Source organism: Sphaerodactylus townsendi, linkage group LG06 (genome assembly GCF_021028975.2).
Source record: "Sphaerodactylus townsendi isolate TG3544 linkage group LG06, MPM_Stown_v2.3, whole genome shotgun sequence".
Taxonomy (NCBI): Eukaryota; Metazoa; Chordata; class Lepidosauria; order Squamata; family Sphaerodactylidae; genus Sphaerodactylus; species Sphaerodactylus townsendi.
Genome location: NC_059430.1, coordinates 133,353,141 through 133,414,618, shown reverse-complemented (window position 1 = coordinate 133,414,618; position 61,478 = coordinate 133,353,141). Strand labels below are relative to the sequence as shown.

At 52.4% G+C, this 61,478-nt stretch overlaps 2 protein-coding genes across 7 annotated transcripts; one reads left to right on the top strand and one right to left on the bottom strand.

Annotated features, from left to right (window-relative positions):
* Nucleotides 1–766: 766 nt before the first annotated feature.
* MARK4 (microtubule affinity regulating kinase 4) lies at nt 767–40,649 on the top strand. Of its 5 annotated transcripts, none has more exons than XM_048499291.1 (19): nt 8,051–8,268; nt 8,601–8,724; nt 16,101–16,367; nt 18,029–18,082; nt 19,540–19,588; nt 20,770–20,835; nt 23,525–23,595; nt 23,895–23,951; nt 25,104–25,340; nt 25,929–26,048; nt 27,941–28,040; nt 28,643–28,752; nt 29,954–30,110; nt 31,637–31,851; nt 32,676–32,779; nt 33,938–34,207; nt 36,017–36,096; nt 37,119–37,163; nt 38,495–38,697. In XM_048499291.1, exons 1-19 carry the CDS (start codon nt 8,063–8,065, stop codon nt 38,557–38,559), a joined length of 2,397 nt encoding a protein of 798 aa, XP_048355248.1. In that variant the 5' UTR covers nt 8,051–8,062; the 3' UTR covers nt 38,560–38,697. The 5 variants fall into 5 exon arrangements, with proteins under 5 accessions (XP_048355249.1, XP_048355248.1, XP_048355247.1 ...); XM_048499290.1 differs by having other exon boundaries at nt 8,052–8,268; nt 29,951–30,110; XM_048499288.1 differs by lacking the exon at nt 36,017–36,096 and having other exon boundaries at nt 8,052–8,268; nt 38,495–40,649.
* Nucleotides 40,650–41,465: 816 nt separating this feature from the next.
* On the bottom strand, nt 41,466–49,694 carry CKM (creatine kinase, M-type). 2 transcript variants are annotated; one of them, XR_007244755.1, is made up of 9 exons: nt 49,619–49,694; nt 47,503–47,718; nt 45,512–45,666; nt 45,267–45,399; nt 44,082–44,253; nt 42,992–43,115; nt 42,351–42,540; nt 41,616–41,862; nt 41,466–41,542 (listed from the first exon to the last, which is right to left on the bottom strand). XR_007244755.1 is itself a non-coding variant. In XM_048499339.1 (8 exons), the coding sequence occupies exons 2-8, from the start codon at nt 47,693–47,695 to the stop codon at nt 41,684–41,686; spliced, it is 1,146 nt and encodes a 381-aa protein (XP_048355296.1). In that variant the 5' UTR covers nt 47,696–47,718; nt 49,619–49,694; the 3' UTR covers nt 41,466–41,683. The 2 variants fall into 2 exon arrangements, 1 of the variants encoding a protein (XP_048355296.1); XM_048499339.1 differs by having other exon boundaries at nt 41,466–41,862.
* Nucleotides 49,695–61,478: the final 11,784 nt, after the last annotated feature.

Genomic DNA, 61,478 nt, shown 5'->3' with positions numbered 1-61,478 from the left:
TCCTTCGAATGCCAGGTGTGTAGGGATTGGGGTGTATGAGTGTGTGTGTGTGAAGGGGAACTCTACAAACGCTCAGAGGCAGAAACATGCTCCTCTGGTTTTTTTCCCTGCCACTAGTAGGTGAGATGAGCAGCCGGGCTTCCTTCCCAGTGTAAACACCCATCTCCACATGATCACAGCGCAAAGGGGCCTCTGCACTTGGTCAGAGGTTTGGCGCTGGACAGGGCTTCGGGGTGGGGCCGTGCCCTCTGCACGCGCGCAGAGGCTCTCCTTGCGGGGGGGCTGGCGTGGAGGGAGCCGGCCTGTGGGACTGCTGGCGCAGTGCGAGACGAGCGGCGCCTTTAAGCGGAGGGGGGGGGTGTGGGTGGGCCGGGCGGCGGTGTCCTCCGGGCCGGCCCTCCGCCGCGTCCTCGCCCTGCCCTTCCCGTTCCTGCCCGCGACCAGGCGGCAGCTGGGCGTTCGCTCGCTCGCCCGGCCCGATGCGTCCCCGCCGTCCAGGCTGCGCTCCCCGCCGCGCCCGCAGCAGCCTCACCTGAGCCGCCCGCCCGGAGCAGCACCAGCCGCCGCCGCCGCCGCCGCGCCTTGGAGGGGTCCCGGGGGCTCAGCGCGCGCCCCCTCGCCCGCCCGCGCGCCCGCTCGTTGGGGCCCCGGTCCAGCCTCCCGCTTGGCCTGCCCGGCCCGGCGCCGCCCGATGGGGGCAGGCGGCAGGAAGCGGCCGTGGTCGCGCTCCCGGGAGCCGCGGGCGGCCAGGCAGTGAGCCAGCCGGCAGAGCTGGGGCCGCCCGGCACCATGCGCCCTCCCGGTGCCCGTTGAGCCGCCACCGCAGTCGCCGGGCCGCCCTCCCGCGCCAGCCGGCCCTCCCCACCCCCGAGCGCCAGGAGGGAGGGCGAGAGCCGGAGAGGCGGCAGCAGCAGCAGCAGCAGCAGCGGGAGGAGGAGGAGGAGGAAGGCGGCGGCGGCGGCAGGAGGAAGGAGGACAATCGCCTCCGCCGCCACTGCCAGGTTCAGGGAGAAGATGTCGGTGCGGACGGCGCTGGCCTCCGGCAACGAGCGCACCGGGGAGGCGGTGAGTGTCGGGCGGGCGGGCGGAGGTTGAGGACTGCGGCATGCATGCCCACTAGCCGGCGCGCTCCAGGCGTCTGCCGCGGCTGCGGCCATCCTGTCCGGGCGGGGGGCGGCGTCTGCCTGGCTGCCCCCGCCCCGGGGAGAAGAGGGCATCGCACCGACCAAGCCAGAAGGGTGCGCCGGCGGCCCCGCGATGCAGCAGATGCCGCCGCCCGTCCGGGGAATGACTGGGCAGCCCGGCGGGCTGTTGACCTGGCCCGAGCACCGGGCGGCCGGGAGGGGCCGGGGGTCTCCCCAGGGAAGCGACGGGCCCCGGCCGGACTCGGGAGTGACTTTGTTGCTGTAGGGCCGGCGGGGGGGGGGGGTGGTAGGCCGGCCCGGAAGGCAGGAGGGGCGGCAGGACACTCTTTGGGCCCAGGGAGGCCTGCCCGGCTGGTTTTTCCAGCAGTGGATTGGGGGGGGGTGCCCGGGGGTGCCACCCACCTCCCGGAACCCCAAAGGTTGCCTGTTGGAAATGCTTCCAGCAGGCTAGCACAGAGAACCGGTTGGTGTGCCAAGAAATTGGTATGTTCGGAAATGCCATCCCTCAAGGCTACAAGATGGATGACAGCTGGGTGGAGATTGTAGGTTGCAAATGCCAAGAACTGTGGGGTTGCATGCGCTGAAACACCACCCCCAGCCCCACCACACGCAGATGATATACCACAAGTGCCTGCCACTGCACCTTGCTTTCCCCAAAGCGTGATCCAGAAAACAACCATTTGCAATCCTTGCGTACCAGTGAAGTATCTGAACCATAAAATGAATGACAGCCACTCTTCTGTGCATCATGCACATGTGAGAGGCTCTCTAGCTTTATGGGTTTTTCGCAAAAATCAAGTTTCTAGTCCGTAGGACTGTGAAGGGAAATGTGAAGACTGCCGGACCATGTCAGGCCTCAGATGTTTGAGGGGACATAGGTGTGGGGGTATCTTTGTATGGGAGGCGGGGGGGGGGAGTGGTGGAGCTTGCAGAAGGGGTCCTGATCCTGGGTTGCTTTGGTGTGTAGCAGCCTGGGAGGGGTAAGGGGTGGCAGCAGACCCCTCACCCCCTCATGGGATTTCAGCTGGGTTGACTTATTAGGGAGCCCAGCAGGTTTCTGGCAACCCAGATACTTTTTTATCCCTTTCATTCTCATGGAACAATAAGCAACATCTACAAGCTGCAGGAGATGTACAGGGCAGTCTTAAGCATGTTATCTTGCTCAGTCCATTGGGCCTTACTCCCAGGTAAATCTGCGTAAACCTGCATGTTTACTTTTAAAAAACAACCCCCAGCTTGGCCACAGGGTTGATGGGTGGCCATGAGAAAGTTGTCCACCTGAAACTCCCCTGCAGGGTCATGGATGGATGGATGGATGGATGGATGGATGGATGGATGGATGGATGGATGGATGGATGGATGGATGGATGGATGGATGGAAGGATGGAAGGATGGAAGGAAGGAAGGAAGGAAGGAAGGAAGGAGCAAGAGGTATCTCCATGCTGATGAGGGCCATAATAATGAGCTGTTGTGTTCAATCCAGGGGTGTGTGTGAGAGGAAGATTGTGCAATTTGTGCCTCTGGCTGCATCACTCCCCACATGTTGTGAGGGGGATGGGTCCAGCAGGTGAGCCGGGTTTCCAGTCTCCTCCACGCAGCCGCAAACTTTGGCTTCTGCCTCTGAGGCGTCTCTCCATCTCAGGCCCCACCCTGCTGTTATTATTGCTCATTGTTGTCATTGATTTGACAAGGCTTCCTGACAGTCTCAGTGTGTTGCAACCATGGCCGTGTTTCCATGGAAGCGAGGTCATCGCCATGTAGCCAACCTAGGCCAAAGCCCCAGAACCTGTTCTTGGAGCTGGTTTGGTCCTGCCTTGCTAAATGAAGCGAAGAGGAAGAGAGAACCTCTGCACATGTGCAGAGAGCTCCCCTCTCCCTGGCACTGAGTAAAAATAACCCGTGGCCATTCGTGGGCTTTCACAGTGAGCACACACACACATACTCACCAAGGCACCGGGGTGTGTATGTGTGTGTGGGGCCTGGTATGTATGTGTGTGTGGGGCTGCCCGGAAGCAGGGCAGCTTTGCAGGAGGGCGTTTTCCAGTATCCATGTCCAGCCTTCAGGTGCTCGCCTGGGATATTGCACAATCCACTCGGTGTTGTCTGGGTAGCAAAACACAAGTAATCTGGATTCTCAGACTAATTCTGCACTTGAAATCCATGTAAGTCAAAACGAAGCTGGCGGTTCCTGCTTGGTCCCCATGTGCCTTCAGTGGCTGACTCCCGTCTGTTTCATCTTGCCTCCAAAGGACAGGCTGGGTTGGAATGGTTTCTCTCGATTGCCTGAGGATGGATCAGTGCAGGTCATTGCCAACTGAAGTTTGGTAGAATGCTCCGTTAAGCAGGATTCAAGCCTGTTTATCTGTCCATGGTGCATCTCCAAAGTATCTTGACATTTATCAAGTCTCATGGCTGTGAGTGAAGTGCCATCCACCCAGGGAGTGCTGAGTTCAAACCTCTCCTGAACCAGGAACTTGCTTGGTGACTGCTGGCAAAATGTTGAGGGGTTACTATACAGATTTCTGAGAACACATCTCAGAAGCCCGGTGTAAATGCTTGGCATCCCCTGCCTTATTCTGTTTCACGTGCTCTTGGGGTCACCCGTCATTCTGGATCTTCCTTCTGAGTTTCTCTATTGAAGAAGGACCTCTTGACTGAGTCCCCAAGAAAGGACTGAGGGTGGAGATTGTGCCAGTCTGTATATGGAAGACTGGCATGGGCTAGCCTGTCCCTGGGTTGTGACCTGTGGCTTTTGTGTCATTTTCATTCCATTCACTAAGGGCAGGAGAGCAATTGCTTGAAATTGGGCCCTGGAGACAGGGACAAATGCTCCTTCAACTGCTCCTTCAGCAGTGCATGGGGGTCCCTTGTAGGGAGGGCATGATTGGTGTGGCTGCTCACTCATGGATAAGATCAGCATTTGTGGGGGAGGGTCCCTTAAACTGGCCGAGGGCCAAGCTGTTGTAGTGGCTGGTCCCTCTGGTGGGCTCCATTCTCCGTTCCCTGTATCATTCCACCTTTTATGTTCTTATGTGATTTATTGTGTACTATTTTCAGCTAGTGCAAAAGCACTAGAAAAGCTACAAAAATCAGCATTACACATTTCTAAAGCAATTTTTAATGGCGAGAAGGAGGCACTGTACACTTTCCGTTATTGTCAGTTAAGATATTTCCAGAGAGTAGCTGTGGTGGTCTGCAGCAGAATAGCTTGACTGGTCCTGTTTCTTGCCTCCTTGAATCCACTACTCTGTGTCCTGGTCTCTGGAGCAGCAGAACACAAGCTTGCTCCCTCTTATGACATCCCTTCTAATATTTAAACATGCCTACCATGCCATGCGTTAACCTTCTCTTTTCCAGACTAAACATCCCCAGCTCCCTAAATCTCTCCTCATAGGGCATGGATTCCAGACCTTTTATCATTTTGGTTGCCCTCCTCTGGACCTGTTCCAGCTTGTCAATATCCTTGAATGGTGGTGTCCAGAACTGTACACAATATTCCAGATGAGGTCTGACCAATGCAGAATAGAGAAGTACAATTACATCCCTCGATCTAGACACTATATTCCTATTGATTCAGCCCAGAATCACATTGGCGTTCTTAGCAGCCACATCACACTGCTGACTCATGTTCAGTTTGTGGTCTACTAAGACTCCCAGATGCCTTTCATATGTACTGTTGTCAAGCCAGGTGTCACCCTTCCTATATCTGTGCATTTCATTTTTTTCAGCCTAAGTGTAGAATCTTACATTTATCTCCCAAAGTTCATTTTGTTTGTTTTAGCCTAGTTCTCTAATCTGTCCTAGTCATTCTGAATCCTGACCCTGTCGTCTGGGGTATTAGCTACCCCTCTTAATTTGGTGTCATCTGCAATTTTGATTAGCATGCCCTTTCCCCCCATCATTCAAGTCATTGATAAAAATATTGAATAGCACTGGGCCCAGGATAGAACCCTGTGGCACCCCACTAGTCACTTCTCTCCAGGATGAAGATGAGCCATTGGTGAGCACCCTTTGAGTTTGGCCAGTCAACCAGTTACAAATCCATCTAAAGTAGAATTGTCTAGCCCACATTTTACTAGCTTGCTTGCAAGAATATCATGGTGCAGCTTGTTAAATATCCTGCTAAAGTCAAGGTATGAGACATCCACAGCCTTCCCTTTGTCTACCAGGCTTGTCACTCTTAGGCCCTTTCCGCACGGCCCGGGTGCGGGGGTGCAGCGGCATCATTTATGCCGCTGCACCCCCATGGGACCGTTCGCATGGACTGTCCCACTGGGCGCGCCTCCTGCAGTGCAGCCTTAGCACAGGCTGCTCTGCTCCCAAACGCTGCTTACCTCCCGTCTCCTTCCATTGTGTTGTGGAGGCCAGGTGACACACCGTCCTGGCCAGAGCGACGACCCTGGAGTCGGAGGCCAGGAGGCATGTCTCCTGGCCTCCACAATGCAACAGAAGGAGACTGGAGGTAAGCAACATTTGGGAGGGCCGGGGGAGAAATGCTGACTTCCACCCAGTGCCGTTCACATGGCACTGAATGGAAGCCGGCAGTGGCAAAAAATCTCGCTCTTTGAGCGAGGTTTAAAAACACCGTTTTTGTGGGAACCGAGCACCGCTGCAGCGATTTGGCAGTGGTGCCTGTGTGAACGGTCCCTGGCAAAATGGTGTTTTACCACCTGACGGCGTTGCTTTTGGCCTATGCAGAAAGGGCCTAAGATTAGTCTGGCATGACTGGTTTTTGAGATCACAGCATTCCCTTCTAAGCACTTACAGACTGTCTGTTTAATTAACTGCTCCAGAATCTTTCTTGGCAGTGACGTCAGACTGACTGAGTGTAACCAGGTCCTCTTTTCCACCCATTTTTGAAGATGGGGACAACATCAGCCCTCCTCCAGTCTGCTGGGACTTCTCCTGTTCTCCAGGAGTTCTCAAAGATTAGTACAAGTAGTTCAGAGAGTACTTCTGCCAGTTCCTCTAATACCCTGCGATGTAGCTCATCAGGCCGAGGAGTTTTGAATTCATTTAAAGTAGCCAGGTATTCCTGTACTACTTCTTACTGAATTCTGTACTGAATTTCCCCTACTGTATTTTCTGTTCCATTTCCCCTTTTCCAAGGCCAAGAAGGCTTGAGTAGTTCAGCCTTTTCTCCCACCCGTTAGTAATTTGACATCTTCTCCACGCAGTGACCCTGGTGATCCCTTTCTTTCTTTTGCTACGGGCATAACCAAAAAAGGGTTTTAAGGTTGTTTTTAACTTCTCTGCCAAGCCTCAGATCATTCTCAGCTTTAGCTTATCTGACTTTCTCCCTACACATCTTGGTTATTTGTTTGAGTTCCTTCTTGGTGATTTCCCCCTTTTTTCCATTTCTTGTATGTCCCCCTTTTAAATCTTAGCTCAAAGTTCTTTAGACATCCATCCTGGTTTCCTGAGACACCTCCCATTTTTCTTCCTCATTGGACCTGTCTGAAATTGTGCCTTCAAGACCTTACTTTTAAGAAACTCGCATTCATCATGCACCCCCTTCTCTTTTAGTATTCTTAACCACAGGATCACATCTAGTGTTTCCTAAGTTTACTGAAATCAGCTTTCTTAAAGTCTAGAATGTGTATCTGACTACGCTTGGCATCCCCATTCCACTGGTAACAAACTTCAGGAAAACATGGTCACTCCTAGCTAAAGATCCTACGACTCCCACGCATTAGCCAGAACTTGGCTGAACTGGTTCCTCTGGAGGTCCAACCACATGGCCTAGATCAGTGATGGCGAACCTTTTCGAGACCGAGTGCCCAAATTGTAACCCAAAACCCACTTATTTATCACAAAGTGCCAACACGGCAATTTAACCTGAATACTGAGGTTTTAGTTTAGAAAAAACGGTGGGCTACGAGCTGTGTGTTACTCAGGAGTAAGCTTGGTGGTAGTCGGTGGCTTGGCTTTGAAGCAACCGTGCAACTCTTCCAATGGGTGAATCATGACCCTAGGGGGGTTTACTCAGAAGCAAGCCCCATTACCAGCAACCGAGCTTACTCCCAGGTAAAGGATCGTGCTTTAGTTCTTCACATGAAAACCAGTGGGGTTTAACAGTGCTTAACAGGGTTACCTACATTGCTTCCCCAAAACTGGGTCTTAGGTTTAATGCTAATAATCAAGCCCAGCAGCCCAGGCCAGCCTAGATGTGGGAGGGGACTCTGTTTGCCCGTGCCCACAGAGAGGGCTCTGAGTGCCACCTCTGGCACCCGTGCCATAGGTTCGCCACCACTGGCCTAGATGCTGCCTCCTGCCTCTGAACACACAGGCTCCCCCTTGGGTCACCGTGCCTGACAGCAGCCACTGATGGGCCTCTCTCTTCTCCAGGAATCTCTTCTCCCCTTTCACAGCCATCTATGCCTGTGGCCACCATTGCACCCTCTGGCAAATACCTGAGCCCATGTCCTGCCCTGTCCCCTGCCCTGCCCCTCCGGTTTCTTTTCTGCAATAGCATATTTTAATAATATTGTTGTACTCCACTTTCAGCTCTGTGAAAGGGGTTTATAAATAGCCTAACAGGAAGGGCTCAATCCCACCCCTTGCTTGCAAAGCACTCACAAACGCGGGCATTGGCCGAGCGCATTCCTGCCCCGCCTGCCATGGCTCTTTCCTTTGAGCAGGAGCCTGCTGTTCCAGTGCATTATTGATGGGCTGGTGGTGGAGGGAGGGTCTGCCATTGGGGCTGTGCCCTCCCCCCTTCGCCCTGTGCTTGCCTGACAGGCTGCACTCCTTGGTATCCCACAATGCACTGAGGCATTCCTGAATAGCCTCCCGTGGGAACAGAAAGCAAGCTTTTCAGAAAGGGCAGCCTATGACAGCAAGCCTATTACCAACCAACCAGCCAGCCAGCCCCCCCCCCCCCGTCCCCCCTCCAGGAGGCAGAAGAAAATCCATAAATGCCAGGATGCTTTTTCCGGAGTATGCAGGATAAGCTGTTTGCAGGGCTTTTTCTCCCTCGTCACCTGCTGCCACCAGGGCTGGTTGCCCGTTGCTTGCCAGGGCCAAGCCAGAATTTCTCCTCTGACACCCCTGGAGGCTGGCGCTTCTTGCTACGGCGCTGCTTGCCGGGGCTGACACTGTTTGCAGCTCCCCTTCCAACTGAGTGAGTCTGCTGGAATATTGGGATCAGGAGGGGATGGATAGTTGGGTACTGTTGGGAGGGGGTCCCCTATCGCTTTCCTTAGAATAAGTTGTTCTGTGCAGGAGGGTAAAGCTGGATCCTCTGGGGAGGGGGCATGGGGCGTCCCCTTTGCAGAGCTCTTTCTAGAGATCTGTGTGTTCAGGAAGAGTGCCAGAAACATGCTGTGTTCATTTCTAGGTGTGTTATGTGGTGTTTTTTTTTTTTTTTTTTTGGGGGGGGGGGGGGCTGTAAAGCAAAACACTGCTAGGCTAACAAGTGCTAAATGCTGAGCAGACATAAAAACTCCATTCCAGGGTGGCCGAACCTGACGACGCCCCTGCTGAGAGCCATGCTTGTTCAAGCCAACCTGGGGATGTTGTCTGCTTCCGACTGCTTGTCCAAAGAAACCTTGTGGCACACGGAAGAGCTCTGATCGGGGTGTGTGTGTGTGTCTGAAAATGCCGCTGTCTCCTTGTGATCTCTCTCCCCCGGGAAAAGGGAGGGAGAGCGGAGGAGCGATCTGGTCCGACTGGCCTGTTCTGTCCCCTCCCTTTCTTCCCTCCCTTGTTGGGCCTGGATGTCTGCCCCAGAGCTGGTTGGGGAAGAAGGGAGGGAGGGAGGGAGGGAGGGAGGGAGGGAGGGAGGAGGTGGTAGTGGAAAGGGTAGTTGGGACCCCCACAACACCACCACATGTGGCATGGAGGAAGAACTTGCATCCCCCCCCTCCAGAAACCCCTTGTTAGGTGCCGGGAGTCTGGTTCATTTGGGGAAGGTCCAGAGGTGGGGAATGGTGCCCGGGGCAACCCCTGCCCCAGCGCCCCCCCCCCATGCCCCCCACTTACTTTAGTTGGCGAGAGCCTGCCACGGGCTACCCCTCAGCCCGGCCTCGCCAGGTTGCTTCTTTGAGCAGCCTGGTGGGGCAGGGCCAAGGGGAGGGGTGTGGGGGGATTCTCCACCCCCACATGGCCAGCTGGCGTGCGCCCAGGGACATGAGGGGTCACGTGTCCCCATGAGCATTCTGTCTTTGGGGAGGTCCAGTGGCGAGGGCGCGTCTGCGGCATCTCCCTGCCACGCCTCAGGCATCTCCTGGGTTCAGTTGTGCTGAAGGGAGCTGAAGGTCAGTTGGGCTGAGAGGGAATCTTGCAGAGGGGTCAGTGCAAAGGGATTTGGGGAGCTTGAGGACCTCTGACCACCCTCTGCCCTGGCCAGTAGCGTAGGGCCAAGGGGGTGGGGGGCATGGCGAGAGCATTCAGGGTGCGTGGTGGGGGCATTCCGGGGGCATGGGGGGCAGGACATGGGCATAGCAGGGACTCGAGCGCACTCATGCGCCGGGCACAGTTCCCCCTGGCTCCGCCCCTGGCTCACTGTCGCAGCTGCCTGCTGCTTGGGGAGAGGCCATGGCTCAGAAGGCAAGCCTCTGCTCAGCATGCAGGAGGCCCCAGGTTCGATCCCCAGTATCTCCAGTTGAAGGGACCAGGGAGGAGATGATGGGAAAGGTGGGCAGCTGAGCCCTGAGGCCCCGGACACCGGCTGCCAGCCAGAGTGCCCACTACGGACCTTGATGGACCGATGGGCTGATTCAGTGCAAGACTGCTTGATGCATGGTCATGTGTTCACTTCACTGGTTGCATGAACTGAACCATCTGTCTGCAGATGGTTTACATACATGTGTGGAAGTTCATGGGGGCTTCTGGGACCTTTCCATCAACTGCTCTCAATTCTTCCCCCACAAAAAGGTGTCTAAATCTAGTCCACAAAGAGCTCTGCTGCGATACTGTAGGTGACCCAAGACCTGTGGTGCCCGGGGGCATGACCGCCTCCCTGCGCCCCCTGCCCTGCTCCCCACGCCCCGCTTACGGGAGCAAGCAGGGTGGACGTGGAGGCAGGGCTTGGCAGTGTGTGGCTCAGGTGCACGGCACTCCCCCACATGACAAAATGGTGTGCACCCGGGAACATGTCCCCATCAGCGGGATGCCACTGTCCACGGCCTTGGTGTGCTCTCACAGGTATGCTGAATTTTGTATGGGGCCGACATGGGGGTGGGGCAGCGCATTGGGCCGGCACCGTCAAGATCAGAGCTCAAACCTTTGCCCGGCCGTCAGGCTCACCAATCAGGTGGTGCTTGTGGCCTGACTCATTCTCGGCCTAGTGTACCCTGCAGGGTTGTTGTGAAGAGACCCCCCCCCCCTCAAATGTGATTCTGAAGAAAAGCTGGATTCACTTGTGCCAAACAGACAAACAAGTCTGTGTTCTTAGAAGTGCTGTGAAGTGGCCACCACAGCTTGGGGGTGGGGCTGGTCAGTCTTTTTGTATGATTTAATGTCCGAAAAGAGTGTAATTGCCCACTCCGAGCCGGATACCTGACCTCCAAACAAGTAGCCGTCTTATCAGTTGCTTTGCCTTCAAGGCAAGAAAGAAAGGCCGTTTGTTCTCTTTAGAAACATGTAGCCTGTGGATGACGGCTCAGTGTCAGCGATGCGCCAAGGACCTCCCTGCCCCCGACCTCCTGTGGAAAAGAGACAGCCTGACCCTTCCCCAGATCCTACTGGAGACCTGCTCAGTTTGGGCCCTTCCGATGCTGTGGGAGCCTGCCCGCCAGAGAGAGGCCAGGGCTGCTCTTGGCTTCACTGGTTCAGATAGGCAGGAGAACACACACACAGCTGCCTCCTACTGGATCCAAACACTGGTCCCTCAAGGCAATATTCTGCTTTTGCCTGCTCCCCAGAGTCTCTGGTTGGGGCCTTTCACGGCAGCTGCTGCCTGGGCCTTTTAACCAGAGACGCCGAGGATCGAGCTGTGGGATAGGAAGCTGCCTTTTACTGAATCGGACCTTCAGCCGGTCAAGATGAGCGGCGTCTACTCAGACTGGCTGTTGCTTTCCAGAGCCTCGGCCAGAATCACTTCCCATCACCAGACCTGCTTCCCCAAAGCTCAGGCCTCGGACATCTTCTTGGCCTCTGAGGTGGCTCTGGGCTCAAATCTAGTTGCCCGTCCTTTCAACTGGAGACTCTGAGGATCGAACCCTCGGCCTGCTGTTCCTCCACTGCCACAATATTTCTCTTCAGGGGCCCCTGGCGGAGGCCAGGGCTGTTCTCTGTGCCTATCTGACCATGGGGGCTCCTGGAATCCCCCCCTTTATCTCTGCACACATCAGGTTGGGCTTCTTTCACAACGTTTGTCCTCACCACTGTGCTGAGAGAAAGCAACCTCTGAGGCAGGAACATTCACCTCCTGGCTGTCCGATTTGCTCCACTCAAAGAAATGGAATAGAAAAACCACCCTTTGTGTGCAGGAACCCCGGGGGGGGGGGGGCAAGATGCATGCAGAGAGAATCTCGGCGCTTGGAGGAGTGGGGGTGTCATCAGGCTGCCGGGTCCCAAGGGGGCTTTAGGGGCTCTGAAGGTGGGGAGCAGAGAGACCGCTGGCTGGGCTCTCAGGCTGCCCCCGGATCATCCTGGGGGAAAGAACCTGTCAGAGTCCTTCTTGTGCCTGTTTATACTTTGAGTCTCTTTAGTCCTGGTTTTGTGCTTTTGCCACATCCCTGATGATGCTGGTTTCTTGCATTCATGGAACTGTACTTGGGGGGGGTGGGGTGGGAGGCTTCTAGAATCTGTCCTTGAAAAGTTCAGATCTGAATTCCTGAATGCCTGTGGTTTCTGTATGTCTTATATCTAGGATATCTGGGGATATAAAGAGCATGTTCTGATTTTTTAAAACCCTTTTTAATTCTGCGAGGCCACTGGGGCCACTTTGCAGTTCACCCTTTGGGATGACCCACAGCAAGTGGGGTCCAGGGGGAAGGAGCCACTTCTGGGAGCTCAGCCATGAGAGGGTGGGTGTCCACTGGGAGGGGCTGCTGGCCTCCTCCGGATCTTTGCACCCCAATGTTGCCAAGTGCTGAGAGAAGAACAGGCCTCCAGCAGTAGAGTTTGTAAGAGATCCTCATTCTCTCATGATCCTGGAAGGGCACAGATGAGCAGCAGATTCAGAGCAGACAAAGCTCACCCTCTGATGGACCAGCTGTCTTGGTTTGGTGGCCTTATGGAGGTGGAAGAATAGTGTTCTGCAGTGGAATCCGAGTGTGGTGGAGTCTCCTTCTTTGGAGGTTTTCAAGCAGAGGTTGGATGGCCATGTTGTAGGACTGCTTTGAGACTGTGTGTTTCTGCATGGCAGGGGGTGGGACTGGATGGCCCTTGTGGTCTGTTCCAACTCTTGGATTCTATGATTCTAGGACCACTGGAGGCCCTCAGCCAAGGAAGCCTCTGAAGAGAATGTCTTTACCATGGGAGCAGCCTGAGAGCTGAGCTGGCTGGATCATATCAAGCCAACCTGCAAGCCTCTGGCTGTAGTGAAAGGAATAGGAGCAGGGTCAGACAAGCTTAGCCACACGTACGATTTCCCCTTGGTACAAACCCAAAAGCTTTGCAGTCTTCGAGGGAGGGTGGGAAGGGGGATTGGGCAAAACGAGGGTCCCGGCAGGTGCAGCACAGAGAGCAGGAAGCGCCGAGGGGAGGGGGGAGGGAGGGGGGGAGGCAGGCAAAGAGCGCCACAGCCCTCCCCTCCTGCCCAGGTGGCCAGAACGGCTGAGAGGATCCTTCCAGTGGTGTGCCACCATTTCCAGCTGGCTTTGTGGCTGGGCCCAGGAGAGCCTCTGAGGTGTGGGCGTGTGTTGGGTGACGCTTTTCTGCCCACTTCACCTGCTTCATGTTTGCATCTTGGGTGCTGTGGAAGGAACAGGAGCAGAGTTAGCACAGAAAAGGCTGGCCTCCTGGCCGCTGGGGGGAGAAGCCAAGCGAGGCCAAGGAGGCTGGCCCCTGGGCATCTCGACTGGCAAAGGGTCCCAGAGGGGGTGGAGCTGGCTCCTCCGGCAAGGGCCTGTGGCTCAGGGGAAGAGCCTCCACTTGGCATGCAGAAGAACCCAGGTTCCATCCCCGGCAGCCTCTCCAGTTAAAAAGACAGGGCAGGAGGTGGAGGAGAGGACCTTCTTCTGCCTGAGACCCTGTAGAGCCACGGCCAGTCTGAGTGGACAGTGCTGACCAGAGGGGCGGGAGAAGTGGCGCCCGGGGCAAAATCTGCTCCAGGAACCCCCCCTCCCACTGCCCTGGCTGGGCCGCCACTGTGTGCTTCTCAGCCCCGCCACGCCAGGCGGCTCCTTCTGAAGAAGCAGCCTGGTGGGGCCAGGCCGAGGGGAGGGGTGGGGTGTGGGGGGCAATTCTCTGCACTCCCCCCCCACATGACCAGCTGGCATGCGCCCAGGGACATGTGACCCCGTGAGCCTCTGGTGCTGACCTTGATGGACTGAAGGTCTGCTTCAGCGTACAGCCACTTCGTGTGCCTTCGGAAGGGAGCATAAGGCTGCTTGGCCCATGTTTAGGCTGCTGAGCTTTCCAGACTGTAGGGTGGGAGTAGCAGTGCTGCTGCCAAGAAGCCTTTCCTTCCAGCAGGGAGGGAGCGTTACTGGCCCTGGGGGTGCAACCCTCCCTCAGGGATTTCCGGCAGGGAGGCTGGGAGACCCACATTCCCTTTTGTGGCCCAGATGTAAAACTGCAGCTGCATCATTCTGGCTCCATCAGGATAGGACCGTGCCGCTGCTCGACTGGCCCAGACCGAGCACTAATTGCCACCTTTGTGTCCCTGATGAGGCTGGAGGGACCTACCCCACTTCTCTGCCATGAACCTGTGGTGTTTGGTTGTGCAGCATGGGGGAGGCTCAACCCCAACAGTGGCAGCTTTTCAGGTTCTTTCTCATACCAAGCAAACCAATTTTAGGCAGGAGTCACCTGCCCTCCAGAGAGCCAGATTTCGTAACTGGTTCAGGTAGCTTTTGTCACACTCTGCTGGCATTGGAAGGACACCAAGTTGGCAACCCCTGTGGCTGGTGGTGTGGGGGTTGGGGACAGTTGCTTGACCGCCCCCCCCCCCGAGGAACTGGGCTGTTGGAGCTGAATCACCCAAAGTACCATTTCCACGGCATTCCCTCAAATAGCTGATCTTGGCCTTGTCACACACGCTCAGTCTAGTCTCCTGGACAGGGTTGTTGTAAGGGTCAAAAGGAGGAGAGGATAACATGATCAGCTGCTTTGGATCCCCATTGGGGAGAAAGGCAGGAGAGAAACAAAGCAAGCAAACAAATAGATACATAACATATATAACCTTAACCCTAACCTTAACCTATGTGCAGAGCTTGAATGCCCCCACCCATTGCTTTTTAAAAGGATTCATGAAGTTCCCCCAGGGGCAGGTCTGTCCTGACAGCCCTCAGGTTTGGGATTGTCTACTTTTGAGTGTTAGTGGCTGGAAACAGAGAAGGCAGGCCCAGCGTCCCCACCATTTCCTGCTTGCAAGCTCTCAGATGTTCCTAAGAGCCAGTGTGGTGGTGTGGTTAAGAGCAGGTTAAGAGCACTCTAATCTGGAGAACTGGGTTTGATTCCCCACTCTGCCACTTGAGCTGTGGAGGCTTATCTGGGGAACCAGATTAGCTTGTGCACTCCAACACATGCCAACTGGGTGACCTTGGCCTAGTCACAGTTCTTCGGAGCTCTCTCAGCCCTGCCCACCACACAGGGTGTTTGTTGTGAGGGGGGAAGAGAAAGGAGATTGTAAGCACCTTTGAGTCTCCTTACAGGAGAGAAAGGGGGTATAAATCCAAACTCCTCCTCCACCACCTCCTCTTCCTCTACTACTACTACTACTACTACTACTACTACTACTACTACTACTACTACTACTACTAACTGGAGAGTGACAGTGGACTAGCTAAACTTGCAGCTGCTCCTTCCAGGCAACTCGTAAGTTCTATATGTCTTTCTGAGCTTCTCTGGAGAAAATGATTGTTTCACTAATCTGAGTTAGATTTAGGTTCCATAGGTTCACTTCTGTGCACAAGTGTATTAGATTTCCACTTCTCATATCTATTTCAAGTGAATTTTATAGGACTTGTTACAGGTGTGCTTTGTTTCAAAGCCAGATCTTAATTCTGAAAAACAACCACCTTGTATTCTGGGACCTGGGCCTGCGGGTAGGAAGGGAAAGCCCAGCTCGGCCTCCTTGAAGAAAAGGTGCCCGGCCACTGTCTTCCATCTCCCAGGGACTTGAATAGTGGCTGTTACAGTTGATCCTCATAATCTCCTTCGACAAAAGATCTTTTGCTCTCTAAGCTTGTTAAGGCTTCCCTGGAGGGGGGCTGTGGAGCTCCTTTGCCCGTCCTAGGAGGATCCTCTCTCTCCATTGAATCTTGAGGGGTTTTTGCCTTCCTCTGGGCATAGAGGAGGGGACACTTGGGGAGCAGCGGAGAGGCAGCTGGGAATTTTCTTCTTTGTGCAAGGGGTCGAACTAGATGATCCTTGGGGTTCCTTCCAGCTGTATGTTTCTGTGTTTCCAACTAACATGTTTCAAACCTTTTTGTGAGCCATAGTGGGAGGGGGAACATTTTGTTGGGTCAGTGATACTTCCCGTTCATGGAAGATGTGCCTGTGAAGAAGTGGAGGTGTCAAAAATTATTAAATGTGTGAGCAGAGCACTTTTCCTCACCCCTGTGAAGATCCTGAATCTTTGGGATTCCAGGAAAAGGTACCCAAAGTGCATTTGCCAGGGAGGTCTGAGCTGGGGCACCTCTTTTGAGAAACCTTACACAGCCCAGGATGCGGCTTATGGCAAATAAAAACAGGAAGGGTTTGTTTTTCAGAAAAACTGAGGAATTCCTTAGGTCTTGGTACAACATCTATGGGCAGGGAGATTGTAGGCATGAGACAGAGTTGTGCCAGGGCAGAAGTGGGCACCTGGTTCCAGCCTTGCCTTTGTGTTCTCCTTTCTAGCACCAGCGCTGCCCTGTGGTGACCCTCGACCCCGCGCCCAACCCGGCAACGCCACCCCTCTCCCCCCAGCCCTCCACCCTGGCCAGTAGCCGCTCTGAAAAGGGGTCGTCATGGTCCAGCCGTTCACTGGGGGCCCGGTGCCGCAACTCCATCGCCTCCTGTGCCGACGAGCAACCGCACATTGGCAACTACCGCCTTCTCAAAACCATCGGCAAGGGCAACTTTGCCAAGGTCAAGCTGGCACGCCACATCCTGACGGGCAGAGAGGTGAGATGCGGCAGAGGGGTGGCTGTGGGGCAGGGGGCGTGGTCTAAAGAGCCTTGGCAGGGTCCCCAAAGCTCAGGCTCTGGTTATTTCAGTGCATTTGTTTATTGACTGTTTCTTTACGTCATTAATTTTATAATTATATATTTATAGTCTGCCTTTTCCACTGAGCAGATTACATAGGCAAATGGGGACACATCTGATCAGCAATGTACTAGTGCTAGGACTAGAGGAATCTGAATGGTGATAGCATATGAGGTGTAATGAAGAATGCAGACACAATGCAGAGAAATAGTATTATGTCAATAGAGAACAAGGAAGTGCCAGTAGGGAAATTTATTTACTTATATTTTAGATTTATATCCCACCCCTCCCCTGACTACAGCTGGCCTCAGGATGGGTAACAACAAGTCAAATACATTTGAAGACTGAAACAATTTAAATAGATTAAAAGTAATAAAATATAAATAAGATGCCACCTTAATTTCTTGGCAGAGGAAACTTCCAAGATTAACAAACCCTCTGCAAAGTAAGCGAGGAGGGGGACTTCTGGTAGATTTAATTCCTAGAACGAAATATCGGGGGGGTGGGGGGGTGGGAGGGCTAGCAGGAGAGGCATTCCACAAGTATAAGAGTCCAGACCATTAAGGTTAAAACCATCACCTCGAACCTGATGTGGAGGCATATCAGCAACCAGTGTAGGTGGCAGAGAATAGGTTGAAGAGGAATTCTCCAAGGGATGGGGCAAACAGATTACGAATCACACAACTTGATGATTATAGTCCGGAGTCCCTTTACCTTTATAAAACGTATGGCAGTGGGGGTGGAGAGGAGACCAGGTATAGATATTTTAATGAATACAGGAATTGCGGAATTGCTGTGAATTATCTCAGGAGGTCCTTGGCATTTGCTCATTATGGCTGGACTCTCTCTGCCCATGCCCAGGGACCCTGCTTGCACACAACACAGGCAAGTTTCACCTCTGAGCAAGAAACACAAAGGACGGTGTTGGGTTGTGCCCTCATCAAAAAGTGGCCCTTCCCAAAATCCCTTTGTAGAGGTCGAGTGGTTTGGGCTGGCCTCACCTTGAGCTTCGCTTGTGTGTATGACACAGAAGTAAGCCACAGATTGTATCATAGCTGGCCTCCCCGTGAGAAGCACCTGCTGGGTTCAGAAGGAGCATGACCTGCTTGTGTGGATCAGCCTGGAAAGGACTGTATTGGTGTGTGGACAGGCCAGGTGCTCAGGAGTTTGCCCCCTCAACAGGAGAGCCAGTGTGGTGTAGAGGTTAAGAGCAGGTGCACTCTAATCTGGGGAACCGGGTTTGATTTCCCGCTTGAGCTGTGGAGGCTCATCTGGTGAACTAGATTAGCTTGTGCATTCCAACACATGGCAGCTGGGTGACCTTAGCCTAATCACAGTTCTTCGGAGCTCTGTCAGCCCCACCCACCTCACAGGGTGTTTGTTGTGGGGGTGGGGAGGTAAAGGAGATTATAAGACCCTACTCCTCCTCCTCCTCCTCCTGCTTCTGCTGTATGAGTGGGACAGAGCAAGGGGCCATTGGCCAGTCAGTGGCTGGGGGTGGGGGGGCTGGAGGCAAGTACCTGGCGAGTTCTCCCAACCCCCGTCTCCAGAGGTTAACTTTTGGCACTCATTTCTTTTAGGTGGCTATCAAAATTATCGACAAGACTCAGCTGAATCCAACAAGCCTCCAGAAGGTGTGTTTTAGGGAGGGGGGGGCACAGGGCAGAGATTGGGCGGCATTTTGTCTTCTCCCAAGGGGCGGAGCCCCCCTTGCCCCCAGCAGATTTCAGAGATTTTGTGAGGATCTGGGAGATCCCGTCTCTGCCATGGAAGATTGCTGGGTAACTTTGTGCCAGTCTTGGCTTGACCTCCCTCATAGGGTCGTTGTGAGGGAAGAATGGGTAGCTTGGAGGGAAAAGTGGAATGAAAAGGCCAGGTAGACACAGTAAGTGATGAGGTGGGGGGGGGGGGCATGCAGCCATCACTGCTGTGGAGCTCCACCTGGCAGAGATCCTGGTGGGATGGAGCATTCCCAGGATGTCCTTGTTGGACCTTCCACACAAACACACACACAACCTGGCACTATTTGCCTGTCAATCCCCCCTCCCCCGTCCCCCATGAAAGAGGTCTTGTTCTGGCCTGGGGATATTCCTTTCCAGGTTGCCTCCAGTCTGAGGCAGGAGCCTGCTCCCCTCAGCCCCTTCCCCACCCTGAGATTGACCCCTCCCCCTCCGCGCACCTCCAATTGCTGCCACTTGTCACTCTATTCATCCACCCCCCCCCCCCAATCCCTTCCTTAATTAGTGCGGGGAGTCCAAGTTGGTCACTGTGGCAACGCCATCCCTTGCTGGCACAGCATCAGTCGTGCTGAGGGGGAGTGGTGGGGGGTGAAGTTGCTAATTAGTGGCTGGATTTTCCAGGACAAGTGAGCTGGGAGGGGAGGGGAGGGGGAAGGAATGGGTTGTGATGCTCGCCCCCCTCCCCCACTGAAATTAGTCATTTCCCCAACGGGAGGGGGAGAAATTGCTGATCTGTCCATCTTCCTTCAAGGGGGAGATCTCCACCCTCTAGTTTCATATCTTTCCCCCCACCAGTGAAATTCGTGCTCCTGGCCTCTGTGGCCAGGAGCCTAGCAATGGCTATGCATATAGAAACCAATAATTAATCCTAAAAGAAACAGCTAGGGTCTCAGAGTTAGCATGAACTGGGAGGCCTGCTGCCCCCCCCCTCCGCCCCTGCCAAACCCACCCACCATCGATCACCTGCCACACAGAGGGGGCAGGGGCCTCCTCAAGTGAAAGTGTTCCAGCAAATAACTGTATGTGACTCCAGCAAGTGAGCCAAGCCTCGAACTGCAGCTTGGCTCCACCCCAGAAAGCCTCTGCCAGGAGGTTAGTCTTTAAGGGCTGCCAGACTTGTCATTTGTCACAACAGAGTAAGACAGTGCCCCCGCCCCCCCCGGATGTTTAGGGGCAGGGGCTCAGTGGGAGTCTGCTGCCTCAGGGCCTTTTCTAGAGGTGCTCCTGCAGGGCCCATCTGAATTTTGCCCAGGGAGGGGCAGCGGTCTACAGATCCCAACCCCCAGACAGCCCTCAGAGGGTGGGGAAATAGCCGACTTCCCTTTCTTTTCCTGTCCCCTTTCTCTTTGCAGCTCTTCCGGGAAGTGAGGATTATGAAGGGTCTGAATCACCCCAATATTGGTAAGAAGGCCTGGAGAGGAACCTCTTCCCCTTCAGACGGTTGGTTGCTTGTCAGCCAAGCAAGGTGGGAGCGAAAGAGGCAAGAACGTCTTTTCCCCAAGGGTGGGATTGTGCACATTCTGCACTTCCATAGTTGTGCCTCATATGTCCAGAACTTGGCCTGGAAATTCTGCCTCTGAGCACCTTGGCTTTCATTCAGTTCTCAGATTTATATCTTCTATGGCTGCAAAAATGGGTTTATAACAATCCAGTGTAGTGCCACACATGAAGCATCGATGTGGGCCACAGAGACCCGTGTTCTGATCCTCTCCTTTAACTGTGACAATTAAACTGTTGGGCTAACCTGCTTCACAGGATTGTTGTGAAGGCAAAAGTGGAAGGAAGAGAGGATACAGATATAAAAAGTGGGCGGAGAGAAGGACACGTGTAAAAATATATTGGAAACAATACTGCTGGGAATGCAAGGAGTGTGGGGGCCAGGTGAAGGGGCAGGCACAGAGCAAGCCTTCCAGCAGTGCTGTGTGATCTCTCCTCCTCCCCCCCCCCGCCCCCCCACACACATCTCCAAGAAGCAGTTGTGCAAAACAAGCAGCCCAGCTTAACTGGCATGATTTATTATGGTCACAATCTGGCTTTTTGTTTGCACAGAGCTGATGCAGAAGACCCTGTGAACGTGGCCGACTCCTGCCGGTGGGCGGGGGTGCTTATGAAAGGCAGCTGCTGTTCTCTTGAGCTTGTAGAGTGGGGGGCTCCTGCACAAAAACCTCTCAAGGGCTGAAAGACCTGAGGGGCTCTGGCTTGATGGAAGAATCTCTGCTCGGCACAGAGTAGGTCCCACATTTGATCTCCAGCATTGCCAATTAAAAATCAACAGGTTGTGGTGGGCTTTCCAGGCTGCGTGGCCGTGGTCTGGTGGGTCTTGTTCCTAACATTTCGCCTGTCTCTGTGGCTGGCATCTTCAGAGGTGTGTCACAGAGAGAAGTGTGCTACAGCCCACAACAACCAGTTGAGTCCGGCTGTGAAAGCCTTCGACAATAAATGAAAGATCAGATGGTAAGTGATGTGAAGGCCAGAGACCCTGAATAGCAGCAGCCAGTCTAGGTAGGCAGCTTTGACCTGATAGGACGAATGGTCTGATCCGGTCTAAGGCAGCTTCTTCATGTGTTGTGTCTGTGCTGCAGTGAAACTCTTTGAGGTGATAGAAACGGAGAAGACCCTCTACCTGGTCATGGAGTACGCCAGTGCTGGTAAGGAAGCCGGCCCTTCCGGCCTCTGGGCTGTGCTGGGGTTCCCCTGAGGCACACCTGATCTCCCACTATTGGGTCCCCCCCCCCTTTGCTCTGCCCTTGCTGCCCATGTACCTGCTCCACTGGCGGCAGAGTCTGGAGCCATCCCAGAGTCAAGCTAGGAGTGAGTTCTGCTGCCAACATCCCCCGTCTGTCTGTCTGTCACAAGCGGAGGCGGGGAGCTCCAGGAAGCTTGCTTGCCTGACCACCCAAACAAGCAACTGCGCGGGGTGCTTCTCTGTGCTCAGCCCCCTGAATGGCTAAAATTATCTCCCATCTGTTCAAATTCTGCCCAGCCTCCACCCCACAGGAGCTGGTTCTGGGGGGCAGCGCACTGGGCCAGGCTGGCATCAAAAATCTGGGGAACAGGGACAGAGTCCCCTTCCCCCCATTTCTGCCTCCCATCTTAGCACTCAGGTGCCTGGGATGCATCTGCCTGGAACTGGTTTCAGTACAGCTTTAAAGCACTTCCAAATCTGAGCAGGAAGCTGCAGACTACTAGCAGAGTTTAAAGCAAAGTCACTCTGGTAAGAAGAGGTGGTCTAGTAGGCTTCTTGCACTCACTGCAGCCTTCTACCACTCTTAGAAAAGAATACTCTCCACTCAAGATGTTCTTTCCATAGGAAGGTTTTTACTTTAGCAGTTGCAAGGTTACACAAGTCTATTCTATTATATTCTATACAAGACTATAAGGCTATACAGAACTCTTATTTATTTTATTATTTATTATTATATTTATATACCGCCCCATCCCCTGAGGGCTCTGGGCGGTGAACAACAGATTAATATCACATAAGCAATAAATAATTAATATAAATAACATCATTAAAACATAAAATTACAGCGTTCTACAAAAACCACTTGGCGTCCAGTATTAAAACTATCAATAAAACCCTCCCAAAGAGGGGGACGGTAGATCTAGATGTCACAGCTCCCAGGGTGTTAAAAAGGGAGAGGCAAAGAGGGCGCTCACCATCAATGGCTGGCCTCCCCAAAAGCCCGGTGGAACAACTCAGTCTTACAGGCCCTGCGGCACTCTCCAAGATCCCGCAGGGCCCGAACAGTTGGAGGAAGAGTGTTCCACCAGGCAGGGGCCAGGGCCGTAAAAGTCCTGGCCTGGGTGGAGGCTAGCCGTATCATTGAGGGGCTGGGAACCACCAGTAAATTGGCCTCTGCCGAACACAGAGGCAGTGTAGGGACATATGGGGTAAGGCGGTCCCAAAGGTCTTCAAAAATAACAAAGGTCAACACACACAGAACTAACACTCTGTCTATCTCAGATTCTGAACTTAGCATATACAATGCATACATCCAACAGGATACTTTCCCCCTGCCCAGGCAACAGCCTCTCATTGGTCTAGAGCAGGGGTAGGGAACCTGCGGCTCTCCAGATGTTCAGGAACTACAATTCCCATCAGCCCCTACCAGCATGGCCAATTGGCCATGCTGACAGAGGCTGATGGGAATTGTAGTTCCTGAACATCTGGAGAGCCGCAGGTTCCCTACCCCTGGTCTAGAGTTACAGTTGAACCCACCAATCATGTTAAAGGTTAACTGCTCCTTTGCCTCTAGACTGACTGTCTCCCACCTTTGGGGTTGGGCAAACTTCTGCTAACTTAGAAGATGACCTTTTGTGACCCTTTACTCTTTTTTAATATGTATCATGACACAGACACATTCATACAGATGTGTGTTTGTGCCACGCTTGTTTTTTTAAGTGGCCTGCAGCCATAATAAAATGATTGAGGAGCTATGCCGGACAGTCCACCCTCTAAGCACTGGCCAGCTGTAGACCCGTTCAGGGTCAGTGAGGTGACTGTGTGGGGGGCTCCCCTTCCCCCCAGGGCCCTTGGTGAGGGTCTTTCCAGTCTTTCCCCTGCCCTCCTGTTGCTCTGCCTGCAGACCCTGGCTCTGAACTCAGGTGCATGAGGGGCGTTTCCTCCTCCAGGACCCAAACAACATTTTACTCTAGCAGGCGGGGCTTCCATCAGCAGAGCAGAACATTCCTGGCTCCTCCTGTTTCAGGCCATTGTTCCCCCTGAGGGGCAACTGAGGGTCTTCAACAGGGAACAGGCAGAGATTAGGCCTGCCCTTCTGTTAGCATTTTAGTCTGGACCCCACCCAGTGGCAAAGCATCTACTTTGTAGGCAGAGGGTTTCAAGTTTGGCCTCTGGCTTCTCCAGTTGGAAGGATTGGGTCTCCCTGAGACTGTGAATGGGTGCTGCCAGTCAGAGGAAATAAAATGGAGCTTGTTTAGTCAGCCCTCTGATTCAGGCAGGCCCGGAAAGGGAGTCAGCGCTTGTCCTGGTGGAGAGCCCACCCTGCCTCCACACGCCCACGCTTGGCCTTGCTTCTGGTCCATGCGCCCACTTGCGGGGCGTCTCTGCACCTCTCTAAGGAGTGTGTGTGTAGTTTCTGGCAGAGGGGACAGCAGCCATAATGGAGTTAGAGATGCCTGGGGAGCCATTACAGAGAATCCTGAATGGCCCCCTCCTCTTCCTTAACCTGTGTGTGTGTTTGGGGGGGGGGGTGGTCAGATCCAGCTGTCACCTGAGCAGCTGGCCTTCTGATAGGACTGCCTCTGGATCAGCAAGAAGAAAATGGGTTTCCAGCCCTCTGGGGTCTCACTTCTCTTTTTCCTCCTCTGCAGGAGAAGTCTTTGACTACCTCGTTTCTCATGGACGCATGAAGGAGAAAGAAGCCAGGGCCAAGTTCAGACAGGTGTGCGAAGTGCCCCCCCCCACCCCCTGGCTGAGGATGGACCAGGGGGCCCAGGTCTTAGCCCCTGGCTTTTCAGTGTGGGGCGGGAGGTTGCCATTTTTCGTGGTAGAGAAAAGAAGCTGCTCCCTGCTCAGAGTCCTGAAGTCAGGGATTGATTTCCCTCTCTGGAGTGAGAGAATCGATCCAGTTGGCAGCACTCTTTGCCTTTGAAGAACCACTCATGAAATTCTCGGGTTGTCTCGTCTGGGAGTGACATGTTCAAACAGGCACATGATTCTGTCTCTGTCCCACTCCCCCAGATTGTCTCTGCTGTACACTATTGTCACCAGAAGAACATTGTGCACAGGGACCTGAAGGTAAGAAAACCCCCTGAGCTTCCCACCCGAACCTGATATGCAGATGCTTTTGGCCACGTTAAGCATGGTGTCGTTCAGTGGGGTCAAAGTTCCCACTTGGCCCAAGACACCAGGGGGCGGCCTTGGGCACATCTGCCACTTTAAAGCCTCTGTTCTCCCATCTGTGAAATACAAAGAATTATTACCTCTCAGAGTTGGTCGATTCCCCATGGGGAAATTCTATCTAGATCAAACCAAGTTTATAAAGAAACCTTTCATCGGGGTTTCAACCTCCCCACCACAGCATGTATTCTGCAAAGACATTTAGGTCTATCGGATTCCAGAAATGTAGCAATCCCCACTACCACGCGACCTTCTTTGCGGGTCTCTCCTGATTGGCTGGCGTGCTGTGTTGGGACAGGACCTTTGGGGGGGGGGGGGATTTTTCCCTGCTACTTGCAACCTGAGGTTTTCACTTATTTGGAAGGGTGAACGTTTAAGCGTTTAGGCACTTAAGCGGGTTTTTTCTCATTTGGAAGGGTGAACGGTTAATTGTTTAAGCGGTTTTTCGTTCTATGCTAACGTCTCCTCGCGCACACACTCGCCAAGACCAAAAGCAAAATCGAAACCCAGAAGAGGCTCCACGCGCATCACTCAGCACCTGCCAAGTGCTTGTTGGTTGCTAGACATTTGTGTCATGCTCCACGGCAGGAATTTTAAACAAAGATTGGACCCCCGTTCCTCTCCTCAAAATTGGATCGAAAATGTGCTAAGAAGAAAAGTTGTACTTTCAAGCAGGTTCTGCTGGGACACAGGATAAGGGGGAGAACGAGCGCCAGAAACAGGATGAATCCCTGTTCGTCGCTCAAGCAGTGGGGAGTTCCTGCTGAAATCTTGATATTTTGCGTGAGTATCACGCGATTAATTGACCGTGGGGAATCGACCAGTTGTTGTGAACTCCCCAACGTTGGGAGAATCAGCAGCACTTGGGAATTAAAACAGCCTCTCAGCTTTGTGCCGGGCCTGCTATCAAGGAATTATTTCCCAGGCCCATCCACTCACCTTTCAGAAATAGTGCCAATTGGTCCACTGGCCCTGAAGGTCATGGTCTTCTTTGGGGGGGGGGGAGGTCCTTGAGCATTCTTCCTCACTTTCCCCACTCCCACCCCACAGGCTGAAAACCTCTTGCTGGATGCCGATGCCAACATTAAAATAGCGGACTTTGGGTTCAGCAACGAGTTCACACTGGGCTCCAAGCTGGACACGTTCTGTGGGAGCCCCCCTTACGCTGCCCCAGAACTCTTTCAAGGGAAGAAATATGATGGGCCCGAGGTGGATATCTGGAGTCTGGGGGTGATCCTCTACACACTGGTCAGCGGCTCCTTGCCCTTCGATGGGCAGAACCTCAAGGTGAGGCTGAAAAGGGAGTGGGGGCAAGGACAGAGCAGCCAGCTAGAAGCAGAAGAGAGAGGGGAGGGGGGCACAGAATCATGCTTATTTTCTTTGCAAACAGATTTGTTGATCTAATGAAAGGGGGGGGGGCAGTTCCTGAAATGGTAATGAAAAGGGCCATCAAGATGCAGCCAACCTGTTACAGCCCCATAAGATTGCCAAGGCAAAAGACATTCAGGGGTGGTTCTTCCTTGGGGGTCTCCCTTCCAGGCACTATCAGGGACTTCTGAGAGGTGTGAGCGGATCAGGCTGGCCTGGGCCACCAAAGTCCGGGCTTCTTTTCTTGAAATATTTCTTTAAAATGACACGCTGTTTCTAAAGGCCTTTGTGCCCTGCGTTTTGCCTTCACATTGTTCAGGAAGTTTAAGAGCCACTGAATGTGCTGTTTCCCAGCCCACCTGGCACTGGCAGGGCAGTCTGACCTGCTCCTCTGGGCTCAAAGGCGCTGGTGCCCACTAGCCCTTTGGGCATCTCATGCAGGAGGGCAGGCTACTTTGGGGGAATGTGACTGTAACCTGACAGGACTGCCTGCCTCCTCTCCCACAGGAGCTGCGAGAGCGCGTCTTGCGTGGCAAGTATCGTGTCCCGTTCTACATGTCCACCGACTGTGAGAACATCCTGAGGCGCTTCCTGGTGCTGAACCCTGCCAAGCGCTGCACCCTTGAGGTGAGAACTCCCTGGATGGTCCTGGGGAGGGACCATCACATGCCCACCCCTTTCTCGCCTTCCTGGAGCAGTTGCTCATTCCCATTCGTCTGGCGCAGCCGTGGCCCTCCTCCAGAGAGAGATGCCAGGCAGGCATGGCACCACCAACTCACCTCCCTAACAGGAAGCATTTGAGGCCTTTAATTAGCTAATGTCTCCGTGGGATCTGGCCCAGCCCCACTGCCTTCCCTCCCTCCCTGCTCTTCACTGCCTCCCCCACCCCTTTGGATGACGGTAATTTGCCTAATCCACTCATGGATAATTATACCATGTGTCAGGGAGTTAGTAGCTTCCCCATGTGGCAAGCAGGCACTCCCCCCTCCAGCTGTTTCTCTGCAGGCTGGAAAGCAAGAGGGAGGGGCAACTGCACAGGGGCCTTTCCCCTTTTGCTGCCCGGGGGAAGTGTTTGGTTTCCTCCTTGCCCATATGCAGGCAGGACAAGGAGTTTGGATTTATATCCCCTCTTTCTCTCCTGCAAGGAGACTCAAAGGGGCTGACAATCTCCTTGCCCTTCCCCACCCCAAACAAACACCCTGTGAGGTAGATGGGGCTGAAAGAGCTCTGAAGAACTTCGACTAGCCCAAGGTCACCCAGCTGGCATGTGTTGGAGTGCACAAGCTAATCTGGTTCACCAGGTAAGCCTCCACAGCTCAAGTGGCAGAGCGGGGAATCAAATCCGGTTCCCAAGATTAGAGTGCACCTGCTCTTACCCACTGCCCCACGCTGGCTCTCAGGCTAGAAACAAGGGCTTTGGCCTGAAGACTCTGTGAAGTGTTCAAGAGTCACGCTGAGCACTCTCCACGGAGTTAAAGGCAGCTGGTACCTCCTCTACTGAGATCAGAGGAAGCATCTCTCAGGCAGGTTGGAGCCCTGAACCTTAGGCTAAAGTAGGGTTGCCAGCCAACAGGTGGGACCTGGCTATCTCCTGGAAGCAGGCTCCAAATGGTTCCCCTGTAGAAAATGGCTACTTTGCGGGAGGGGGCTGTCTGGCATCCCTCAGCAGACTCCATCCCCAACATTTCGAGGAATTTCTCCACTCAGAGCTGGCGACCTTGGAGGGAGGAGAGTGCGAGGCCCACCTTGAGATGGCAAGGCCTGGGGAAATATTTATGTTTGTGTGTATAGGGTGGGGGTTGGGGGGTTCCCACGGACATTTCCATTCTGTCCTCTGAAATATTTTCTGTTTTGAAAGGAATGATTTTTTTAAAAAGACATTCTAAGATGAGGTTTTGCTCACTGAGAAGATACAGCCTGAAAATGTGTGTGTTAGATTGTTAATATACCGGTACATTGCCATAGGCACTGACAACATAGCTTCAGCTACATGTTTTATCATTTAAATGTGAATAATTTTGGCAAAGAGTTAATAGACTCTGCTGTGTCTGATATGCCATCCGTCCAGATATTCTGCTAGCCCAGTAGTGGCTGCCTGGGTGATTCTGTCCAAATAAAATGCTTTCTTTTGCATCCTGCAAAATTTGTTTTCAACTTCTGTTTTTTTCCTGCCTGTCAGATGGCAAAATTTAAAATCTAGGTACCGGATTGAAGCTCGCTCTCAAATGTTGGATACCAGTATATTTGCAGATTTGCTTGTGGAAAACATTTATATTTAAATTTTTTTAAACATATGCCAAATAATACTGTTATATGTGCTAACTGAATTATAAATGATGCACTTTACATTGTTAAACCTGTAAAATAAGTTACAGTTCAATAGGAAAGGAAGTATTACATATATTTCTTCTACTCTGTCTCAAAATTTCAGTTCTTCCCAATCACAAGTCTTCCAGACATCTAAAAAAAATTAACATCTCTTGGCCTGGTCCCTTCATGACCTTTCCATCTGTTCACAGCAAATTATGAAGGATAAGTGGATCAATATTGGCTACGAGGGAGATGAGCTGAAGCCATACAAAGAGCCCGAAGAGGACTTTACGGACCCCAAGCGCATTGGTGCGTATGCCATGCCCAGGAGAAGCAAGAGGTCTGGGTATCTCTATTGGTGGGGCACGCAGGCTGGCACTGCATAACCTAAGAAGTGCAGAGATCAGGGCCCCCCAGCATTTTTCCTTTGGGCACCATGGTGCCTACCAATCCCTTCTGTGTTGCCCACTGAGTGTTTTTAGGAAGCGGCTGGGGCCAGGTGGAGCTTTTGCCCAGCAAGGCAACTCGTTGACTATTGGATGTTTGGTTGGCCGTAAAAAATGTTGCTTTGACAGCAGCTGCCTCCCAGCATGAGGATCCGCACTGTGTTTCTGAACTGTGTGGCAACCCTTTTGTGGCTGGCTCTGCCTCCTGTGGCAGCCGTTTTGTGGCAGCCGTTTTGTTGCTGCAGGCCCATGCCGTGTCATAATTCCAGATGTGCCCCTGGGCTCAGAAAGGTTGGGGAGCCCTGGCACAGGGTGCCTGCACATCTGTATTTAAATGTATATTCTGCCCTATCTCAACCCTGAGTGGGAACAGGGTTAGAGATGTGGGCCATTTAGTAGTGCCTGCAACTTCATGTCCGCCATGGTCACAGGCTTTCTTCTTTCTTTTCCCCTGGCTGTCTTCAGAAGTGATGGTGGGCATGGGGTACACTCGTGAAGAGATCAAGGAAGCTCTGACCAGCCAAAAATACAATGAGGTCACAGCTACCTACCTCCTGCTGGGCAGGAAGAATGAGGTGAGCATCCCACTACAATGCTGCCTGCGGGGTCGATCGGGGAGAGCCGGGTGCCTGGCTGTAGTGCTGAGCAGCCAGAGAATCTCCGCAAGGCAGAGGGAAAGGAGAGGGCTCTGCAGAAGCCCCTTTCCCAACTCTGCCTGATCCAGGAGCAAGATGGGGAGGGGGAGACCTCGCTTTAAAGTGGCTCTCTCCAGTCGGAGGAAAAGAGGGCATTGCAGAGCTCGGGAAAAGGGCAACCAAAATCAAGGTTGCTGGGCACTTCCCCCAGGTGGAAAAGCTTTGGGAGCCTGGAGGTTCCAAATTAGGGACAAGAAGAAGAAGATGATTTTGGATTTATATCCCCCCTTTCTCTCCTATAAGGAGACTCAAAGGGGCTGAATATCTCCTTTCCCTCCCCCCCCCAACAAACACCCTGTGTGGTGGGTGGGGCTGACAGAGCTCTGAAGAACTGTGACTTGCCCAAGGTCACCAGCTGGCATGTGTTGGAGTACACAAGCTAATCTGGTTCCTCAGATAAGCCTCCACAGCTCAAGTGGCAGAATGCCGAATCAAACCCGGTTCTCCAGTTTAGAGTGCACCTGCTTTTAACCACTGCATCACGTTGGCTCTCAAGAGTGGCTTGTAACGTTCATGCATAGAGAAAACAGGTAGCAAGAGACTCTTCTTCCCTTCCTGCACCATTAAAACTCTGGGGCACCCTGTGAAGTCGATGGGCAATAGATTCAAGACCAACAGAAGGAAGGGAATTCTACATTCAATTAATTTGTGGAATTCCCTGCCACTGGATGTAGTGGTGACCACTGGGTGAGCTGGGAGGCAGCTTCATTGGGGAGAAGTCTACCAAGGGACTATTATTCAAAGTGAGCAAGTGGAATATCTAAGTGTGGGGGCTGCGGGGGGTTGAACCAGAAAAGGCCCTGGCCTCCAGGCCCTACTGGTGGCCCTTCCAAGGCTGCCTCTTGCATGAATCTGGATGCCGGATAAGGTGGACCTGTGACCCAGCCGGGCTTTTCTGGTGTTCTCCTGGGCATCAAGTGAGACCACTGAAGAGATACCCACCAGAGCAGCTTTTGCCCACCCATTTCTGGTGCCGGCTGGCTGACCAGCTCACCTTGCTGCCCGCCCAGCATCAGCAGCGCTATCTTTCCTCCCCCACCTCCTGGGAACTGAGCATAACAACCTTCGTGTCTCCCAGCAGGTGGAAGGGGGTGAGTCCCGGACAGGCAGCAGTCTCTCGCTAGCCCGGGTGCGGGCACCCAGCGAGATCTCCAATGGCACCAGCAAGTCCTCCTCACATACCAAGAGCCAACGCAGCTCCTCCACTTATCACCGGCAGCGGCGGCACAGCGATTTCTGTGAGTGACACTTGTTGTCTGGCCCCACTCGTTACCATCGCTTAGAGGTGGCTTCTGTGTGCCACCACTTAAAAGGATCCTGGGGTCTGGGCAGAGCTCTTATTCCAGCCTTGCAAGCAAGTAGATGGCTTTGCGCCTCTATGCTGGTTATCTCTGGCACCTGGATTGCTTTCCCAGGGCAGCCGGTTGAGTAGGTATTCTCAAGCCTCATCCATCAGGGAAAAGTAGGTTTGCGGCCTCCTTGCTTGGATCTTGCCTGGCTTTGTCCACCCACTCTGCTAACCATCGTGCAGCGTAAGTGCTGCTCTTTGGCCTATTGAGACCCTGGGTTGATCTGGGATGGTGAGCTGTGATGTCCTGTCAGCCTCGGACTTCTCAGGGGTTGAACCAAAAATGGGGATGTTAAGTGCTGCCCATTGACTTCCAATGGCTCTCTTACAGTTCATTTCCTAGCTGGCAGAATCTGTACTGTGAGCAGGGCTCACCCACAGATCTCTTAGGTAACTGGGAAAATGTATAAAGGGCACCCGGATGGTCATATTGACCCTGCACAGATTCTGGTTTCTGGTTTCAGCAGCGTGAAATTCCAGTTTCACACCGATCCGGATGGTTATCCCAAAATAGCCATCCAGGGGAAATCTGCCTCAGTGTGCAGCAGGTTCTTCTGGGTATGGATGGTGCAAACAGACACCGTGTCTCAGCACAGCTGGAGGAATGAATGAATGTGGATGATCCACATTTGGGGCGATTTTTGAGCAGGGGGCGATTTTCAAATGTTGGCCATGGGGCTGCATATGAGCTGCATGGCGCATGGGCCAATGCTCACCACTTGCCTCCCCTGCAGCAAGAGGAGTTACAGTCTCTTCTTCTCCTTGATGTAGGACGGGGTTTTCCGGGCACTGTGACATTAATCAGTGCTTCCTTTGGCACCCACCAAACTTTTCAGAAAATAGGTAGAGCCTTTATAAGGCAGGGGTTTCAAAGTGGAAAGCAGTGTTCAGTTTGGCTCAGTCTCCAGTGTGATTGGCAGAGGCGTAGTGGGGGGAAGTGGTGCCCAAGGCAAAAATGGCCTCGTGGTAGCTACCCCCCCTATGCCTCGTGGTATCCCTATGCCTCGTGGTAGCTACCCCCCCCCCCACACCCCACTTACCTAAGCTGTTGGCGGTCCCGGGCAGCCTGGCAGGGCGGGGCCAAGGGGTGCCGGCTGTGGTCCTTCAGCCTCCACTGGCAGGGCGGAACAGCCTGGCGGGGCCTGGCCTGGCCAAGAGGGGGAGGAGTGTGGAGGAGATTTTCCACCCCCCATGTGACCAAATGGGGGCCCGCCCAGGGCATTTGTCCCCATCTTTCCCTGTGGTAGCTACACCACTGGTTATTACCGGCAGCCATTTTCGATTTGGCTCCTACTCTTGTCGTGACTATTTGGGGTGACGCTCTCCACTCCCTCTCAAAGTTATCCAGTTGCCACAGGGTCAAAGAGATGGGGTTCCCCAGTGTAGAACCTGAGCTCATTCTGCTTCCATTTGCAGGTGGTCCCTCACCTGTTCCCATGCATCCCAAGCGGAGCCCCACCAGCACTGGAGATGGCGAGCTGAAGGAGGAGCGGATGCCCTCGCGCAAGGCCAGCTGCAGCGTTGTCAGCAGTGGAAGAGGCCTCCCCCCCTCTAGCCCCATGGTGAGCAGTGCCAACAACCCCAACAAGTCCGAGATTCCCGATCGCCGCAAGGATAGTGTCGTAAACACGGTGAGTTAGTGTGCTTCCAGCTCTTGGTTCCCTAAGCTCAGACAGTGGAGCCTGTGTTTCCCCCACCCTAACTCTGAGCATCAGGACTAACCCCATGACCTCCAGAACCCCCTAAGCCTCAGGTGTTGGGGAAAAGCAAATGACAGCTTAGTCACACTAACAAGTTCAAGACTCATCCTCTTCCAGCCAGCCCTGTGACTGAACTGAACAGGCCGACAGAGGAGCCCATCAGGAACGGGTAGCAGCTGACTTCGGATGAGATGCCCACCTTCCAAACTATTATTGGGAGCGAGCGGGTGTCGCCTTATTGCAAAAAGGACTTTGCCCCCCTTCCTCCAGTTGGCACTAGCTTTTTGGCTGGCCTCGAAGGTTTGTTTCTGACCTCAGTTCCTTGGCTGACATTCAAACCTTCGCCATGCAAAATGGAGACCTGGCGCATACTCTTGTGTTCTCTCACGCTCACTTGCTGGCTGCCCAGAGCCCAGGTCTTTCCTAGCTGCCCGAAAAGTTCACTTGAGCATCCGGCCCCAGGACAGGGACAGACGGCTTTCAGGACCCCCTGCAGGTTGCTGTTAAGGAAACAAATTGTTGGGGACCAGTGGTGGGATTCAAATAATTTAACAACTGGTTGTTTACAAGCACAATTTTAACAACCGGTTCTGCCAAAGTGGTGCGAACCGGCTGAATCCCACCTCTGCTGGGGACCCAAAAGTCTGTTTGGTGAAAGAAGGTCTGGCTTCCGACAACTATTCTCATGAGCAGCTCCAGCACCTTCCTAGCCTGGATCTCTCTCTCTCTCCCCCCCTCCCCCCCATATATTACAGAACAACATTCCTTCAAGTATGATGACCCGGAGGAACACATACGTGTGCACAGAGAGGCCTGGCGGGGATCGGCCCTCATTGCTCCAAAACGGGAAGGAGAACAGGTGAGATTTGGCAAGAGCTGGGGGCAGACATCTGTTTCTAGAAGAAGTGTCAGGAGGCTGATCCCTGCTGCTGCTGCCTCGGAGATCTCCACCGGAATCCCCAGCAGGGACTTCCTCCGTTTGCCAAGGAGCCCTGGGCAGTCCGGACTCCTCCTGGGGGTGGAAAGCAGGAAAGATCACCTCATTCAGGAGACTGCTTGGAGCGGGGAGGGGGTGGCACAGACTCTGTGCCCACCTTGTGCCAAGGGGATTGGAAAGGGATGCAGGACCTCTGTACTGAGGCCAGTTCTGCGGCCAGCTGACTGCTTGCGGAGACGCAAGGATGAGAGGATGCCCACACCCTCCCTGGCCCACGTAGTCCAGATAGGGACTGCCCACCCCTCCTGCTCCTTTGCTACAGACCTGGTGAGAGGGGTGCCCTTGCTCAGCAACCCCCCTCCCCCAGTATGGAGCAACGGGGAGCTGACAGCTGCTAGCAGTCCAGGACACTGGGCGACAGGAGCCTGCAGTGGAGTTCCTGCACATTTCAGGGAGGGGTTTATTGGCACCAGGGGGAGTGGCCTAGCCCTTTGGGGCTTTGCCCTCTTCCTGAGTGGCAGCTGCTGCACACTGGCCTTGCTCACCCCACCCCCCAACTGCCCATTCCTGTCTCTTCCCATAGACTTTGGCTCCTTCTGGCTTCATGCCCAGTTTCCCCTTCTCTTGACACTGACTGATCCCCAGGGAGAGGCTGGGATCTGGTGGCCGACAGGAATCTGGGCACAGGGGGGCAGAGGGTGGGGCGTAGGGGGTGGGGCAGAGGAGAGACAGCCCTCTTTGGTACAGGGCGAGATTTTGCCCCTTACCAACTACAAATCCTAAGGCTCTGTGGTTGATTGGAAAGGCAGAAGGGCTGAGTGTCGGGTCGAGGGGGCTCTAGAGTTGTCGTTCCTCTTTGGGGGCGAGTTTCCAGGATTCCACAGCCCAGGAGTTTCATTCCTAGTTCCAGGCACATCATGCCTAATATTAGTGGGCAGCTGGTTTTTGAAGGGCGCTCTGCTCATGCCTAGAGCTCTTTTGACTTTGATTAGCGCTTTAGATGTTTCCATGCTCAAATGGAGCCCTGGACCCCCAACTGCTGGGCTGCACATTCAGTCACCACCCTTCTCTCCTTCCCAGCTCCATTTCCAGCCGGGTGCCGCCAGCTTCCCCCTCCAGCCACAGTATTGCCACCTCGTCCACGTCTTCAGACCGTACCCGGCTTTCACGTGGCACCAACATCCGCAGCACCTTTCATGGAGGACAGGTCCGAGACCGGCGTGGAACTGGCGTGCAGAATGGGCCCCCCACCTCCCCGACGCTCTCTCACGAAGCCACCCCTCTGCCGCAGAGCCGGAGCCGGGCCACCTCCAATCTCTTCAGCAAAATCACATCAAAGCTCACTCGGAGGTGAGTGGTGTGGCCCTGCCTGCCTGCCCGCCCACCCAGGGTTAGGAATGTTGGCTGTCCCCCTGCTCCCTGGCCAACAGGTGCTCTTCTCCCCCCCCCCACTCTCTTTTCCCTCCCCCATCCTGTACATTAGTGGCTTTACTTAGCTCCGTGTTCCTACCTGAAAATGGCTGCCTTGATGAAGCCCTTGCTTGTGGGTCAGAGAAAGGGGTGATCCTCAAGGCTGCTGCAGGAGGGGAAGGAGGTAGCTGACTCCCTCTGGTAGCTTCTGAGAGAGAGAGGAAGCCCTCTGGAGAGTGTGCCCCATCATACAACCGTGCCCCTCTGGCTGCCTCCAAAGGGATCAGGGAGCTTGTGTGGGAATACCAGGCCCCAATTCCTCCTTTCTGGGAGAACTGCGTCAGAGTGTCTTTATTCTGAAATTCTTGCTGACCATTGATGGTTGATCGCAGTTGACACAGAGCAACCACAGAGGGTTTAGGGAGCAGCAGTGGTGTAGCGGTTAAGAGCAGGTGCACTCTAGCCAGGTTTGATTCCCTGCTCTGCCACTTGAGCTGTGGAGGCTTCTCTGGGGAACTAGAGTAGCCTGTGCACTCCAGCATACGCCAGCTGCGTGACCTTGGGCTAGTCCAGCGATGTCCAACTCTGGCACCCCAGATGCTCATGGACTACAATTCCCATCAGCCCCTGCCAGCATGGCCATCGTAGTCCATGAACATCTGGGGTGCCAGAGTTGGACACCCCTGGGCTGGTCACAGCTCTTCAGAGCTCTCTCAGTCCCACTCACTTCACAGGGTGTTTGTTGTGGGGGGAAGGGGAAGGAGATTGTCAGCCCCTTTGAGTCTCCTTACAGGAGAGAAAGGGGGATGTAAATGCAAACTCTTCTTCTCTTCTTCAATGCAAGAGACAGGCAGAGGTGTTTTGCCTGCCTCTGTGTAGCAGTCCTGGACTTGCTTTGTGGTCTCCCGTCCAAGTTCTAACTAGGGCTGACCCTGCTTAGCTTCTGGGAGCGGACAAGATTGAGCTCGCATGGGCCACTCAGAGGCCAGCCCAGAGCTCCACCCACCCCCCTCCCCCAGCTCCATGCAGGTCCAGAAGTGACGCCCACCGCCACTGGACAGGAGAGAAGTGAGAAGAGAGATGTGGTGGGGAGGGGGCTAAAATGTGGGTTTGAGTTGAATGGACCTGATTTGGGGGGGGGGGGGATCCTGGGTATATTCAGTGTAGAGCAAGGTTGTCCAACTCTGGCGCTTCAGATGTTCATGGACTACAATTTCCATCAGCCCCTGCTGGCACGGCCAATTGGAAATTGCAGGGGCTGATGGGAATTGTAGTCCATGAACATCTGAAGTGCCAGAGTTGGACACCTCTGGTATAGAGGGTTGGGAATATTCAGGATTTCTGACAAATTTCAGATCCATTAAACCCAAATCTGAATTTTATCAAAAAACAGTTTTGCACCCCCCAACTCAAAATATTGTCGAATAACAGAACGAGCTTCCTGTGGCCTGTTCATGATCCTCCAACCCATGGAAGTCGTGTGGATTTCCCTAGCAAGGAAGGCGTTGCTTGGTTTGCCCACACACACCTTCACTCCTCAGAGGCACCACGAGGTCGCATGCCTGGAGAACCAGCCTCGCCCCGCCCTGATTGGAAGCCCGGAGCCCCCAACCCCCTCGTCCGTAGCCTGATGCCTGCAGCTGGTTCCGCTTCCTTGGTGGCCTGGCAGGGTTTTCTCTCCAGACTAACCTCTCTTGCTTCCCCTCCGCTCCTCCGCGCTGGTTTCACTCTGGCTTTTCTCTATTTCAGGGTCACTCTTGACCCCTCTAAGCGGCAGAATTCTAACAGGTGCGTCTCGGGTGCTTCAATGCCTCAAGGATCTAAAATCAGTAAGTTTGGCTGCTTTTTTCGCCCAGGGGCAACGCCTGCCCTCCTTTCTCCACTGTCTTTGGCCGCCCCCCTCTTTCGCCTCCCCTGTCTCTCTTGTGCCTGTATGGAAAAGCTTGCTTCTTCAGTTTTCTTTCATACTGAGAAAGTTAAAGATCCCCAATGTCGATGCTTCAGACAGCGCTGAACTTCTAATGAAAAAGGTGCCAGGACTCGCACATGACTGGAAGTCATGCCTTTAGCCAAGGAAACCCTTTCACCTAATTCCAGATGTGTGGAGGAAAAGCAGTCTGCATATGCTCAGAATCTCTTGTTCCCTTATGTTCCCAAGTCTAAGGACTAGCACTTGACAAAGCTTCTCTGGCTGAAATGAAATGCTGCAGAACTATAAAGTTTGAAAAGAGCTGAGCTATCCCAGGGTCTCAGGATGGGGGGCTGTGGGGGGGCGGGGCATGCAAGGCTCTGAGTTTCCTGAGGCCTTGTATGGTCTGAAATTCTGACCACTGGACGGCACAAAGCATTGAGAGAGCCAGCATGGTCTAGTGGTTAAGAGCAGGTGCACTGGAGAACTGGGTCTGATTCCCCACTCTACCCCTTGAGCTGTGGAGGCTTATCTGGTGAACTAGATTAGCTTGTGCACTCCAACACATGCCAGCTGGGTGCCACCCGTTGGTCTGCCTGCAGTAAATTCTGCAAAGCTGCGCAGAGCCGCCTGCCTGCCTGCTGCTTAGGAACCCCAGGCCAGCTAGCAAGGCAGGCCCTGTTCTAGTCCTGCTTCTGATCGGGCCTCATTCTGGCTTGCAGGGCTGCCGGCTCCCCAGACAAGTTCCCATCCCAGAACCCTCCCTCTGACTTGCTGGTTTTTGTGCTCCCAGGACAGTGGATCCCGAAGGCTGAGGCTTAAACAAGATGCTGTCAATTCTTCTGAGGTGGGCTGGAGGGGATGCAGCTGAGAGACCCGCCCACTGGCACCTTTGCTCCAGCCAGCTCCCACCTTCACCTCTGTCCTCCTTTCTTTTTCCAGGGTCGCAGACGAACCTGAGAGAATCAGGGGACCTGCGCTCACAAGGTACGTCGCCTCTGCTCTGTTCCACTCGCCCACCCACCCTGTAGTGCGGTGCCTGCTCTGCCTGGGTAGCTTGTAGCCCAAACAGCACGTGGGAGTTCACAGCAATGCAGAAAAGCCACAGAGTGTGGCACTGAGAGGGAAGTTTTGGCTTCCTGAGAATCAGGTCTCGTAAGTTATGCAAAGATATCCTTCAGAATAGGTGGGCTGAGCCTGAGGCACTCTTGGATCACGGGAGGCCGGCCAGCAGGTGGGGGCAAACCTTCGCCACCCTCCGTCGCTCCTGTCTATGAGCAGAAGAGGAATGGAGTATTCAGAGTGGTCTGGAATCCATGCCCTACATGGAGGAGAGACTGAGGGAGCTGGGGATGTTTAGTTTGGTGAAGAGAAGGTGAAGAGCCGTGATAGCCATGTTTAGATATTTGAAGGGATGTCATGTCCAGAGACTAGGACCCAGGAGTCATGGGTTCAGGGTGAAGGCTTAAAAGAGATTCCACCTAAACAACAGGAAAAACTTCCTGACTGTCAGGGCTGTTCGACAGTGGAATGCACTCCCTCGGAGTGTGGTGGAGTCTCCTTCTTTGGAGGTTCTTAAAGAGAGGCAGGATGGCCACCTGTCTGTCAGGAGTGCTTTGATCGTGTGTTCCTGCATGGCGGGGGGTGGGCCTGATGGCCCTTGGGGTCTCTTCCAACTCTATGAGTGGCAGCCAGTACAGAGCAAGGGAGGCGGAGCCCGATGAGGTCGATCCTGCCAGCCACAGCGCCTTCCCTTCCTTGGTGCAGCTTTGTGCGGGTTCTGCCTGGGGCTGCTTCCCACGCATGTCTTTGAGATGAGTGAACGGAGTCCTGTTGAGAACATCAGAATTGCCCAGCTGGCTCAGACCAGTGGTCCATCTAGTCCAGCATCCTCTGGAGGGCCAACAACAGGGCACAAAGGCTGAGGCCTTCCCCTGATATTGCCTCGTTATTCAGAGGTTGACTGCCTCTGAATGTGGAGGTTCCTTTGAGTCACCATAATCCTTCCCTTTTCTAACATTCCGTAGGAAGGATTTTAAAGGGTGGGCTATTTCACCAGGTGAATTTTCCCCCCTGTGTTTATGAATCCAAATCTGTGACTTATACACAGTGGCGTAGTGCCAGGGGTGTGGTGTGTGTGTGTGCGATGCAGCAGGCGCACACTGGTGTGGGGGCGTAGAGAGGGTGTGTGTGGAGGGGGCGTTACGGAGGCACAGGAAGCACTTCCCCCCGGGTGCAGTTCCTCCTCGCTCTGGCCCTGTTCACACATTATGGATCTTGACGCACGAAACCTATCTGTTGCTCTTCCCCACTTTCAGTTGCAATTTACCTTGGAATCAAAAGGAAACAGAACCCCGGCTGCTCCGATTTACCTGGAATGTGAAGCTCACCAGCACCCGCCCCGCTGAGGCCATCCTGGCTGCCCTGCACCAGGCCACAGACTCTGCCAACTGCTGCTGCCACCAGACGGAGCCCTTCGTCCTGTCCTGCACACATGAGAAGAGCCCCAGCGAGCAGTACTGCTGCCTGGAGGTGGAGGTGTGCCGGCTGCAGAGGCTGGGCGGGCTCCACGGGGTGCTTTTCCGGCGCCAGGCCGGCACCTCACTGGCCTTCCGGGGCCTGGTGGCCAAGATCACTGATCTACTGCAACTCTAGGGCATTGGATGCTTTCCGCCGCAATGCTCAACCCACAGGCTGGGGAACAGCGCTGGGGCGGGGCGGGGTGGGGGGGTGATTCTCGACTGCCCACCCTATCCTTACAGGGGCAGGACTTTGCTGGAACCTGACTCTGTTGTCCTGCAGAAACAGGAGCTGCTCTGGAGGGTCTGCGGAGTGGAGTGGGGGAGGGGAGGGGAGAGGAAACCCAGGGGGTTTGCTGTGAGGAGATTTTCTCCCTGGCTTGCCCACATTTCACGTGAGCCCACTTTGTGGCCACAGGAGAGAGGAGCCCAGGACTTCTTACCCATTTCTCAAGCTCTAGAAGGGGAGAACGGGTGTGGCCGGGGATGTTGGTGGCTGGGGGGAGGTCTTGTTGACCCTGCCCCCCCAACTCCAGCTTCTTCATCCTACCCCACCAGTGAAGCCTCCGACCTTTTGGCCTTTGGGTTGGGGTCCCTGCACCCCTTCTCAGAGAGGGAAGAAGCAACGCTGCATTGATCATTTCATGTAAATCAAATGTCAAACTCATTCAGTTTCAAACCAGAGCTGGTTTTTATTTCGGCTTCTTCTGGGATTCAGGTTTTGTGGGTGAGATGTAATTATGGCCCCAGTTCTGGTTTAGCTCAGATGGAGTTCCAACACCCCTCCCCTTCCTCTGGGTCACCCACCAGTTGTGCCAGACTCTCTTCTGAGTGGTCAAGGGCCCCTTGCCAAAGTGGGTTTGTAGTCATGGCTCCGGGGAAAATGGGTAGCAGGAGCTGAGGAGTACTGAGCCTAGTAGCTCATGGGGTGTGTGTGTCTTGTTCTTCATCCGTGAGGCTGCTAGCCTCTGGCTTGGGGGGCTCCAGTGGTGCTCTGCTTCTGTGGCAGGGGGAATTTCTCCCCTGAAGATGATCAGACAGCTCCAGTCCAGTGGAAGAGCCTTCCGCTTCTGTTCCCAATGAGTGGTTTCAACCTGGGCCAGCTCAAAGATGCATTTCAGCCCCTCTGATCTAGCAGCCCCCAAATGCTCAAAGATCTTGTGGCAGCCCCCCCCCCCCTTTCCCATCATGTACCCCCATTCCTGGACTCCAAAGCCCTGGTGCTGAGACCACACTCCAGAGGAGGCTGGACCTCCGGGGGGGCTGGTCCAAGGGCTTCATCCGGTCAACATCTTACAAGTTGGACACTCTCTTGGGACTGGCACACATTAGCAGTGACTCTGCTCAGGAATGAGGAAGGAGCAGAAGTGCCCACCTATGGACAGGTATCAGGCACGTCTCTTGAGCCCTGCTGCTGTGCCCGCCTCCTCTTCATCATCTGGAAACGTGGAGCTGGGAGTCACCAGCACAGAGGCCAAGCAGCCGGCAGCACCAAGGGGGGGGGGGGGGGCTGGTCTCGGATGGTGGAGTGGCAGGTGAGCAGGAGAGGGGGGTGGATGGACTGGAGCAATCCTCTTCTGGGTGGGGCAGGGGTTGGGGGGGTTCATGTAGAACTGGTCCCAGCTCAGCCCTTAACTGATGATGATAAATTTGGCAGCTGTGTGGGGAAAATTGAGTGGGTTTCCTTCTTTCCCATCTCCTTTTCCTTCCCCCTTTCCATACACTCGCTCCCCCTTCTGTGAGCTGCACCCTCCCTGCCCCCCTTATCCTGCCTGTTTGCCCCCCTCCCATCTGTACAGATCCCCCTGTAAATAATAGTCCGGTTAGTTCCTGTATTATTGGGTAGAGATATTCACGAGCGAGCCCATTTGCCTTGGGGGGGGGGGGGTGTTGTCAGTTATCCAGCCCCAGCGCAAAAGTCTGTACCAAACCCCTAATAAACGTAGAAAGCCTCCCTGCGTGCCTGGCTGGATCCTTCCATTGGTGGTGGGCGGGGGGGTGGGAGTGGCATCTGAAGCAGCTTCAGCACTTGGCAAGGCAGTGGAGCAGTGCAGGTCATGGCTACTCAGCGGTGAAGATGCTGCTTATGTTCAGAGTTGGCTCTTAGGGACGGGAAAACGGATGGTTGGTTCAGACAAAGCCCCAGCTCCAAATGAGTGTTCAGCTCTCCCACCTGCCTTCCCTCTGCCCTGCCACTGTGAGCCCCCCTGATGATGCTGGGTTTGGGGGAGCTGAGAGGTGACTGCCTTGGCCTGGATAGTCCAGCCTAGCATGATCTCCTCTATCTTGGAAGCCAGGCAAGGTTAGCCTAGGTTAGCACCTGGGTGGGAGACCCCCAAGGGAGTCCAGGGCTGCTATGTGGGGGCAGGCAGCGGCAAACCACCTCTGGAAGCCCCTAGCCTTGAAGCCCCTCCAAGATCTCCACAAGGCAGCTGTGACTTGACAGCGCTTAGTTGAGGCTTTGAGGGAGAACGGGGGGGTGTCCACCCTCCCAAATGTTAGTGTTCAAGAGCTTGAGGCTGCTGGAGGTTCCTTGCTAAGGATGGACATGCCTTCCCTTGACTGTTCTGCACATTTGGGGAGGGGGCTCCCAATCTCAATGGAATTCCAGCATGTAGAATTGAACAGCTGCTGTTGATCCGAAATGCCCACTCCCACAAAAGTGCACACAATACAACAGGTGGCTGGTGAGATCTTTGGTGTGCTTTCAAACCCTCCCGTGGAGGAACTCTGCAATCAGAAAAGAAGAGACAGACAAGAAAGGCCAGGCTTTGGGGCCGTCACTGACTTTATTGACTCCTTCCACCGGGGCTCAGGTGTGCGAGCTTCCCAGCTGGCAGGGGGCAGCCACCCACTCAGCCCTCGCCTCACCTTGGCAGGAGAAAGGAGGGCACGGGAGAGTGGCTGCCAGCAGTGGCAGGGTTGGGATCACCCCCTGGAGTCCGAGTCCAGTCCACGGGGGACTGTCAGGACCAAGAGGTGGCCCTCTCACTTCTGAGCAGGGACCATGTCGTCGATGGCCTGGCCCTTCTCCAGCTTCTTTTCCATATCCACCATGAGCTTCACACCATCAACCACCAGTTGCACTTGTTCCACCTCAGAGGAGCCCAGACGGTCGGCATTGGAGATGTCAAACACGGCACCCACAGCCTCGGTGTCCACGCCACCTGGGCAACAGAAAGCAGCCAGTGATCAGTTGTGCCACAATGGGGTCCCTATCAGAACTCGCCATTAGAGCAGAGGGGTCCAACTCTGGCGCTGCAGATGTTCATGGACTACAGTTCCCACCAGCCCTTGCTGGCATGGCCAATTGAACCCCAGTGTTAAAAGGGATAATTTCTCTTTTGATAGGCTGGGGTGGGTTCTCAAAGTACCAAGTATACCTGCCCATCAATGGTGATTCTGGTGTCTCAAGCTGTATTTCCCCTTCCAGACAGAAGCCATGCATCAAATTCTGATCTAAATCTGTTGGTGGCATTCAGCAACCCATGCCGTGGTCCTGGCTATGTGGACACGTTCCCCATTTGCTGCAGGTGTTTGGGCTGTGCCACTTGGAGCGATGGACGCCAGATGGGCCTCTGGGAGGGCAGGGGTCAATGACATCCTCTGGGCAAATACTGCACTGTGGCAACAAAAAAACCACCTTTCCCCTCACCTGTGCCACGTTTCTGCAGACGGAGGCGTTTGAGGATCTCCTCGAACTTGGGGTGCTTGCTGAGTTGGGGCAGTTTTACGTGGACGCCACCACGCAGACCTGTGCCCAGATTGGAGGGGCAGGTGAGGACGTAGCCCAAGTGCTCATTCCAGCTGAAGGGGTGGCCGGCTTGCTTGAAGATCTCCTCAATCTGCCTCAGGAGAGAAGAGTGTTCAGCCTGGCTGGTCCCCTGGCAGCATCTACTCCCTGGCGGGTGCCAAGCTCAGGGCCAGGGGAGATGCCTGCTCTGTCACCTTCTTCTGACCCACCTGCAACTATGAGCTCACCCTCCTTCCCCCATTGGGTGCTGCAGGACTGGCTCAGGCCCTGGGGCACCAGTTGGAAGAGGAACAGAAGCCACAACATGCTGGCAGCTCTGGGTACTCCCGGCCCCTAAAGAGCAGTTGCCTGCTCCTGCGGAAGCTCCCACATCTGCTGCGGCCAGTCGACGACATGGCTTGTGGTGGCCACGGTCTCCTCCTGTGGCCCTTGGTTTGCCCACTGTCTGTCTGTCTGTCTGACCTCAACCCGCCTCGTCTCCTGGCCTGGCGTCTTCTGCAGGGCTTTTGGCCCTTGTAGCACAAGCCAGCAGGCCTGCTCACCTTTTGCAGCCCCACGCAGAAACGCCTGAAGACTTCCTTCATATTGCCACCCTTCTGCATAGAGATGACACGGAGATGGTCCTCCTCATTCACCCAGACCAAGAAGGTCTTGTTGTCATTGTGCCTGTGGAATAAAGGGGACACGTGCTTTCCAGCGGGCACCATCTTTCCTGGCAGAGAAGCCTTTGCTGCAGCGGGGAGACGTGAGCAGCCTGCAGGGCCCAGGGCAGCTTTTTGGCTGGGTTTTGACATGATCCAGTGATGAGCAAACAGTCCTTCTTCCCCACCCTGGCCGCTGGCCGGTCCTATTCATGCCACTGGGCCAACACTGGAAAGGGGTGGAGAATTGGGGGCCCTCTACAGAACACTTTCAGGTTGTGAGTGGGATCCTTGAAAATAATTTTCAGTTGTGTACACCATTTCAGGCAATGGGAAACAGGATCTCTGATAGGGGAGGGGGATTTATACCCCACCTTTCTCTCCTGTAAAGATACTCAAGGTGGCTTACAACCTCCTTTCCCTTCCTCTCCCCACAACAGACACCTTGTGAATTAGATGGGGCTGAGAGAGGTCAAAGAGAACTGTGACTAGCCCACGGTCACCCAGCAGGAATGTAGGAAACACACCTGGTTCACCAGAGAAGCCTCTGCCACTCAGTCAGGTGGAGGAGTGGGGAATCAAACCCGGGTTCTCCAGATTACAATCCACCTGCTCTTAACCACCACCCCACACTAGCATAGTAAATCATAACTAATCCACTTCCTTCCCCTGCACAAGAACTTCTTTGCTCCTTCTGTTGTGTTCATGTCAGTTTGAGTCAGAAGGACCGTGGCTGGAAGATCTTTCAGGAAACGTGGTCCACGTGGACATTTCTCTCCAGTTGAAAGCCGTCTGGGAAGAAGAGGAGGCAGACTTCCCAGGGCTAGCAATGAGGGATCTCTAGCCTGCTGGCAGCAAGTAGTCAGTGCTTAACCCTGATCCACCCTGGGCACTGACCCCCCCCCCCCCCCCGTCACTCTCCTTTCGCTCCTGCACGGACAACCCCAGCCAGACTGGATGAGACCCTGGTGTCCGGTCAGCCTTTGCTTACCAGATGCCTCTGGCGTCGGGCCAGTCCCGGGCCATGCCGGAGGCGAGCAGGAGTGGGGAAACGGGCTTGTCAAACAGGAAGTGGTCATCGATCAGCTGTTGTTGCTCAGCATCAGTCATGTCCTTCAGAGGGTAATACTTGCCCTTGAACTCTCCTGTCAGGCTGTTCAAGGCTGAGGAAAGGGACAGCACACGGGTGGCATGAAGAAGCCGGGCACGTGGGTGGTCAGGGTGGGATCCCGCAAGGGAGGCATGTGCATCCTACAAAAACTGCCCTGCTATTGGATGAGTTACTGATCAAATATGGTCCAATTCAGAAATCACATTCGGTTCAATAGCCGGGCAAACTGGCAGCCAATGAGGCATCACAGATGGAAAGAACAATTTGGAAATGTCATTCTATTCCCCCAAAACTGCCCTCTCCCAAGTTTCCTTAAATCGTCCCCCTTCTCCCGCTTTCCCTTTTAACTGACTGCCAGGAGAATCTTCATGGAACCACTTTTGCAAGACTCCTGTTTGTTTTCTTTGTTGTCCAAGCCAGTATTTTAATTCTTACTCCTCCCATGAGCACCTGGGTTCCTCAATGGCTGTTCATGCCCCTGTTCTGCTGCTTCCATGGTTGTTAGAACTGGGGCACCAAATTTGCTATAGGAGGGGCTGATATGACATGGGTATCCCAGATATCCCCCACCCTAGAGTTCAAGGTAGCATGCAGGGCACTCTGGAGAGGTATCCCTTTCAGGCATGGCTAAACTCAGGCCTGTTTGGTTCAAGCAAGGTTGTAGTATCTGATGCCCACCAGACATATCCTCCAGGACTCCCTGGGAGTTACCAAGAGATGCCAGGAGCTTTCTTTGTGCCAGTGTTCCCAGGGAAGAATTTTTATCAGCTCCTCTCATTTTATAGAGTAAAAATGGGGATAAAAGCCCTATGGCGCTCAAAACCTATAATAGTCTGAGTTTTCCCCAAGAAATCATTGGGGAGTATAGTCTGATAAGGCGACCGAGAATATCTATTAAAGAGACCTGCTTTCTTTCATGAAGTCACAATTTCTGCATTCCTTGGAAAGGGGAATGAGTGAGATGGCAGGCGTGTCCTCCCTTACCCCCCCCCCCCCAACAACACAAATCATTGGAAGTTTTTGTAGGGGTGGCCACAGGATGACAGATTTCTCTAGCCCCCTCACCAGTGATGGAGAGCTTCTCCACGGCACGGCGCTCCCCACGGCTGCAGTGTGGTGGGAGGGTGTATCCCTTGATGCTACGGCCAGTCCGTACACGGCTACTGAACACATAGTTGGGGTCTAGATCATCTCCACCCTAAAGGAAAGGTTGAGAAGGGGGGACAAATTAGGTAGGCCACTGAGCACCTGAATGTACACCTAGCTACCGTGACTCCCTGGACCCCACCCCCTGTCACCCCCATGCACACCTTCAGGTTCTCATGGTTCAGGTCAGTCTTGTGCTTGTCAGTGGGTTTGTAGCCACCGTGACGGTCTGAAATGATGGGGTCAAAGAGGTCCTTGAAGACATCGTAGGACTCCTCGTCCCCAGCTACACAGCCGACAGTCATGATGAAGGGGTGACCTGCCCACAGATGGAGGGAGAGAGTGTTGGCGAAGGGTGGGAGGCATTTTGAGGCGTGGCTGCAACGTCCCCTGGTTCTGGTTCTGACGTTCTTCCTGTCAGGCCTGACTTCCAAGCCATGCATCTAACTTGCAGAGACCAGGGGAGAAAGGATTTTACTCAAGGTTGGGGTTTTGGCAAGCAGAACATGATAAGGGCAGGTCTTTTCCACAGGACGTAGGATAGCAGGTCTCTCCCCTGGGCAAGATCCAAAGCAATGTGCCTGTGTTAATGGGAGGGGGAGGGACAGAGAATATACACCTTCCATTCAAATTTCACAGTTCAGTAACCAAAATGTCTCAAGCCAGCCTGACAAACTCTTCCATTTTTACAGATCTCTGTCTGCTGGACGAGTCACTGAGGAGTTGACCCCTATCTGGAGAGCAGAGAGGTCATGCCACTTCTCACCTAATTAGCATAGTATCTTAATTAATGAAGGCTCAGTTCAGAATAATAGCACTCTTGCATCATCATTCAGTCTAGTGATGCAACTGATTCGCTACCCCCACCCCCACCCCGAGCACTGATCCCTGGAAACGCTCTGTGGAGCCCAGATCACCACCTTCGATGACTTTCTTGAGGTTGCGTAGAACCAGCACCATTCAGACTTTTCCTATGTATTTTTGGTCCACCACTCACCAGCTCCGCTAGAAAAGACATTATGGAGTTAATTTCTCAGAGTAGCCATGTGTCATCATTGTAGAACAGCTAGATTCAAGTCCAGGAGAACATTGGAGACCAACAAGATTTGGGGGAGATTAGCCTTGACTCTTGAAAACTCGTACCCTGAAAATCTTGTAGCACTCTACCTGAGCAGGATTCCAGTCTAGCTGTTCATTATGAAGTATTGTGCCAGCTGCCCAGCAGAGGGAGCAAACAGGCTAGACCAGTGATGGCGAGACCGAGTGCAGCCCAAGTTGCAACCCAAAACCCATTTACTTATCGCAAAGTGCCAACACGGCAATTTAACCTGAATACGGAGGTTTTCGTTTAGAAAAAACAGTTGGCTCCAAGGCGTGTGTTACTTGGGAGTAAGCTTGGTGGTAATCAGTGGCTTTGCTTTGAAGCAACCGTGCAACTCTTCCAATGGGTGAATCACGACCCTAGGAGGGTTTGCTCAGAAGCAGGCCCCATCACCAGCCACCGAGCATACTCTCAGGTAAAGGATCGCGCTTTAGTTCTTCACATGAAAACCAGTGGTGTTTAACAGCGCTTAACAGGGTTACCTACATTGCTTCCCCAAAACTAGATCTTAGGTTTAATGCTAATAATCGAGCCAAGAGGCCCAGGCCAGCCTAGATGTGTGTGTGTGTGTGTGTGTGTGTGTGTGTGTGTGTGTGTGTGTGTGTGTGTGTGTGTGTGACTCTGTTTGTGTGTGCCCACAGAGAGGTCTCTGAGTGCCATCTCTGGCACCCGTACCATAGGTTCACCACCATTGGGCTAGACTGTGGGCCATGTGGGGGAGCAATTCTTTCCCTCATTCATAGTTTAGAAACCTCTGGTGGGGTTTTCAAGGCAAAAGATGTTCAGAAGTGGTTTGCCATTACCTGCCTCTGCATCATGACCCTGGTATTCCTTGGAATTTCCTTGCCACAATCAGGGCTGAGAGGGTGTGACCAGCTCCAAATTTCCTAGCAAGCTTCCACGGAATGGTAGGGACTTGAACCAGGGTTTCCCACGTCCCTTAACCACTATACAACACTGGTTGTGGAGAAGCAACTGCAGGCAAGGAAATCCACAGGTTTGGTGGTAATTCATTTAGAGAAAGCCAAAAGTGACTGGGCAGGCTGGGCTCACCTGGGTTGTCCACGCCGGTCTGGACGCAGTCATCCAGGGTGAAGCCGCTGGGGGTCTCTTTGTCACGCAGCTTCTTATAGATGTCCAGGCTGAGGACCTTGGCCATGTGGTTATTGTGCTTGGTGAGGTCGGGGTATTCCTCCTCTGGCTTGAAATTCAGCTTGTACTTGTTGTGGGTGTTTCCAAAAGGCATGGTGGTGGTTGATGGGATGAGTCCTACATCGTGGAGACAAAGGGTTGGCCACAGGGTAGGTGAGGGATCAGCAACCCTCCACCTTGGCAAAGGCAAACTTTGTGGGGGTTCCAGGCTGAAAGTCCAGAGCCCCCCTGACTCATAGGATTATCTCTCCCTTTCCCCCCAAAGCAGGCTGTAACTTTAGCTTTGCATTTGAAGAATACATTCTCATGTGGGGGGGCGGGGAGCGAGGATAAGGCCATTACGTCCAGTGTTTTCAAAGGAGCTAATTTGCACCTATGGTCAAAAATATCTTGGGAGAGGGCAGAGAAACTCCTTCAATTTGCTTGTGGAAATTTACAGTTGGGTTGGAGATGATTCTTCATTCCAGTATTTTTTACAGGAGCCAGAACATTATTAGAGGGTTTACAGGGTAGAAGGTGGGATATGCCGGGGTTAGTTTTTATTTGTGTGGGGTTTTTTTTTACTGTTTAGTTCTCAAATCCTGATCGATGAGTTTTAAAAGTGGGATTTTTAAACAGGAAAATGAGAATGAAGATATGCTGTCATCTTGGTAAACTTTGCCTTCAACTCCCTGAGCAAAACTTAAGGTTCAGTTTCAAAGCTGAACTTTCAAAAATGTTGGGCTGTGAATCGTAAACTATTTCCTGTGATTTCAGAGGAGTGTCAGGAGGCCCCCCATCTTTGCTTCCAGTTAGCTCTATGCCATCTGCCTCCTCCATTCCAATTGACTCTTGTGGGCTTGGACTATTGTAACTCTACATAGGGATGCACTGTTAGAACCATCCGTCGTCTGGGCCAGAGAGCTGTTTGTCTGCCAGCAGAAAGGGGGTGGGTGGGGACGTGCCAAGGACCTGATCCATTCTGAACACGAATGCAGCTTCTATGTTCAGGGCCCCGCAGAGAGGCTGGGATTTATTAGACACAAGGGCATTTTCTGATGCCAGATCAGGCACCTACCTGCCTGACCTTCCAGAGGAGGGAGGACCTTGGCCGTTCAGCCATGCCTGAGCCCCATCATGCCTCTCCTTCTAAAAAGCTGTGACGGGGCCGCGTCTGTTCCCACTCAGGCCACAGCAGTTCTGGCACTGGCGATGGGATTGAACTTGCTGACATATCATCAGCAGTGAAGTCAGCAACTGTGCAGCGACAGTGAGCTTGCTGGGGGTGGGGGGAGGAAATTCCACTGCTCCTATCCAGTTGCCACCACTGGAAAACTGGGCATAACTTTAACTGTCAGCCCCTCAGAAACAGGTTTATTTATAGCCACAAGTCTTGTCCACAAAAGGACCCGGCTCGCGACAGCAGCTGCTAGCAAGGGGCAGTCGCCAACCAAGATCACCTTCCAGGCGCTGCGTTTGCAAAGGGTCAGCGAGCCCAAGAAACCCAGTATCAAGGCAGGGCAGGGGAGTGTGAGCTGCCAGGGCAAGAGAAACAGTCAGGCATCTGCAGAAGAGATCGGTCTGCCAGGGACTATCCAGCTCGTAGATCAATCTCTCCCCCCCCCCTCCCCACATCATACTAGCAGCAAAGAAACAGCGGGCACCTTGGCAAAGGCATAAAGAACTGCAAGGTCAACTAAAAGGCCGTCTCAAACCAGATGCCTCTGAGGCACCCTGAAGGTGGCAAAACAAAATAGTATCTCTTCTCACATGAAATAGAGTGTAGGGGGGATTCCTGTTAACACTCCATGCTTTGGAAACACACTTTTATGCCCTAGGACTGGGAGATTCTTGCTGTGAAAAACTGGTCATAATTAATTATTTTATTAAACAAAACTTCATGCATTTTAAAGCAAAATTTCTGCCTTTCCCATGAAGCAGATCCAGCTGCCCCTGCCCCTTTCTCCTGCCTCTTCTCTGCCCCCTCCTCACCCCCCATCCAGCAGCAGCTCTAGAACCAGAGAAGGGGGGTTGTTACCTGACAGGGAGAATCAAAGCCTGCACGTTGCCTCTTCTACTCCAGCACAATAGGTGACCCAAGAGTCCAATGCTGGGGAACCCAGAATATATACTTTGTGCTTTGCTCCTATTGGCCAACAGCTGACAAGCAGCTGGCCCATGATTGGGCCCCCCCCCCCCCCCCCCCCCCACCAGCTCAGCTCAGCTCAGCTCAGAATTTGGGCAGGAGGCTCCCAGTCGAAGCCAGCTTCAAGGAGGGCTGCCTCCCTCCCCATGACTTTTGTTCTTGCGCTGTCTAGCTCAGGTCCTGAACCAGCTTCCAATGTGAAGGCAAATCACTTGAACATGTGCAGAGCACTTCTGCCCCAGCCAAACCTAGGCAAGTTAGGGTTTGCCTCTCCCAGTATCCTTGGCAGCATGCCCCCTCTCCTTTGTCATATCTGAAGCCACGACACATCTTTCAAAGAGCTCCGAGCAACAGGCCAGGGGGCCACACAGTCTTTCCACACTGACCCTGACAAGCAGGCTTTCTGTGGGATGGGGATTCCCCCAAGGCCATCCAGTGAGCTCAGCATCAGAAGCTGGGTTGACTATATTTGAGGCCCTGAGCTCTCCCCTTGTCTGGAATGAAGGCCAAAGGGGTCTGCAGGGGGTGGGGAAGGACACAAGGATATGGGTGTTGCAAGTGGACGGGGCTGACATGGCAGAGCCAAGTCCTCCAGGATAGATTGAGCCATTGACGCCGTAATGTTCTAAAAATAAGGAGACGCTGATAAGGGACTAGGACCCGGATAAGGGGACCCTGCTTTTCACAGGTCATGCCTGGGTTCAGGGGTGACCTTGGGTCTTTCTCTCCTCCCTAACCTGTGCCAACCTGTTTGGGGAGCCAGGACATTTTTGCCAGAAGACGGGGCCAGAGATGCCAGCAGGACGTGTTTCTGTCTCTCTGGGTGTGGAGAGAATTCTTGTGTTTCTATATTGACTTGAAAGAAAGACAGCACTCAAAGTAAGACAATTCCCCCCCCCCCCCACCGCCAAAATGTTTCTCTGACTGTACCTAAGAACATAAGAACATAAGAACAAGCCAGCTGGATCAGACCAGAGTCCACCTAGTCCAGCACTCTGCTACTCGCAGTGGCCCACCAGGTGCCTTTGGGAGCTCACATGCAGGAGGTGAAAGCAAGGGCCTTCTGCGGCTGTTGCTCCCGAGCACCTGGTCTGATAAGGCATTTGCAATCTGAGATCAAGGAGGATCAAGATTGGTAGCCAAAGATCAACTCCTCCTCCACCAATCTGTCCAAGCCCCTTTTAAAGCTATCCAGGTTAGTGGCCATCACCACCTCCTGTGACAGCATATTCCAAACACCAATCACACCTTGCGTGAAGAAGTGTTTCCTTTTATTAATCCTTATTCTTCCCCCCAGCATTTTCAATGGATGCCCCCTGGTTCTAGTATTGTGAGAAAGAGAGAAAAATTTCTCTCTGTCAACATTTTCTATCCCATGCATAATTTTATAGACTTCAATCATATCCTCCCTCAGACATCTCCTCTCCAAACTAAAGAGTCCCAAACGCTGCAGCCTCTCCTCATAAGGAAGGTTCTCCAGTCCCTCAATCATCTTCGTTGCCCTTCTCTGCACTTTCTCTATCTCTTCGATATCCTTTTTGAGATGTGGCGACCAGAACTGAACACAGTACTCCAAGTGCGGTCGCACCACGGCTTTATATAAGGGCATGACAATCCTTGCAGTTTTATTATGAACTCATTTCCTAATGATCCCCAGCACAGAGTTTGCCTTTTTCACAGCTGCCATGCATTGAGTTGACATTCCCATGGAATTATCAACTAAGATGCCCAAATCCCTTTCCTGGTCTGTGACTGATAGCACTGACCCCTGTAGCGTGTGTGTGAAGTTTGGATTTTTTGCCCCTATGTGCATCACTTTGCATTTTGCTACATTGAACTGCATTTGCCATTTCTTAGCCCACTCACCTAATTTATCAAGGTCCGCTTGGAGCTCTTCACAATCCTTTGCGGTTCTCACCACCCTACATAATTTGGTATCATCTGCAAACTTGGCCACCACGCTACCCACCCCTACTTCCAGGTCATTTATGAATAGGTTATAAAGCACTGGTCCCAAAACGGATCCTTGGGGGACACCACTCCCTACATCTCTCCATTGTGAGAACTTCCCATTTATACCCACCCTTTGCTTCCTGTTTCTCAACCAGTTTTTAATCCATAGGAGGACTTCCCCTCTTATTCCTTCATTGCTGAGTTTTCTCAATAGTCTCTGGTGAGGAACTTTGTCAAAAGCCTTTTGGAAATCCAAGTAGCCAATGTCCACTGGTTCCCCCTTATCCACATGCCTGTTTACACCCTCAAAGAACTCTAGTAAGTTTGTAAGACAGGATTTGTCTCTGCAAAGGCCATGCTGACTCTTTCTCAGCAGGTCTTGCTTTTCTACATGTTCTATAATTTTATCATTAATGATAGATTCTACTAATTTACCAGGAACAGATGTCAAACTGACTGGCCTGTAATTTCCCAGGTCCCCCCTAGATCCTTTCTTAAAGATTGGTATGTCATTGGCCATCTTCCAGTCTTCAGGGATGGAGCCTGATTTCAGGGATAAGTTGCATATTAAAGTGAGACTTAAGTGTAACTTGTATGCAGATCTAAAGACTGGGGCCTTCTCTTGGTGATGCACATGGATCATCTTGCTTCTTGCTTCCAACCTGGTTTCAGATTTGTTGCTAAATTAGACCTGGGGCAGGGGTAGATAGACTGGGAAGAAAAAATGGCCCAGGGCGGGACTTGGGCCCCAGCCCCATTCACAAAGTAAGAAGGGAGAAACAGGCCCTTCTGCGGCTGGGTTGGTCATCAGCCCAGCAGGAAAACAGCAGGAGGGAAAAAACCTTAAAGAAGCAGCCAGAGGAAATGCACCATGGCCTCCGAAGTCTCTACACCAATAAACAAGATGAACGCAAACTCTTCACAACAACAAAAATATTTATTTATTTTTATTTTTAGATTTGAACCCCACTTTTCCCCAAGGGGATGATACTATAGGTATCACAGAAACCTGGTGGGATGAGTCTCATGATTGGAACATAAGAATTGAAGGGTATAACCTATTTCAGAGACACAGACAAATAAGAAAGTAGGAGTAGCAGCATTATACATAAATATTATTACAGCTGTGAGCAGGTCTATGACTTAAATCCTGCAAGCCAGGTTGAGAGCTTTTGGGTAAAAATTGAAGGGTAGAGAAACAGCACTGATCTCTTTGTGGGGATCTGTTATAGACACCCATGCCAGTCTGATGAGATGGATGAGGCATTCTTGGAACAGACCAAACTTTCAGAAAGGAAATTTGTTGGGAGTCAAACTCTTCCATGACAATCAGGTCCAACAAATTTCTCATCTGCCTTGCAGACAATTTCATGGTCCAGAAGATGGAAGAAGCAACAAGGGGAACGGCTATTTTAGATCTGCTCCTAACCAATACTGATGACCTGATTAGTGGAGTAAAAGTGGTAGGATCCTTAGATGGGAGTGATCATGTTCTCCAGAAGTTTGTTATACAGTGGAAAGGGGATGCTAAGCATAGTCATATAGACATTCTAGATTTTAAGAAAGCAGATTTCAGTAAGCTTAGGAATCTACTGGGTGCGATCCTGTGGTAAAAAATACTAAAAGAGAATGGAGTGCATGATGGCTGGGAGTTTCCTAAAAGTGAGATCTTGAGGGCTCAATTTGAAACAGTTCTAATGAGGAGGAAAAATGGGAGGTGTCTCAGGAAACCAGGATGGCTGTCTAAAGAACTAAGCTAAGATTTAAAAAGGACATGTACAAGAAATGGAAAAGGGGGGAAATCACCAAAGAGAAATTCAAACAAACAAGCAGGATGTGTAGGGAGAAAGTCAGAAAAACTAAAGCTCACAATGAGCTGAGGCTTGCCAGAGAGGTTAAAAACAATAAAAAAGGCTTTTTTGGTTATGTCCGTAGCAAAAGGAAGAAAAATGATAGGATAGTCACTGCATGGAGGGGATGTCAAAATACTAACAGGGGATGGAGAAAAGACAGAACTACTCAACATCTTCTTTGCCTTAATCTTTTCCCAAAAAGGAAAAGGTCCTCAACTGGGGGGAAATGGATCAGAAGATAAATTCAGCACAGAATAAATAAAGAGGTAGGGCAGGAACATTTGGCTATCTTAAATTAATTCATATCTCCAGGGCCTGATGATCTACATCTCTGGGTATTAAAAAAACTGGCAGAAATAATCTCAGAACCACTTGCTAAAATCTTTGAGAACTCCTGGAGAACAGGAGAAGTCCCAGTGGACTGGAGGAGGGCTAATGTTATCCCCATCTTCAAAAAGGGGAAAAAGGGGGACCCTAATAATTACCATCCAATCAGACTGACATCAATACCAGGGAAGATTCTGGAGCAGATCATTAAACAGATGGTCTGCCAGCACTTGGAAGGGAATACTGTGGTCACAAAAAGTCTGCATGGGTTTCTGGAAAACAAGTCAGGCCAGACTAATCTCATCTCTTTTTTTGATAGCGTGACAAGCTTGGTAGGCCAAGGGAATGCTGTGGACGCAGCTGTCAGGATGCCATTTGCTGAGAGGGGGGAACTGCTGGGGAGAGCTTTTGCTTTTTGCTTTTGCAGGTGCTGCTTATCTGCTTCCCTGGCCGTAGCGCTCTGCAGCTGGGATGGGCTCTCAGTCTGGACTCTTTCTACTGTCTTGGTTCACATGGGGGGGGGGGGGGGGGTTTGCTACAACATATTATCAATAGTTTTGGCACCCTTTCGCCAGAAATGTCTTTCACTGTTACTCTCATGTCATCAATGAAATCCTTGAACCCCTCAAGCAAGTTTTTGTCTGAACGGGGAGTTTGACATTAAGACGGTTCTGCCTACTTCATGCTCCCATCGCCAGCTGAAGTCGCGCATGTAGTTTCGGTGATCATGACCTTTCTTCAAGGACTTGCAGGCGTCCCTCAGTGGAGAGATGTGGACCCCACTATTGTGGACATTGTTGAAAAGTATGTGAAGGAAGAACCGGACTCTGAGGCTTTGAAGTCTGACACTGCCTCGGTGGTTCCCACCAGCCAGTGCTCTCTCAAGGTTAGACAGAGTACGTTTGGGCTGGCCAGAAAGGCACCCCTGGATATATTGGATCATACAACCATATAGTGGAGCAATACTGGTGGGGGAGCACGGCTCTGGCCTTGGGTGGAGACATGAGCTGAATGGCGGAAAAGTTCAGCTTGGCTCACCCGACCAGTGACCACTGTCAAGGGATCGGATTCTGAGTCGAGTGACACTAAGAGACCATTTGGTCAGTGGAATCAAGAGCGGTGGGAAGATCAGGCTGAGATCTGTGAACTCTGGTGGGATATGGAGTTACTTCAGATCCGCACGCAGATGATGGAAGCGGCTCACAACCCACTTACAGATGGTAACCAACCAGGTACCACTACCACTCAACAGGATACCCCCGCCCAGACCAGTACTCAGATGGCCACAGCAAAGGGCATCCAGGTGGAAGGAATGGCGACTCCTCCACCGGTTTAGCGCCCTCCACCTCAACTCGCACCACTGATGCCGCCTGCTCCAATGATGCCTGTTCTGGTGCCCATGTCTCGTAGGCAGTTGGATGTGAAGTTTGACGGCACCCCTAACCGTCTGCCCTATTTCCTAGTACAGATGGATGCCCACATGCAAGATCATGGCCGGCAATAGGACAGTGAAGTGGGAAGGGTCCATGATATGGGAGCGTGGCTAGAAGGGTCAGCTGCTGATTGGAATGCGGATCTGATCCATCGACAGGCCCCTGAACTTCACTTGCTCCAGCAATTCATGATGGCCCTATGGTGGTGCTTTGAGCATCCCTTTTTGGGGGAGCAAGTAAAGAGGGAGATTATGCATATGCACCATGGGAATAAATCGTTCGTGGAATTTTCTGAGAGCTTTCAGACTTTGTCTAGCAAAGTCCCCAATTGGCCAGAACTGGTGCTAATATATGCCTTTAAAGAAACTCTGCATCCTGAACTTCATCATTGGTCTTTGGTGAATGGCAACCTTAATACCCTGATGGAATGGATTGTGTTGGCTGCTGAAACCGAAATCCAGAATGATGGATGCTTGAAGTTATGATAGTAAGTCTTTTCCCGGTCACCGTCAGGGGCAAGTGGCCCTGACGGGACCTTGTAGGGCAGTGGTGGCGAACCTATGGCACGGGTGCCAGAGATGGCACTGAGAGACCTCTCTGTGGACACACACAAACAGAGTCACACACACACACACCCCACACATCTAGGCTGGCCTGGGTCGCTTGGCTCGATTATTAACATTAAACCTAAGGGGCAAAGCAAGTTCAGCAAATTCAGGAATAAAGTTTAAGTAAAAGTTAGCAAACACTCAAAAGGATTGTAACTATTTGCGGGTAGTGGGGGTGGCCACCATAACACATCTTGGACCTTGGAAGGGTCCATCTCCAGCCCCGCTCCAGAAATGTGATAGCCCCCAAAATCTAATCATACTGTGAGTAAATGAGCACATAATCCAAGCACACCACAACTCCTTTGAACAGTAAATCTTGGAGAACATCATTGATGAGGCTCATGAAAACCCCAGGAGCTCCACTTAACCCGAAAGGCATCACCTGATAGTCAAATGTTCATAGCCTTCAGCTATTTTAACATAGTAGTAGGCTTCTCATAAGTCCAGTTTGAGAAACAAACATTCCTTCCCCAAACTAACCAATAGGTCCTTGATCAGAGGAAGGGGATATTTTTTGGAGTTGGAGACAGCGTTAAGCCCCCGGTAGTCAGTACATAAGTGGAGGGATCCAACTTCTTAACAAACAGCACCGGAGAAGTAAAGCTGCTGGTGGTTTTCCAAATAAACTTCTGCGCCAGAAATTTATCCAGAAATTCCCGAAGGGCAGCATCCTCCACCAGGCTCATTGGTTAGTTTGGCCCCCGGAACTAGTTCAATTTTACAGTCAGTTTTGCAATGTGATGGTAGCAAATCACACTCCTCTTCAACACACCTTACTTAAATCCCGGTAGGGAATTGCAATGCTGGTCGCCATCTCAGACGGACTCTCCATGGGGGCAGCCACCCCTGCAGTGCCTTCTATGATGGGTGGAGGAGGGAGATGAATGAAAGTGATTGCGACAAGGAGGATCAGTGAACCGTAAAATGCAATCTGCCCATTTGATGCTTGGATCATGTTCCTCCAGCCAGGACATCCCCAGGATTACTGGGTATTTGGCTGTATTTGCAAGGATGAAACAGCGGTGTTCCCAATGTTGGGCACATTGAATCAAAACTTTTTCAGTTTTGAAAGCCGCTGGTAGCCCCTCCATCGGGCGGCCATCTATTTGCATAAATTGGATGGTTCTGCTGAGGGGAATTGGAGTGAGACCCAGCCCTTAAGAACATAAGAACATAAGAACAAGCCAGCTGGATCAGACCAAAGTCCATCTAGTCCAGCTCTCTGCTACTCGCAGTGGCCCACCAGGTGCCTTTGGGAGCTCACATGTAGGATGTGAACGCAATGGCCTTCTGCGGCTGTTGCTCCCGATCACCTGGTCTGTTAAGGCATTTGCAATCTCAGATCAAAGAGGATCAAGATTGGTAGCCATAAATCGACTTCTCCTCCATAAATCTGTCCAAGCCCCTTTTAAAGCTATCCAGGTTAGTGGCCATCACCACCTCCTGTGCAGCATATTCCAAACACCAATCACACCTTGCGTGAAGAAGTGTTTCCTTTTATTAGTCCTAATTCTTCCCCCCAGCATTTTCAATGAATGCCCCCTGGTTCTAGTATTGTGAGAAAGAGAGAAAAATTTCTCTCTGTCAACATTTTCTACCCCATGCATAATTTTGTAGACTTCAATCATATCCCCCCTCAGCCGCCTCCTCTCCAAACTAAAGAGTCCCAAACGCTGCAGCCTCTCCTCATAGGGAAGGTGCTCCAGTCCCTCAATCATCCTTGTTGCCCTTCAATCACACTGGGATGCATAAGGCAGTGGGAGCATCCTGAATCAACTAGGGCCTGTACTATCATCCGGGTTCCTTTTGGGGCATTGGTGATGATCATGGGCAGTATTAGGGGTCCTCGGTCAACACTTACCCATTTGGCAGCATGGGTCGGTGGGTCTTGGTGGCGAGCATTAGTCACAAATCCAACCCCCATCGCTTCTTCTTCAGAACCCGTATCAACTGAGTTTGATTTTAAAGTCATTTTTGAGAACCCCTTCTTAGGCTTGCTTGGCTTGGACTTCTTAGGCTCGTTTGCCCGTTGCTGGATGGGGCCTTTGGCTGCTAGCTTGGCTGGGTAGGTTGCTGCTAGATGACTGCTATCCCCACAATACAGCCGGCGCTGGTGGGCATAGGGTGTCTCTTCGGGTTCCACAGACAGGTGGCTGGTAACCCTACGACAGTGATGGCGAACCTTAATGGATGGGGAGGGACAGAGAATATACACCTTCCATTCAAATTTCACAGTTCAGTAACCAAAATGTCTCAAGCCAGCCTGACAAACTCTTCCATTTTTACAGATCTCTGTCTGGGTTCAGGGGTGACCTTGGGTCTTTCTCTCCTCCCTAACTGGAGGGCAGGATGTGCCAACCTGTTTGGGGAGCCAGGACATTTTTGCCAGAAGACGGGGCCAGAGATGCCAGCAGGACATGTTTCTGTCTCTCTGGGTGTGGAGAGAATTCTTGTGTTTCTATATTGACTTGAAAGAAAGACAGCACTCAAAGTAAGACAATTCCCCCCCCCCACCGCCAAAATGTTTCTCTGACTGTACCTAAGAACATAAGAACATAAGAACAAGCCAGCTGGATCAGACCAGAGTCCACCTAGTCCAGCACTCTGCTACTCGCAGTGGCCCACCAGGTGCCTTTGGGAGCTCACATGCAGGAGGTGAAAGCAAGGGCCTTCTGCGGCTGTTACTCCCGAGCACCTGGTCTGTTAAGGCATTTGCAATCTGAGATCAAGGAGGATCAAGATTGGTAGCCAAAGATCGACTTCTCCTCCATCAATCTGTCCAAGCCCCTTAAACTGCCATTTACATCTAAGCCCATACTTAAGCATACGGATCCTACCCTGCCTTTTGTTGTTCGTATTGATGCCTCTGATAAAGCCCTTGGGGAGGCCCTCCTCCAGAAGGGGTTGGATTGTGTCTTGCATCCATGTGCCTACCTTTCTAAAAAGTTTACTGGCTCTGAGGTGAACTGGACTGTAAGGGATACAGGAGCTATCAAACAGGCTATATCCACTTGGAGACACTGGTTGGAGACGGCAGAAACTCCGTTTGAGGCATGGACCGATCATAAAAATCTGGCTGCTTTGAGTACCCCAGGTCACTTATGGGCTAAGCTGCTCTGTTGGGCTGATTTCTTTTCCCGCTTCAATTTCACCATTCACTTTTTCCTGGGCAAATCCAATTGTTTGGCAGACACTCTCTCCTGCCTCCCAGAGAGGGTGGCTGATGAGGTGGAATTGCAGGTGCCACAGACTTTCCTTTCCCCCACCCAACTGGGCATGTCCATCATTACCCACTCGCAGACACACTTCCAGGGCAAGCTCATTGCCAGCCCACTTGTATCCCCTCCCAGAAAACTGCTGTCCTCCTTCTTGGAGGCGGGGGAGCAGCCCGTTCCCCCTGAGGAGCATGGGCAGTCGCTGACTCTTCAAAACGGTCTATGGAGGCAGGGTGATCTGTTGTTTGTGCCACCTGCTCTTCGCCACGCAATTGTCCAGCAGGGGTATGATTCCAAAATTGCAGGACATTTTGGCTTTGCAAAAACACTCCACCTGCAGAACCACCTGCAGTTTTAGTGGTGCTTTATGTGGAAGGATATTTATGCCTACATCAGAGGCTGCCCCATGTGTGCCATGACAAAGTCTAACCCGGGTACACCTCAAGGACTGTTGCACCCTATTCCAGCCCCTGTTGGGTCCTGGAAGGTAATCTCTATGGATTTTATGACTGATCTATTGGCTAGCCATGGCAAGACTGTATTTTGGATGGTGGTGGATTTATTTTCTAAAGCAGGTGCATTTTATTCCTTGTTCATCTATTCCAAGTGCCCCCAAACTGGCAAAAATGTTAATCCAGCACATTAATTGTCTACATTCCACTCCTACTAAGATCATTTCAGACAGGGGCAGTCAGTTTGTCTCTAAGTTCTGGAGGGCATTCCTACAGCTCCTGGGTGTGGAGAAAACTTTATCTTCGGCTTATCACGCCCAATCTGACAGCCAGTCAGAGTGCACAAATCAAACATTGGAACAGCATCTCAGATGCTATAGTAATTACCATCAGGACAATTGGGTAGATCTGTTACCATATGCAGAGTATGCTTACAATAATGCTATGCATAGAAGTATGAGCAAAACTCCTTTCGAAGTGGTCTCAGGGAGATCTGCAACACCCCTCCCCTTTCTGGGTCAGCCTGCTGTCACCCCCCACCCAAACTACAGGAGTGGATCCAGCACATAGTGGATGGCTGGGATCCTATCCTTCGAGAATTCCAGAAGGCTAAGGATTCACAAAAGAGGCTGACAAGCATTGCCGCCTCCTCACCCTGGTGGTGGGAGATATGGTCTACCTGTCCACAAAAAATCTCAGGGACATACATAAGTTCACCAAGTTGGGACGTAAATATATTGGTCCTTTCAGAGTCACTCGTATGATTAATGAGGTAACTGCTCAATTTGACCTGCCTAAAGTTTTGCGTAAAATCCATCCTGTTTTCCATTGCAGCCTGCTCAAGAAAGCCACCTCCCCCAATGCCTGGCATCCAGCACCATCTCCTCCACCTCCAGTTCTGGTTGATGGTGCCAAGCATTTTGAACTGCAGGAAGTGCTGAACTCTCGCATCTATCGTAACTGCTTGCAATATCTGATGTCCTGGAAAGGATATTTACCTGGACAGAATGAGTGGGTGAATGTAGATGACACCAGAGCCTCCCAACTCATCAAAGCTTTTCATCATGCCTGCCCAAGCAAACCGGGGGGAGGGCCCTAGGGGAGGCAGAAGTCAGGATGCCATTTTCTGGGAGGGAGGAACTGCTGGGGGGAGATTTAGCTTTTTATCTGTTTCCCTGGCCTTGGAGCTCTGCGGCTGGAACAAGATCTCAGACTGGACTCTTTCTACTGTCTTGGTACACATGTGGGGTGGGATTTGCTACAACATATTATGAACAGTTTTGGCGCCCTTTCACCAGAACTGTTTTTCTCTGTTACTCTCATGTCATCAATAAAATCCTTGAACCCATCAAGTGAGTTATTGTCTGAACGGGGAGTTTGACAGTAAAAAAACGAAATTAAAAATGGGAAGTTACCGAAATCTTCACACTTCTTCACACTGATGAAGGATTTAAGAATACACAAAGTTTGGAGATTGAAAGAAGGAAGAGCAAGAGACTTTACCTTTTATTCAAATAGATTCCATTCCCATACTAGAATAGACATGGTGTGGGCTTCCAAAAATTTAGGAGCCAATACAAATAAAATAATAATTAAACCCAGAGTGGTTTCAGACCACAACCCTATTTTGTGGATATTAACATTGGGGGAAACAAACTATCAGTGGAGGATGAAAGACTGGGTTTTAAGACATTCTCAAAGTACAGTTGAATTGAAGAAAAACCTTATTGGGAAATTAACTTGGGTACAATCGGAGAGGAAAATATACTCTGGGATGCACACAAGGCGGTAATGAGGGGGCATATTAGGAGCCAAGAAATTAAACTTTAAAAACTTAGAAGGGAAGAACAACAAGGTCTAGAAAAGAAATTAAGAGCATTAGAACTTGAAGTACAAAAATGAAGTGGT

Coding starts and splice junctions, on each gene's coding strand:
- MARK4 (XM_048499287.1), top strand. CDS start 8,063: ATGCCAGGATGCTTTTTCCGGAGTATGCAGGATAAGCTGTTTGCAGGG. Junction 23,596..23,894: donor CCAGGGCCAAGTTCAGACAG/GTGTGCGAAGTG, acceptor CCACTCCCCCAG/ATTGTCTCTGCTGTACACTA. Junction 28,041..28,642: donor TACGGACCCCAAGCGCATTG/GTGCGTATGCCA, acceptor GGCTGTCTTCAG/AAGTGATGGTGGGCATGGGG.
- CKM (XM_048499339.1), bottom strand. CDS start 47,695: ATGCCTTTTGGAAACACCCACAACAAGTACAAGCTGAATTTCAAGCCA. Junction 45,400..45,511: donor TGAACCATGAGAACCTGAAG/GTGTGCATGGGG, acceptor CCTTTCCTTTAG/GGTGGAGATGATCTAGACCC. Junction 44,254..45,266: donor GGAGAAGCTCTCCATCACTG/GTGAGGGGGCTA, acceptor CCCTTTCCTCAG/CCTTGAACAGCCTGACAGGA.